This window comes from Homalodisca vitripennis, chromosome 4 (genome assembly GCF_021130785.1).
Source record: "Homalodisca vitripennis isolate AUS2020 chromosome 4, UT_GWSS_2.1, whole genome shotgun sequence".
Classification (NCBI taxonomy): domain Eukaryota; kingdom Metazoa; phylum Arthropoda; class Insecta; order Hemiptera; family Cicadellidae; genus Homalodisca; species Homalodisca vitripennis.
Window position 1 is genome coordinate 159,077,949 of NC_060210.1, and position 60,948 is coordinate 159,138,896.

Consider the following 60,948-nt stretch of genomic DNA (forward strand, 5'->3'; position numbering starts at 1 on the left):
GTGGCATAAAATATTTTGAACTTACATTTGTTTTGGCATCCATCTGATCCAAAAATGAAGTAATTTCTCTTGAGGAACCTTGATTATAAATTGGAACAGTTGTAAATCTCAAACTAGAGGAGGTTGCAGATAGCAGACTTGGTGTGTTGATATTGATGATGCTGGTGTCAAGAGAAAACTTGTAGATGATGATGCTGAAATTACACCAGCTGAGGTTAAATCAACTTGAGTTTTAGTAGTTGGGCCTGCATTCAAATCTACAGCAACTGCCAGTGGCTATTTTATTTTTTTGAGGCTGATGTTTTTTAGGTGTTTGCTTAGCAAGATAATATGCTTTAAGCCAACAGAGAATTTAATACATTTCTTAAAGTATCTTTCCATTCTGACTTAATTAGGTTGTTGGCACTATTAGTACAGTATTTACATACCACCCCTTTGCCTTTTATATTAATAAGTTCCAAATTACTCCCTTTTTTCACCGTATTGTAACAATGAACAATTTCAGGGTAGGCCTTCTTGGAGTCAGTGACTACTTCTTCCTAAATTTGTTCCTTATTCTTAAAATCTCAAAAACTATCACCCTTGAAACCGGTTCTATAACAACCATAACCACAAAAGAAATAGTAAAAAATAAGATGGCTGTCTTTCTAAAATATTCACTTGTCAGTGATGCAGTTGTGATTGAAAGAGAGAAAAAAACTTCGCTCAAACAATGAAGGGCTTAAATTTCCTCCTTACAATTATAACACATTACAACCAATCTCTCTTTTAAATTTAAAAACTTATATACAAAAGTTTAAAATAGACATCCTATAAAAATTTGAAGCTTAGGAAATTGATATAAGAACCCAGATAGCATGACCGTGATATTCTTAGTTTTTACTTTTTATAAGCTTATATTTGTTCCTCTAACAAATGTGTATACCTGAACGTTATTTATCAAAACATATTTGTAATATACAGTATGTATGATTTCGTTTAAAAAAAATTATTTAATTGGTTTATTTTTAATGCCAGTTATAGTTGTTACTGGTCCAGATATCTAATTTTATAAATTGGCATTTGTTTATTTAAGTCATTTTGTATTTGAACTTTATTTAATAAAGGAGTAGAATATTAGTTAATTAACTTACTTTAGGGTCGTAACAGTTCAGTTAATGTCTAATTGCTCAAAATCTAACAATTTTCATATAAATTTCCACTTTTTGGGAATCTTTCCAGGCCAAGGAAATGAAGCAATATTTCCATTTCATAATTTTCCTTCCAGTGGAAATATTTTTGGCCCACATAACTAATCTTGAGTGTGGCCATCCGAGCTGTAGCACCACAACCTATGAGTATTCGCCTCGAAACGAAATGTCTGACCTGCACAACTGTGATGATGAGGGTCACATGCGTAATCATTTGACATGTTAAGATTCTCTTATTTCTATCTGAGTGCTATGGATTAAACTTAAATGTCCAAAACGGAGTTATGAAGGTTGTATAATCGTGAAAATTCTGTAACACTTGAGTTTCCAAAATCCATAATTCGTGTCAAATTTTCAAAAATCATTAGCACAGCTTATTTTTTAAAAAAGAATTCTTTTCTCAGAATCACATGAAAATGTCTATTAACTCTTTTGTTCAGTCTAGACAGATTTATACTCATTTCTTCATGCTCACAACCATAGCCATGATACCAATCCATTGCATGTTCATCTGGTATGATAACACCTTTCTTATGCATATTTTACAAAGCCTCCTTAAACTTAGCCTTAAAATTAACTGAAATAGCAACTTTTCAGACTCAGATCACATTGGACGATCTGGCACATGATCCGATGTCAGGGGATCTGCCCTCAGCCATCAGTCCAGCTTCGGCACCGCCCTGCACTTTTGGCGTAAAAAGAAAAACCTTCACTCGAAATAGTGCCCAAAATCAAGCTCAGATCACGTAAACGCTCATAATGGCTATCTTTAACTTTGGTACTACTAATAACATCTTTATGATAACCTAATCAATCCTACTTATATCGCGTAACAATAAGTAGTAGATAGGGACAGAGTGACATCCTTCTCACCAACATCGCTTCATTTTAGGAGGCAGAAAACAAGAAGTGATTGTCCTATTTACATGTAATTTTTACAATAATTCAAATAAAGTCTGTTGTTTCTAATAATGTAGTTTTTTAGGTTCCTGGTAAGAAAAACTAAAAAATAGTTGCATCCGAAATACCGAAATTGCATTTGATTTAGAGAATACTTTTCCTTTCATATTTCTAAGTTCTTTAAACAGCATAGGAATTCCCAGTACACTTATTTAATGAATTAATTTGCTAAACTAGGTTTAAGTTTTTGGTTGCTTTTCTACTCAGGAATGGATTATTGACTTTAGAATAGAATAGAAACACTTCTTTATTGAGGCGAAATTGGGACCATATGGTCTTTCCTACATTTAACCTCTTAAACAAATAATAATCTTTAATAGTACAAAATAAGACTTATCTAACTAAAACATATTAACGCAATATTTCATTCACACAAAGAGGTCATGGTTCAAAGAGTAGCAACGCTGTCCATCACGATCATCTAGTCCAGGTATTTACGTCTTAGTTCTGCCACAAACCGTTTCCAGCTCTTAATTTGTTTAACAGAATCTGGTAAGGAGTTCCATAATCTACAGGCAGTGACGGTGAAGGATCAGTTATAGGTTGTAGTTCTGTGTATTGGAATTCTGAGACTTAGTGCACCAGACAGAGTTTTTCTTGCACCACTCCCTGACAAAACGAAAGTTTTCATATAAATATTTTGGTGAATCTGTATCAATAATGACTACAACAATGACAAAATACGAATTGATCTTGAATCGGCAAATTCTAGAATTGATGGCTAAATCAATTATGGCGTAACATGATCCCTTCAACGTAAATCAAACAGAAAGGAATCAGCCATTTTGTGCTCTTTGCAGTTTAGTGTTAAGGGCTAGTCATGTCATTGATTACAGAACTGCAGTAGTTAAAGTAGGGAAACACAGGTGATTTTCATCTACAAAAGTTTCATGTGAAATGGTAGAAGTCCTTGCATTCGTTGTAGTGTGTACAGCAGCGAACACCCTGTTACAGTTGTACACCATTGCATCGGTCCATCCAAGCCTGTTGTTTATGATTAGTCCTAGACTTTTCACCCTTTCAACATATCGTAAGAGTTTTCCGTCGACAGTTATTTTCAGTGTATTTTATAGGTCAATGGAGTTGGCAAGTTGATAACAGACAATCATGTGTTGGGTTTTGTCTCAATACTTAATCTATTACAAAAACATTTTTAGTAATTTGTTTGTTCTTGTACCTTAAATTTAGTTGAAGAGATGTGAAAACGTTCATGTTTTTAGCACCGAACACTTTTTTCTCGATTTCTTGAGAGCTTATTCCATAATCACATCACTCAATATGTAAACAGGTAACATTGTCACATCGGGTGTTGTTTCCAACTCGATCATGATAGGATCACTTTTTCAGAAGCACATTTTAATATTATGGACCACTAACTTACAAAATCTACAAATTTCTTTCCTTGCAGGTAATTCTGACAAACTTTTCATGCTAGACATAACGTCATAAGTGTTAAATCAAATTATAGTTTATCACTTATATGTGAATCTTTTTTCCCGATTATAAGGACAAGTAAAACCATTACATCTTTTAACATTCCTCAGTCACATGTTTTTGCCAGTGTATGAAGATCAGTTATGAACTTTTCAGCAGTATTAATTGCCTTGTGTGTGTTTTAGGGACTTTGCCCGTTCATAAATTATACTCCTACGAGTTATGAATAAGTCTTAAAACCTTTGAAGAGTATCATCTCTTCCACACATTTGCTCATGTTGTAGTTAAGAATATGATCTTTCTTTTGATGCCACACTATCAATGTCACATCCCTTTTGAAATCATTAAAAGTGATTTTTCCACAATGACCACTCATTAGGTTGAAAATCAAATTGTTCCATAAGCATTAGATGTAGGCTGAATGCTTTATTACGAACCTTATTTCCATGGTTCACTAACATATCTTAATTCTTTCCATCCGTTACCAAATCATTCACCTAACAAATTTGAAGAATGTAGACATTTTTATGAATGAACAAAGCTCTTAATCATTTCAACAATATTCCTGCCACCATGCTTGGTTGATATAAATTCATAAAATTTATAAACTTCAAGACAAAAAAATTTTGTTCAACAGATCATAACATTTTAAGCTGTTTGCCAAATAATAATATTGATGGATGGCTATAGAATTGAGAAGTCCATTCTTCATTTGGAAATTTTTTTTCATTCATTTATCTTCATTATTTTCAATTTTATACATATTTTTGTAAAACATAACATTTGTTTTCTCCTACTTACAACTCCAAGTAAACATGCAAAATGCAAAAAGGTTTAAACTTTCAGCAAACATTCAGTTTTATTGTAATTTGATTGACTGAACTTTAATAATATAGGAGCTGAAATGATCCTTGAGCGTACCTTTATATATATATATATATATATATATATATATATATATATATATATATATTTTCATAACTGTAAAATAATATTAGTAAATTATATAAAATCCCTTATATCATTCTTTTTAATAAACTAATACCAGAGTAAACAACTCAGAATATTTACAAATGATAATGAAACTAAATATCTACAACACATGATACGGAAGTGGCCAAGTTATTAAATCTTAACACTCCTCTTAAATTTTTAGTTCATTTACAAAAGAAAAATTAAACTTATAATATGTTCAGATATTTTCTCATTTGTTCAAAACTGTCTCTTGATAAACTCCTGTTAAATATACTGTATCTGCAAAATTTTGTTTTGATTCAACATACTTTATCTTCACATCTCCAGTAATTATTAAATTATTTATAAAATGGTATGTTGTATCAGTGTGTTTAGTTCTTTTATTATTTTCAAAACTGCACTATGCTGCCTATTGTACCTTTTTTGTCAACGTGTATAAGATACTTATGATCAATATTTATTAAATCACATATGTACACTTGAAGCAGCAACATGCTCTCAACTTTTGCTGCTGACAATAACACACGTTTGTTTTCTGAAAAAAACATGATATTGCACTTCCATAATATAATCTGATATAGTCACAAATACTTTTTCTGTCACGTTAACATTTAGCCCAATCTGCATCAGAATATGTGGCTCAATTAATTTTCTTTAATTGTATACGAGTCCCTTTCTTGAGTTGCCTTTAAATATCTTAATACTCATTTGGTTTCTTTCCATGCACCTTTTTTTTTGGTTTATCAAGAATTGGCTTAGATAGCTTCTGGCATGAGTTATATCTGGTCTTGAACTTAAGAACATCAAGCTACCGATTAGTTTTTGATAAGGTATATCAATACCTTCTTTGTCTAAGTTCACTTGAAATCCTTTGGCCTTAGAAGTTAATGTTCCATTACATTCATTCATATTTTTCCAGCATGTTATCAATTTACCTTTTCTGAGTTGTCTTCATTTCATTGTCAACCATTCGTTCCAATATACAAAAAAAGTCATTTGAAGACCTTTTAAAACTATTTCGGGCAGCAAATAAATTAAATCTTGTGTTTTAACATCTCAGACTTCTTAATTCACTCAATGGTTGTTCATTATCATCTCTTTAATGTTCCATTGTTTCTTTTCCTTTGTTTTGATTTTCATGGTCAGTATTTGAATTACCTTCTTCAACGCAAAGTTTAAAGTTCTAATTTTTAATTCTTGGTTTTTCCTCTTAATTTGTGTTTCGTCGAATTTGACATCTCTGGATACGAGAATTTAATTTGTTTTTACATTCTAGAGCCTATAACAGTTTAATGCTTATCCTACCATTATTGTTTCAAAAGCTCTTTCTTGAAGTTAGGAATCTTTGTTAATTTAATTGCCCATGCTTTGGATCCAAATACTTTCAGTTTTTGAGATCTAACTTTCCATACCATATTTAAGCAGTTTCTCTGATTATTTTTATTTTAAAAAATCTAATCATCTGATATGCAGCACATGTCATTGCTTTATTATAAAGTATTGGATTTAATTGTTCAGATACGCCAATTGGCTTTGGTGGATATAGTTGTATATATTCAGTTACAAATTCCTTTTATCTGACAGAACTGCTTAAAGTCATTGGATGAATACTCCCCTCCCATCATCACAATGAATTTTAACTCCTTTCTGTGTTTTAATCCTCCTTATATAAACTTTCATGTTTATTGAAGCTTCTGGTTAATTTTTAATAAATAAACTTTTATGAATAGTCATGTGTTACTGTTTGAAAATACTATTGATCATTTGAGCTTGGTGTAACTGGTATTGTTATGTCAGTATGAAGTAGTTCACCAATTCTACAATTTCTTCGTCTTTCACGAGATTTAAAAAGGATTCCTTGTCAACTTACTCTTCATACAAGGTTCGCAAATCGCATCAGATACAGATATTTTCATTATTTTAAAGTCCTTTTCTTTTTAGGTGTTTAAGTCTGCGGTGCTACAAATTATTTTGATTGCACACATTTCCTGATTGTAGACATCTAAAATGATATTTGCTTTTCATAAATGCATACCAACTGTTGGCTCTCAACAGAATATTATATCGTTATTCATATTGGTTATTCTTACCATTACTTTCAAAAATGATTTTAAAATGTTTGTTTGTAAACTTTTTTACACAGTAAACAGTTGTAGACAGGATATTCTGAAAATATCTGGTACTATTAATGCTTCTATATTCACTATTTTACCTTCACAATTTATTGTTAAGGTATTCCTTTCTTTTCCACTCGCAGAATCTGTATGTTCATTTACTATTTTAATTTGAACTTGTCTGTCTAACATGATGCAAAGTGTTTTCAAATTATTCTTTTACTAAATTTTTTGTTACACCAGAATCTATTATAAAGTTAACAGTGTTACTTGTTCTATCTTCACTACTGTTTAATATAATCAGTTCATCGTGTAAAGCTACGAAATTAAAATTATCATTATTTTGGGTTACATGAGTTTGACGTGTATAGAGATTGTTAGGCCTATATCTACTAATTGTAAAATTACTCCTTCGATAGCCATAACCATTTCCTTGAAAAATAGGGTTTCTTGAAAAACATTCTGAAGCTTGTCTTTTTTTATGACTTTTAAAACATTTAATTTGCTTATTAGGAATACTAAATGCAGCTTCTGGCTCAGAACTACTGCAACTATATATGAACCGCTTTGAAAGCGACCTGCATGAAGATTTCTTGCGTATAGGGGGAGCTCGACCATGCCTACTGCCACCCCCTCTTTCTCTATTCGACCTATTTCCTTTACAACACACAAGTGGGAACCAAGTGCTTTACTTCCCTGCATTGGTGTTTTGGAGCCTCACGCTGTTTTGTTATTCTCTTATTCTCGTTGTTATGGAATAAAAAATATTATTATTTATGTTAAGAATAGTCCATTACATCTATTTAATATGTTAGTATAATTAAGAAGTATTTTAACACATTTTTATCGTTAACAGCTGTTATGTAACACATACCCTACAAATGGTAAAGTGGCGACTGAGGAGTGGTTGGTAAGAAATGTGGAGGGGGAAGTGAGGCCACACTTCTTCCTCTCCACATCTCTCTCTCACTCCCCACCCCTTTCCCACTGCACTGTTCACTTAACAGGTCACTTTCAAAGCGACTCATGTACAGCATTATTTTCTTGTTTGAGTTCAACATCAAGCTAACATGATTTTACAAAATCTAATGTTATATCTTTATCTACACATATGCTCTCCATGATTGTAACAATATTATTGTAACGTTCAGGCATAGTCAACAGAAGATGGCATACTTTATCAAAATTTAAAAAATGATCTTGTAACCTGTCATTTATAATATATCAGCTGAAATGATCCTTGAGCTTATTATTAATTATATATATATATAAAATTATATAGATTTTCATAACTATAAAATTATATTAGTAAAAAATATAAAATATCTTACAACATTCTTTTTAATAAACCAACAAAGGTTAAACAATTCAGAATATTTACATTAGACAATGAAACTAAAGATCTACAACACATTTAGACATGTGGCTAACTTATTAAACCTTAAAATGAGCTACTGTTATTTTAGCTAATAATGAAAACTAATAGAATAGAATATAATTTGAAAGCATCTGAGATATATTGAACATTTTTTTTTTTTATTTATAGGATAATAAGAAGTAATGGTTTTTTTTGTAAATTCTGGAAAGCAAAAAATATTTTTAGCATAAAAAAACGTTTTTATCCATTTTTCTGTTGTGTTATAGTAAATTTAAATCCTATTCAATTGAATATACCTTTAATATTATGTCACAAGATAAGGGTTAAAATTTGAAATTTAAAGTTACCCCCGTACCTCCCTTTGAAAAGGAGGGGGGGGGCTTTTTTATCATTTCGAAAAATTCATAAAAGTATTTTAAATAAGTATGGTTAAGATTGTACATCGATATCTCAATCCGTTTAGAATATATCCAGGCTTATTAGGACTTAATTTACACCCTGTATGTACTTTAAAGTCTTATATCTCACTGGAATGCAGCAGCAGATACTTTGACTTTGTTTGAGACACTTTTTCTATTACCTTTACATCATTAACATTTTTTACCCTGGATTCTACCTGATTCCTCCACATTTGTCCTTATCACTGTTGTTAACTTACTCTGTGGAAGAATATACTGCATCAATGACAAAATTTTAAAATAAGTTAATTTTATTTGTGTTCTAATTAATTGTATACTAATAAAATTCAGGTCTGTGCCTATGCTTTTAGGCCACTACTACTAAACATATCTTCAGCAGGGTTGATATAGTTTAAGAAATTATTTTAATTTGGTATGTAGGCTAGTTTTTGTAGAACAATGAATAGACCTATCATTCCAAAAACTATCAGCTAAGGCCTACAAAACTGTCAAGTTATAAGAAACTTGAATTGTGCCCTCTTTTTGATAAAAACATACTAACTCAGGAATTTTACCCAGGCACTCATGTTACTTTTACCTAATAAGTCAGAAACTTGAATTGTGCCCTCTTTTTGATAAAAACATACTAACTCAGGAATTTTACCCAGGCACTCATGTTACTTTTACCCAATAAGTCAGAAACTTGAATTGTGCCCTCTTTTTGATAAAAACATACTAACTCAGGAATTTTACCCAGGCACTCATGTTACTTTTACCCAATAAGTCATAACCTTAATTATTTCCGAGATTGACTGAAAAAAATCAAAACTGGACACTTACAGATTCTTCTGCAAAGTGAGGTTAGGGTCTCAACCCCCCCCCACCAGCTAACCCCCCACCCTTAATGTGGTTCTATTGTGTCTCAACATTATAGAACAATAGTGTTTTCATATTCTTCTATTGTTTATTAAGCCAATTATGACATAACATTCATGAGAAATAGTTAATGTACTTACCATACTACCAGTGTGTTTCAGAAATATTATATTAGTAACAGCAAACAACTTTTCACAATTCAACTAAAACCTAGATTCCTGTATTGTGTCATACCACCTGCTTCACATGTAGGCCTACTGCAATTCAAATGGACATTGTGCTGGTAACATTTCTAAGAGATGTTGTGTACAGATATAATTAATATTTTGAGATAAATTAAAAAAGAATATTACAAAAAATCCGGAATCCCTGAATTTCCCTGCCCTACAGAGGGTATTTCAGACCCTCCGAAATTTGTGACCCGATTTCACTTAGTGAACAATATGGCAACTCTAGACAGACACGTTTCTTTAAGAGTAAAACATTTTTACTTATTCCTTATGTATTACTTGGAAGTATGGAATATTTTCTAAACTCTTATAATGTCTCAAAAATTGAAGCAAATATTATCCTTGAGGCCGAAACCTTGGAAATATGTACGCACAGCGCTCACCATTGGCCTGAAATCACGTGAAAGAATTTCACTGAAACAAATACGGACTGTTTGATTGTCATCCTGACCGCAGCAGTCTACAATTAGAGCATGCAGTGTAGTTTTTTATTCTTTATTTCCAATTTAGTATGCTTCTATCCTAGTTAGAGTAGGGATTGTAAATCGCCCTTATAGACTCGCGCTACTTGCTCGATATCCGGTAACACCCGTTCATCCGGCTTGCCCTCCCTTCCGTTTCCTCTTCCACCCTTTTCCCACAACCACAACTGATCATACCGTACGTGAGTTATTGATTTTAAATGTTTATCAACCTTACATTAGTTAACTCAGGGCTGTATTAAATTGATCTTAAAAGCTCAAAGGGCGTCAATTGATCTTTAAGGTAATAACGGTTTCACCGAAACGCCTCCTGTGCGTGCGCGGGCGTGTGTGTATGTGTGTGCGTGTAGGCGACTAGTGTATTAGTCATCTGACCTCCACGTGCAGCGGCCGTCTCCTAATTGGGATTTCTAGGAGTAAACCAGGCTTCATATTACGATGTCACATCACATCATGCTGTTTAACAAAGGCACGATTTTTCTCAGATTACAACAAATAGAGTAACCTATTTAGAGGTCTGCATCTGTATGGTTCCGTGTGTATAAGCTGTCGCCGTTGTACAATTTGGCACTTTTAAAAATGTCAACGGATTTAATTTTGTTTTTGTAATAACTATAATAATACAATAACTTGCGAAATTCTAGAAAAAATGTAAGGAACATTATTAAATATGAAGTACATAATACGTAGAATCATATAAATTGTAAGAGACATTCTACCTTCAGGAAATTCCCCAAACACAAATTACACAAGAAGTCTAGTTAAACTGGTTTATTGCTTTAAAAATACAAGGTGTGCCATAAACTGAGGGCCATAGGTTTTAATAGACAGTATTTGGAGTGCTTTATATACTTACTAACTACACTAAGTCCGCTAAGAATTAGGTTTAAAATATCTACAACAAATTCTAATTGCATAGTGATTGTTGAAAAATGGAAATATTCCTAATAAAATTGACACAATCATTAACAATTCTTGCTAATTAGAAATGGGTTTGCATTTTGGAACAAGTCTTGACGTAACGTTGTTCATTATAATTTGTCATTACTGCGAATACAATCTGTTCCGCCATTGGGTCTACTTATCGACATGTTTTTTGTGTAACAAGTAAACGAAATTGTGCTTTAGCCCAGCCATTAGGACCCTGGTAAGGTAAGGTAAGGTAAGGTAGTGTTGAAGGCTAATCCGCCCACGTTGGAGCCCTACTTGGGCAGCTCACTCTCGCCCCACAGCTCAGTCCCCAGCCAGCCTTCTCTCACCAGGTTTGACTAGCCTAGCCGTCCTGACTGACTAACCCTAACTAACATCTTCTGTAGCTTCTCTTCTTGACACGCTCGAGTGCCCCCGTCAGACGCGCTTCTATCTTATCGGCGAGTTTCCGTTTTCTCCGAGAGAGTGCGAGTGCGTGGCCGAACGCTCGCAAGAAAGCAGCGAAAGGTGACCTTTCTCCATCAGATGTAATTATTATTAGCTGTATCAAGGCATATCAACGAAATTCAGTTGATAAGACCGACCTGCAACCGTTCTGGTCCCCCCGCCTTTCTCTTTGTATTGTTATCTTTTAGTACGCGAGTACTCTGTAAGGTTAACCACTTGCTTTTTACTGCTTCTTTGTTTACTACAAGTCTATTAATCGCGCAAGATTTTTCTAGTCATAATAAATTCTGAATATGTGGCGAATAGATGTATAAGGGAATGGAAATAGTACTTTCTCAGTAGCAATAATAAATATTATCATTTTAGATATTGTACATGCGTAAGTACACTCAATGACTGCTTTTTCTCATTTTCGGCTGTATTAAATTACTATTTGCTAACAATTTGTTTGCTTCATATCACAATTTTGTCCTAAGTAAATAACTGTCGCTTTGACGCCTTGTAAAGTAACCCTGCAATGATTTATTCCTTTGAAATGGTTTTACGTAATTATTTTGTGTAGGTAATTATTTAAACTTAATCATTTTATACATTGTTGTTTATTTGACCCTATGGGCAATTGAAACGTTTTCAAACTGCTTGATCGGATGTGCCTAATTACTAATCGTGTATTTGGATGCAAAGATTACGTATGTGACTCAGAATGTATGTGCGTAATGTACTAAATGGATAGAATAATCAGGTTATTACTACTTCATTACAAGTAATATATTCACAACAAGCCGTTCATTAAAATCACTGTTTTGTTTTTGTTTGTTTGAAATGTTATATTTAACATTCAAAAATGTTTTTAATTAATACAGAACGCAAATATAATATGTACAAATCAGATAACTTCGTCAAACTACCAAAAATTGGAAGAGAGGTTGACTGTTGTTATCCAAGTAAACCATGTCTCAAACAATAAATAATTTTGTATTGTATTTGTAAGATCAGACTGTGAAAGATGCACTGTTCGGAGGGATAGGAAGAGCGCCTGTATCCATAAGCACAGGCTTGACAACACATTGATTCGTGCATTTCACTTTAAGAAAATATATTCTTCATGGTACATAATACATATTACACAATGATTATAAGTGTTCACAATGTACATTCATTCACGCGAGTATCATAAAATATACACATCAAATATAACATTATAATACATATACGTAGTAGCATATGCATTTCCCTTCGGATATATTTATTCGTTCTTATATTATAGATCACACAAAGTAGTATCAGTCACGCTGAGTTGTACTATATTCATTCACTAAATGGCGTTATTTTTTATCATAATGGTTAATGTTTTATAACATTTATTTGCCAACTATTTTTCCAGTGATTTTCATCCTTCAAGTAGGTGGCTCTGTAATAGTTTTCGTATATGCCCTATCAAAAGCCTCTTTCGTATTTTATTATCCTCTGTGGAAGCATACTTGTATAAGTGACCTGTACAGAAGACAGGACAATAGCACGGTAAATGATTGAGGTAGTGGGCAATTAGAGTAAAGCGGAGTGGGGCAGTGGCATTGGCCATGACGGTTCTGGTCGCTCCTGCAGTAATTGGTTTAGTGCCGCGCCATTCCGTGCCGGCCCAGCTGTATGATAATCTATAATTTACAGGTAAATGTAGTATTGGTGGAGGCCGTATGTAACTGCAAGTCATGTCTTACAATATAAATAGATAATAACAACACTTTGATAGATTAATTAGATAAAAATATATACATATTTTTATTTGCAGTATATAGCACCAAACATCACTTCGTGATTGAGGGGGGGGGGTGGTAATTATGTCTGGGAGAAGCCACAAGACGAGTAAGTCGATCCGCTTACATAAGCGAGGGCCAATGCCACTCGTAGCCCTTCTAGTGAGTGCAGTTTACAGCACCTGGCTGTTCTTACTGGCCAGTCGGATAAACACATGAGTCACTAGACAACTGACTATCGACTTAGAACTTCATAGCGTTATATAGGCCGATATTAATTGTGTCTGGATGAAGCCACAGGGAGTAAGTCGATCCGCTTACATAAGCAAGGGTCAATACCTGCCGTGTATTGTAATAAGTGCAGTTTGTAGCACGTAGCATTTTGCGTCTTGCCAGTCGGATAAACACGGTAATCACTAGACCACTGATTATCGACGTAGCTTTTAATGGCGTTTGATAGGATGATAGTAATTGTGTCTGGATGAAGCCACAAGATGAGGTGTGTAAATCGATCCGCATACATAAGGCAGTGCAGGGCCAGTCTTGGCCCTTGTATGATTGCAGTTTATAGCACGTAGCATGTTCGTCTTGCCAGTCGGATAAACACGTTCGCCATGAGACCACTGATTATCGACGTAGCTTTTAATGGCGTTTGATAGGATGATAGTACTTGTGTCTGGATGAAGCCACAAGATGAGGTGTGTAAATCGATCCGCTTACATAAGGCAGTGCAGGGCCAGTCTTAGCCCTTGTAATAAGTGCAGTTTGTAGCACGTAGCATGTTCGTCTTGCCAGCCGGATAAACACGTTAATCACTAGACAACTTATTATCGACGTAGCTTGTAATGGCGTTTGATAGGATGATAGTACTTGTGTCTGGATGAAGCCACAAGATGAGGTGTGTAAATCGATCCGCTTACATAAGGCAGTGCAGGGCCAGTCTTAGCCCTTGTAATAAGTGCAGTTTGTAGCACGTAGCATGTTCGTCTTGCCAGCCGGATAAACACGTTCGCCATGAGACCACTGATTATCGACGTAGCTTGTAATGGCGTTTGATAGGATGATAGTACTTGTGTCTGGATGAAGCCACAAGATGAGGTGTGTAAATCGATCCGCTTACATAAGGCAGTGCAGGGCCAGTCTTAGCCCTTGTAATAAGTGCAGTTTGTAGCACGTGGCATGTTCGTCTTTCCAGCCGGATAAACACGTTAATCACTAGACCACTTATTATCGACGTAGCTTGTAATGGCGTTTGATAGGATGATAGTAATTGTGTCTGGATGAAGTCACAAGATGAGGTGTGTAAATCGATCCACATACATAAGGCAGTGCAGGGCCAGTCTTAGCCCTTGTAATGATTGCAGTTTATAGCACGTAGCATGTTCGTCTTGCGAGTCGGATAAACACGTTCGCCACGAGACCACTGATTATCGATGTAGCTTTTAACGGCATTTGATAGGATGATAGTACTTGTGTCTGGATGAAGCCACAAGATGAGGTGTGTAAATCGATCCGCTTACATAAGCATGGGCCAATACCAGTCGTAGCCTAATAAATACAGTTTATAGCACGTGGCATGTTCGTATTTCCAGTCGGATAAACATGTTAGTCACTAGGCCACTGATTATCGACGTAGCTTTTAATGGCGTTTGATAGGGTGACAGTAATTGTGTCTGGATGAAGCTACAAGATGTGTGTAAATCGATCCGCTTACATAAGCATGGGCCAATACCAGTCGTAGCCTAATAAATACAGTTTATAGCACGTGGCATGTTCGTATTTCCAGTCGGATAAACATGTTAGTCACTAGGCCACTGATTATCGACGTAGCTTTTAATGGCGTTTGATAGGGTGACAGTAATTGTGTCTGGATGAAGCTACAAGATGTGTGTAAATCGATCCGCTTACATAAGGCAGTGCAAGGCCAGTCTCAGTCCTTGCTGTACATTCTGCGCCAAAGATGAGCGTGCGTAATTTATTATTGTTAGTGCCGATGTCGGGTGACCAGGTGGACAGAGACGTTGGTGGGTACCGAGTACTCTTTAGCTATAAGAGCATGATTGCCGCTATGGAACATCCGTTTGGAGAACTTTGGCTTTGCATTCAGCACATATAGTATAAAGATCAAAATATTTTGAATAAAAATGAGCATTTGTTAAACACGTCTGTTCCTACTTAGATTAAAATTTTGCTCAGAGGTATTAAACAAATGTATAACGACCTTGGTGTGCTAAAATAGTAATCTCTTCCCGTTTACAGATCACTTTTCCTTCTTGAAGTACCCATACCTGTCGGTGATTGGCCAGTCATGCCTATATCACTCACCTGCCTGTAATTCTTGGCCTCCCCTTTCATAATAGGTACTGCAGTTAAGTCATTCTCTTAAATTTTTCAAACAAGATACTCTTCTTCTTCCTCTATTAATTTTGTTTTTAATAATTGTATTCATTTCCTTTTTAACTTATTTTACATGTGGTGGTGGACTGTAAAATTTAACTGTAACATTAATTAATTAACTGTTAATAAAACTGTACATTTCGTTTCTTACTCTATCCATCCATGACATTCTCAAAATTCTTCTGTGACGCCACATTTCAAAAGCTTCTAGTTTCGTCATTATTCCCTGTATAAGAGTCCACTCCTCAGCAACCATATAAGTAATAGTAATATATAACAGTGCAACATTTGGAGCTTATGCTGTGCGTTTATATCTCGACTGCATTAAACCATCTCATTGAAATGACATTTTATCAATCCATTTCAATGCCACTTTTCATTTCTTTTGTTTAATCACACGTCTCTGTAATTCATGTTGTAATATGATCCAATGCAATGAGAAACTTTCTATTTCAATGTCATTTATTGTTAAGTTTACTGTGTATCGTGTTTATTAAATTATTAATCTACTAAATTATATGAATATTATCTTATCTATTAAATTTATCACACGCTTAATATAGTCTTGTATGTATATATATTATATAATTTCGTTAGTAACATATTTTAGGTTAAACCAGTTAATATTAAAATTGTATTATCTATATCTAAACGTTATCACAATACTTTCATTTTATTTGTGGTGCCGAGTGTATATCTTTTTTGTCGTTACAAAAATACAACAGCACAATAATTCATTTATTACAAGATAAAAACATAATTAGTTTCAATCTAAAGTAAAGTTAATATTATCTGCTCGAAAGACATAGATGTTACATAACAATAATGGATACACGGGTGAGTGTGGTTACAGTTTGCGTGTAGTCTGGGAAGCCTGGTTCGGGAAATGAGAGGAGAGGAGGGACACTCGTGTTACCGCGCACGTGTGTCCTGCTGCCCTTGCCTTGGTCATATCGCGGTATCGGTATGGTTTCCATCAGGGTTTCTGATACTTCCTCGGTCCCCCAATAGGCGTGCATCCGTGTCTATCAAACTACACCCTTCAAACTATCATTTTATTTAAATTTGCATTATGATATCGCCTTTATGTCAGAATTTTCGCTAACTACGGGACTCAAAATCTGAAACCACCATTGTTCCAGGGTTTTCTTGTTGCTTTTTTGTTTATTTAGCAGAACAACGGCCAGATTCTTGTGATTTTAACGTAGGAAAGTGTAAAACGTGAGAGGGTAAAAGAAAAGGTATAACGAAACGGTGCTGGGGAGTTCTATTAGATCTGGGCTTGTAATAACTATTACTGTGATATTATGTTATGCTTTCAATAAGCTGATCTATAAAAAAATAGTGCTTCTTTATTTGACCACAAAGAAGTATTTGTTGACATCCAAAAACCTACTATGTATGTGAGATATGTAGAGTAATGAAAATTTCTCTAAAATTCATTACATTTTTTTGTGCAGGGTTTATTCGTGTTCCAAAAGTTTTAAATGCAGGCTACGTGTTTATTTGACCTAAAACGCTATATCTCGAAAACTATTTGAACTAGAAACACGACATGAATACAATGGACTATGTGTCCTGTTGATTCAAATAAAACCTAATTCAAATATTTTGTAAAATCTAGTTGTTGTATAGTAGTTTAAATCTAAAACTGTTACAATCTTTAAAGTGCCACCTTAATGCATCTATCTTATAATCCTCATCTTCAATATAAATTTTTGAATTTTGGTTGATAAAAGGAGAGGTTATAAAAATGTTCAGTGACTATGCAGCTTATTAGATTGGAGGTGGACTCTATACACGCCGCGCCGTATACAAACTAAGCTTCGTACAGTTGGTATTCTCTAGATGAAGCCGTTCGCGTTTGTGCAACTATTTAATAACATAGACCCAATGTCACACGACTTACTGAAAAGTGATATCATTGTAGAGCTAAACAAAGAACGTTTCAGAATTGTCAGGTCTTTTAAAACAAAAATTTGTTACTGTACGTTTTTAAATATAACGTATGAGTTCAAAATAGCGACCGTTCCAAGTTTTAAGAATTGAATGTGTTGAGTGTTTGAAAACACAATTTTTATCGGGTTACAATCAAAGTCCACGTGCTTTAATGCCAGTATATAATAATGATTTCAATCTGAAGGTTTTATATGATTGAGTTTTGACATTTTTGAACCCATTATGGGTTTATTATGATAGCAACCGTCCAGCGGTCCCAGCGCCCAATAGCGTGTCCCCCATCACATTCCACTCGAATGTTTCCGCCTCTTGTCCCGTTACTGTTCTCTACCATTATAATAATATACCTACCGGGAATAATTGACTGTTTCCCAGTAAAGTTCTGCTTGTAATTGCGTTGACACTATTACGCGTGGCCGATGGCATTTTAGTGTCTTCCGTTATCCCACAAGTGGCACCTACATCAGTTACTGGTGTCACTTTTGACAACCAGGCGGCACAGTAACGACATTGCCGACATTGAAACCTCGCTTTATAAATGACCGTTTAAGATAGTTTTACTACGCTTATTGTTGAGAAGAAGTCAATTTAATTTATCTAATGTCTCTGTAAATAATTGCGAGAGTGTGACGGTGGCTGAATTGTAAGAATCGCCGGTATTCAACCTTACTGAACGCACATGTACCTTATCAGTTCAGCTGTGTTATCTACAACAAAAGAGTTTCTTACAGAGATAAGAAATCTTTGTTCATCCAGACACAATAACTAGAATAGACGTCAGATAACACTTATTATCTATATTATTTTGTATATTTCTATTAAAAACTCTTACTCGCTGAACGGGTTAGTTTGATTATTTGTAAGGACTCTGTAAGATATACAAGTAATTGAGTGGCATGAGTATTCATGCCTTAGGGTTAAATTTATGATACAATAAGCTCGACACAATTATCGTCCTAAACGGCTTTAGGCGACTTTTATCAAATGGCTCAGCACTAGGGAAGCCTCATCATTCGAGGGGCTGGGGCTGGGGCTGGGCAAATTGCATTTCTGTCTATCCGCAAGAACTAATCTTTAGGTTTGAAATTTTGCACCGAGCTTCATGCTAATATAGGCAACGTCAGGTTTGAAGATTGGTGTGTGTTACGCCATGGTATATGCAGGGGGTGGTTACAACAGTTTTAAGATTGCAACTGTGTAAGATTTGCAGTCCTGATTACTGGTTAAAAAAATTAAGAAAGTGTACCTTATACAATAATAATTGTATATGTATAACATTTTTAACGACTATACCAAACCTAAAACTTTTAAATTAAGTTAAAAAATGCTAAACTTGTGAAGTGGAATTGGTTGTGGGGAAATATGGACCAAAAAGCGAGTTTTGGTATATTCTTTGAACAGCAGTAATCATTAATTTCTTACGCCCGTTTTCGACATCAGCAGCAATGTAGAGACATGATACAGCACCCTCCCTGAATAACACGGATGTATGTTATGTGTCCAAATCTGCTTGTGTCTTTCATGCCGCTCACCTCCCATAGATATGGAGATGATTAAGTACAGGCATCAGCAGCAATATAGAGACATGATACAGCGCCCTCCCTGAATAACACGATGTATGTTATGTTATGTGTCTTTCATGCCGCTCACCTCCCATAGATATGGAGATGATTAAGTACAGACATCAGCAGCAATGTAGAGACATGATACAGCGCCCTCCCTGAATAACACGGATGTATGTTATGTGTCCAAATCTGCTTGTGTCTTTCATGCCGCTCACCTCCCATAGATATGGAGATGATTAAGTACAGACATCAGCAGCAATGTAGAGACATGATACAGCGCCCTCCCTGAATAACACGGATGTATGTTATGTGTCCAAATCTGCTTGTGTCTTTCATGCCGCTCACCTCCCATAGATATGGAGATGATTAAGTACAGACATCAGCAGCAATGTAGAGACATGATACAGCGCCCTCCCTGAATAACACGGATGTATGTTATGTGTCCAAATCTGCTTGTGTCTTTCATGCCGCTCACCTCCCATAGATATGGAGATGATTAAGTACAGACATCAGCAGCAATGTAGAGACATGATACAGCGCCCTCCCTGAATAACACGGATGTATGTTATGTGTCCAAATCTGCTTGTGTCTTTCATGCCGCTCACCTCCCATAGATATGGAGATGATTAAGTACAGACATCAGCAGCAATGTAGAGACATGATACAGCGCCCTCCCTGAATAACACGGATGTATGTTATGTGTCCAAATCTGCTTGTGTCTTTCATGCCGCTCACCTCCCATAGATATGGAGATGATTAAGTACAGACATCAGCAGCAATGTAGAGACATGATACAGCGCCCTCCCTGAATAACACGGATGTATGTTATGTGTCCAAATCTGCTTGTGTCTTTCATGCCGCTCACCTCCCATAGATATGGAGATGATTAAGTACAGACATCAGCAGCAATATAGAGACATGATACAGCGCCCTCCCTGAATAACACGGATGTATGTTATGTGTCCAAATCTGCTTGTGTCTTTCATGCCGCTCACCTCCCATAGATATGGAGATGATTAAGTACAGACATCAAGCTTGCCGCCTTTTATATAATTATTATACAGCTCTACTACATAGGTCACTTATGTAAATAGCAGTAAATATTGAGCTGAGTGACATACTGAAAATCGATAATTCTTGAGATCCAGGATTTCTTCTTCTGAAAATGCAGAGTTCTCTGTATACATTTTCACATGGGCCCAGAATCTCTAATTTATTATTGACTGTGAGTGTTATACTCATGCTCAGTGGCAGACTGGTCGGCCTACAGTCACTGACACTGTACTCATTATTGGCTGAATCACAGTCGTATAATCAAAGATTGAAGATGAGCAAAGACCAAAAATTGTGGTCATCGTCTTCTCAAAGTGCTTAGTTCTATAACAATTTGAGTCTTCTCGACAATGTAGCATCTCCACACAATTAATTCTATTTCCCGTGTTCTTCACCCATTGTCACTGCTATTTTCTTACGTTGGTACCTACTTAATTCGTAATGTTGTGTTACTAATGACATAGTAAAAATTAATGGATGCATTGATTTGAAAACCATTTTTCTCTCTCCTATTAATTGCAACAAGACGTATGTTTGATGAGGTAAAATTTATAAATTTGGCTTGTGCACATTGGCAAGTAGCACTGCCCGCGGACTGTATTAGGGGCCATTTAGTGAAAGGTGGACCGCTTGAAATAGAATGCTGTACATGAAATGACATTGCAATTTGTAGTGCTTCACTGGACAGAATCTCTTCTGTGGTCGATTGGGAGAAATCGTGACATTTTGGAATGAAATGGGAGTCAAATTTCAATTTAATCTACTCAGGCATAGTACTTGGTAGATCGTGATGCGATTTCCCCTCGTCATATGTAACACAAACCTAGTTCGACCAGTTTACTGGGGTACACATTAGGTTTCTTACTCATTAATTGTAATTTTGCAGTTCCTGGCTTGTAGTCTACTGGGCATGAAGAATATCTGGACATTCCGTCATAAGAATACGTAAAAAAGCGAACATACTCAACATACGGTGATGGCAAGTCCAACGTGTGCACAAAGCTTTGTATATTTGATCTGACCACCGTGTGTTCCGTTGTAACTTAGAAGCAAACGTTCGTTTCATATTGATTTTGTGACGGTTTTTCGATTCGCTCATGGTTCGAATTACGAGTAGTCTCAAATTCGTCGCAACCGCATTGGTATTTGACACCCAAATGTTACATTTGTTCTGTCATTTGTATCTGGTTGGGCATTTGTGGATTAACTGAAATTTAAGGATTGTAAAGTCTATGTTGTGGGATTTGAATTCTTTTTAGTTCTAACCGTCCGTTGAACTATAAAATGTTAAATTTTTAAATTTCTACCATAGATCGAATTTTATAAATAATAACATTGTTAGGTTATGAGTATCAGCTTCTGGTCCTGAGCAATTCGCGTTTTGACTCATTTGGGTTAGAAAACTACCGTAACGACCTGAGGACTATACGGTAAACAGTTTGCAGCTTCCTAAATATAAAACTGGAGTCAGAGAAAGGGGTCACGGTGCCGTAATCTGGAAGGCTTGTATAGGTATAAGCTTTTGTATAGGTTACAGAAATACAGGATTTTATAGGAAATTCAATTTCCACCAAGCTTAAATGGCCTCAACACTTTTAAAGCGTTCTGTCGTTTTAGATAGTAAAATGAGACGTCAGGAAGCATGGCCAAAGGTTCCATTAGGAATCCCACTTTTGTCTCGAACCATCGTCCACATTTGTTGTAATACGTTTTGACGTACGATAAAACTATGTTTAAATTTCAATTCACTCGTCTATTTCCGATTATTTACAAGTTCCGTATCTGATTTTAAACCATAATAATAACAAACAATTGCTCTCACAGATGCAGTTTGTCTTTGTGATATTGCGACTTGTTATTGTGAGGCCATTTCCCTCGCCAATGAGGTATAATTTTGTGGACAGATTTTACCTGAAGTTTAGCGGTTATTAATCGTAGTAAATGGTAGGTTCTATAGGCCAGCGGTTAACATGTATAAGAAGACATGAGAACAGTAAATACTGTGAAGAGACCGTGAAGGGTTGGAGTGGGGTAGCGAAGTGATATAACAAGGAGCGGAGCGGCGGGGCAGTCAGTCAGTCAGTGTGGTGCAGTGGCGGTGATGGCGACCTACGCGGCGTATCGGCACATCGAACTCGACAACGTCGGATATGGCAAGAAAAGGTATCACGTAACTGTATTCGTTTATTATAGTCGGTTGAGGTATTATATATTTAAACCATTCGTTGAGCAACGATATGATACAATTTCTGGTATTAATGGTCAAACCTGTGAGTAGTTAAATCTTTTACGGAAATTATACTTTAGCGTAATAAAAATGTTAATGTTTGAATTTTTATGTTAATTCAAGGTGTCTCTACATGTGTAGAACTGCTGTATATACAGTGCGGGGTAGTGGCGTGGCCACATGGCGGCCTATGCCAGTTCTAGCTGGACAACATTAATTATTAATAACTACTGACAGGACGAAACTTTGGATATTTCACACTGTCTAGACACCGTACTTGTAGGTTTACAAAATTATTGTACCTTCCTCGCACAAGGGTAAAGGGTCTCCTTATCTTATTAATAAATAATGTTAAGCAATCTTTAGCGTAATATTATTTAAAATTTTAAAACAGAATTAAAATTATTTCACCGTAAAATTGAATACATTACCTTTTATGTACGAAAGCTGTAGCCAGAATTTAAACAAAAAATAAATAAGTAATATTAGTAATAGATTTTTAAAGTGATAGTCAAGGAACCGATAGGCAATATTCATTGTATAATCTCACACACGTGGTTTTTCTTGAAATATATAGAGGATATTCTTGTATCACAAGGAAGAAATCGATAGTCGTTAGCTGGTTTCAGTGAAGGTCGAAATAAGTGGTATCGAAAAATATAAAACGATAACTTTACTTCAGATTATATGCTTTATACCTTGATAAACTTAATAATATACACGTCAAGCAACTAGATAAGGATAGTTGTTAAGGGTATGTGTGTGGTTAATTGGCGCTGATATAGCATTTATTTATGTGACTGACGGTTGGTTATGAGTGTGTCAAGTTATGAAAAGTACGATTACAGAATAAATACCATTTCATATTTTTCAACACTTTTGATACCCTCCCATTCTATACCGAGCTATACCGAAACTAGCTCACGGCTGACGGTCAATTTTTCTCAGGAGAAATTTCTCTGTCGATTTCAAGAAAACCCAGGTAATGTGGTTTACAATAACATTGTACACTGTCAATGTTAGGGTATTACGTTTCTTTCTGGTACATCTGCTTAGTCCTGTTTCCGAGTCGTGGTCTGAGGAATCCCGATGGTGATCCAGAGTTAAATTCAGGTTTCAGGACATCTGAAATTCCAGTAAAATATAACTCTACATCTTACGATTTTAGGTGGATTTTATAGAGATCTTTCTATTTCTATCACACTCTCATCAGTTTCAAAAATGTTCGGTATAAAGTTCTGAAACTTTGTTATATCTCAAATGTTAACCTTACAATGTAAACCTATCTGTAAAGTTAACCTAAAATCTCTGATCAATCTGATGCAATCTTGATCAATATTTTCATTCGTAAAATGTTCCTTCAATAAGATCCACCTTTTAGTCGTGCTACATCCAGATCTTCTTCTACACGTTTAAAGAGTGCCTGAGACTTTCCATTTTCGGACGTTTTACCCACTCATCTAAGAAATCTTTTCGGCAGACAGTGTAACTATCTGAAAAAAAAAATTAAAATCTATGATACGAACCTTTGTTAAGTTTTTAATGAATATACTCGAAAAGTACGTTACTTTTCCTAACTTTAAATGCAAAAACAAAAGTGGAAGCAGCATACCAAATTGTAATAAATATTTAACATTGATATGTTATGTAGTAATTCGTATTTTTGACGATTATTAATTATACGTATCTTTAATCGACAAAAAATTACTTCCCGTCGTAACTACACTTCTTAGTATCTTTGTAAACTACACAAATCTGATAATAAACAAGCCTTGTTTGCTCACGAGAAATGAAAACTAAAACGTTTATTTTAATATTTAGACGACTACTTGCCACAATACTTGGATTTGTCCTTGTATTGTGCACCTCAGTAGTTTTCAACAGTATCGGTTTAAACAAATTCTGTTATTGGTACTAGATTATATAAGTATTACTAATACCGAATAATATCCAGTGACAATTAAATCCAACAGCGAGTGTTGTCCAGGTAGAACAGTCATCGACCGCACTGTGCGGCGGCGCGGCGCGACGTTTCTAACAATGTTCAAGAACGTGTAGGGTGAAGAGCAGCGCACTTGTAGCCTAATCTGTAAATCAGACGTCGAAGCAGTTTTGGAGTACTGCACTCCATCTCCACCGTGTGTTGACTCTTCACGGTGGTAGCAGATGATTATCAGACTTTCAGTAATATTGTACTATAATATAAGGCGGAATAGCTAAGGCTAGAATAGTGGATAAAAAGTAGGGAAATTTTATCCTGAATCTGGAATTAAAGCAATAATTGAATGTGTCAAAAGTTGATGTTATGAGGGTCATAATTTTAGAGCAGGTGCCCAATATTAATGAATAAACTGTAATGGTTTTTAACATAACTGAATGGTGCATCTTCGACATATATATTTTATAGCCTAGATTATACCGAGAATATCTTTCTTTAAAAAATATAATTGTTTCATGAACCTATGAATACCTTTTGTTTTCCTGAAAGTGATCGGTTGTGGTTGGCAGAGACTAGAATTTAAATAATATTATCTAAATTTTTAAAACATTAAAATGGTTAAAAACACGACTTAAATTAAAGTTACGAACTTCTTAAATCTGAAAAACCTGAGTATAAAAAGGGGAAAATGTACCCAAATATTCATTTGTTTTATATGCGACAACGTTTTTTCGTAGAATTAACCTTAAACTTTTACTACATAACAAGATAGGAGTACGGCACACAACGTCTCGCGTAAAAGCGTTCGTTGAGGTTCCATGAAACATTTCAAGTCTATATCTAATTGCATTAATAAGATGTTCTGCAGATAGATATACAGAAAGACAATCATTCAGAAAAGACATTCTGACATCCCCCGGCAGAAAAAAAAAGAAATTGTGTCAGCATACTGGGTGGTAGATTTCAGTAACGCTCGGCCAAATTCCATGGATGTACATGCATCATCATAGAAACCAGTCTTGTCAATCTAGAAATGAAGTCTTATGGAAAATTCAAAGTCTACAAATAAAATCTTACAATCTTATAGCAGTGCTCAAATAATTAAAGTTCCTGTGAGCTAGGGAAGGTACTTCAATGAAAGAGAGCTTTGAAATCAAATCCTTTCATTGACTTTTGACACACATTGACTTTCTTCCATTTTATTACTTGTTCTTTTTACTCTGAATAAATATATCAGATGTTAAAATCTTGTACTTATTGATTGTAGTTGCTTGACAAATTTGCTCTACTATTTTCTCGTTGTCATCTTGGTTATCCGTAAGACCAATGTAAAAACATGTCTAACGTTCATCCAAATCACATCGTCGAACTCATGTTGTCTATATAGAAATGAATCTTCATGCTAAATGTCAAGTCTGTAGGTCAGTTCGTTTGCGAGATTCATGCGACACACAAAATTTCGCTTGCTCATATTGTACTATGACATAAATTATAGGATAAAATCATATTCTTATATGTTTTAAAGTAGCAAAATATATTAAGATTAAATGGTCCATATTATTTGCTGGAAGTTAAGTAGAACATAGTATCATTAAGTGATCATATTATATTATACAGAGCTTCCATTTCATATTATTGGGGTGTACCCTGGAAGAGACGACAGTTAGACAATAGTCTTCCTCGAGTTGTTATAGCGCTCTTCTTTAATATACGTAACAAAAACAATGAGATTATTCATAAAAATCTGATAGTTGTATAGTATTTTATTGTTGGCATAAAATGCATTTATAGCGTTACGAGACAATAAAAAATCATTAAGTGTTGGTATCAGACAAATATTTTTTGAAAATCACAACCGTCATAATAATGTTTTTTGTACTAGTATACAATATTGGCATACACATTTTATAGTTATTTAGGATTTGGATTAACATCATAAAAGAAGGAAATGAGTCGTATGATAGCTCAATGTAATGACATCGATAAAATCCTATTAATAGTATAAATAAAGTAATGTTCATCACCAAGATCAATTCTTACTGGTTGTTTATTAATTGCTATTCATCGTGCAAGTCACTCGTATAACTGCACACAACAACAAGTTCACCATACTGAATCGTGTTCTTGACAGTCGACTCGGATAGAGGTGAACGACTCCATTGAGAATTCCTGTCAAGATTTCAGTTATTGTGTTGTGCCGAGACGTGCGTATATCGTTGGTGGTTGTAATCGTTGATGAGACGAGACTGCCCGGTCCAACTGTGTCCAATCAGTCCATTGTCGCCCCGCCATGAGTTTCTGTACCACACATCGGATTTTTGCATTGCCACGGGATGTCAGCATTCCTGGTGGTTGTTATAGTTTGATGAACGAGGCTATACATTCTCACTATGACAAACATGTTTATCTCTGTGATGTATGTTGACTGGCCAGACCATCGAGTGTATATTCAGGTCGTTGTCGCCCGCCACGAGTTGCATGCAGGTGACAATCTGGGGCGCAAGCCGGGGCCCGGGTATTGCCACGGGACGTGCGAGTGAAACGCCTTCCTCTTCCTGTCGCCGTCCGATGTTCATCATATTCCGTTCATTTCAATGGGTTCTTCGTGATTTGAAATCAGATCTCAGTCTCGGCTGTTGGATTACAAAACATAAAATACAGTAGTAAAATAAATAAGTCGTTTAGTGTAATTATAATAACTTATTGTGAATGTAATTGTGTAACAGCCCATCACGTTGCTTGTTCGTCTTGAGTGTGGGTTGCTCACGTGTTTGTCTCGACTGTCCTCGAAGAAAGGCCTTATAGAGGAAGAGTTAAATCGATTCTGATCCGTGTTTAACGCTATCAATCAGTTTCCGGCTCAGTGGTCAGCATTGGATCAGCATGTAAATATTAACAAGGTCTTTTGTGTCGCATGTGTGAGGATAAAATAGACGGCATTCTGTATTCTTGTAGAGGCCTGATCGAGGTCGACTTGTCTTCCTCTATTTAATATGTAGGTTTTGTTTAAACACACTATTTTTAGCAAACGTTCTTCACAAATTTGGTTGCGCTCTTGACAAAACGCATCCTCTACAGTCGCTTTCTTTTGGAAAATATAAAGCTTCTGCAAAACCTTCTAAATGGGAAGTTCCCTGAATGCATTTTTATTGCCTTGTAAGTTAATTTAGTTTATATTTTTTGGTGATGAAATTTACCGGTAGAAGACTTATCCGATCACTTGTATCTTGTGTTTTATCCTTCCACTTTTGATACAAACAATTAAATCGTGGTATTTGGTCTGGTGTTATCGTCTATGAGTGTATATTCAATTAGAAGCTCACTAATGGTCGTCCGCCAGCCAGGAGTTTCGGAGAGGACGTGTTCCCACGGGACTGTCGCTTCCATTATATGAGGTCCACATCATCCTGCCGCCCGAGCCTGATTACTCCTCCATTAGCTCGTGCTGTAGCCATGGTAGGCTATCTCTTCTCTGTCGCATTTCGCCTCTTGCAACCACAAATGTGTAACTATTGCGGGCAAGTGATACTACACCAGGTAGTAACTTCACTGGAGGATAATTTGATGATAGTACTGTGAGTTCGGCTCTGATAATTGAACACACAGAGGTCATTTTGTCCGAGTGAATGGCACATCCGTAGCAGAATATTGGTTAAATCGTGTGTAAAGCGAGCATTATAAACCTGGGCATTGGACACGTTTCAATTGTCGGTGAGCATTCAGTTCAGTACGGTATAGGTAATATTGATATACGGTTGGCAGACTCACGCGAACGTCGTGGTCTGTCCGAGTGAATGGCACATCCGTAGCAAAATATTTGTTAAATCTTGTGTAAAGCGAGCATTATAAACCTGGGCATTGGACACGTTTCAATTGTCGGTGAGTATTCAGTTCAGTACGGTATAGGTAATATTGATATACGGTTGGCAGACTCACGCGAACGTCGTGGTCTGCCTGATCCTGGTACCATTCCAAGTCGTCATGGTATCTCCCCTGTCTGATCGATAACAAAGGACACATCCTCGTGGTATCGGTATCCCACTTCTCAATCTAACCTATATTATACTAATGTATCGTGTATATCTCTCCTAGATTTTTTATAGTTGTAGACAATTTTATTTTTCGTGAATACCTTTTATTATATTTTTAGTTTTCTTTTTTTACCGAACGTAATAGATTTGTTATATGTTCGTGAGACTGTATTTAAGATTTGCATTGGATCAATGAACAGTCTCGTGCAGAGAGGTGACGTCGACAGCACAGTAATGCAGCGAGGTTGTTCGCCCAGGTGAGAAAGCCTGTATCGTGATGAGTTCTGGCTTATTATAAAACGTCCCGTCACGGTGATGCATTAGTAGCGCCTTGCCGGTCAGCTTGTGTGTACCGTTACCGTGGCCGAGCTCTGGGCTGGAACCTGGAACAGCCGAGCACGCTTACATCCAGTTTACATTTTTTGGCTGTTAATAAATATACAAGTTTTATCGTAGAATTGAAACTACTAAACTATTAAATTGCCTAGTGAACCATACATTTTTTATGTTTGAAAACTATTGATATATTTTGTGTTTGGTGAAAACATTTAATATGTTTGGCCTTAGTTGAAATCGTAGGTTTATACTATTTTACACACAGGCACAATGTGGTATTTCAGATTATGAGAGTTATTAATTACCGTTATACGTTAATGTCAGTTGGAATATTTATTGCCAAATTGTTATTACAAATAATAGTTTTCTAACCGTACGTCAATTTTTTTTTATAAACAAATGGTCTAGCTTTGATGCACTGGCTGCATAGCCATATACACAATTCATTGCTATTGTCTTAAGTTTACATTTAGAGTTTTAATCAAATAATGTTGGCAGCTTTATGCATTAACCTTTATTGAAGACCTGGATAGTACGCTACAGAAAACACTACGAAAAGAAGATCTACACATTAAAAATTCTAATTTTATTAATATTTGAAAATAAAATATAGCATATAAGCTACCGTAATCAAAATATGGAGTAATACCTCGCTCAATTACATAAATGAGTAAGACTGAATATTTTTAAAGAAACATCGTAATCAGTTTAGGTTATAAAAATAAAAAATAATTATTCTCTTCTGAAGAGGCTTCAGTTATTAACTTATGTGGTTACAATAATATGCAAATCCACATGTCCATTTTGTAGACATCCACTAGGTTCATTTAATAAGATACTGAACTATATCAGTAGTTTTTAAATATTCAGACTAGTATACATAAAAGCGCCCGTTCATTGCTACAGTAAAATAGCGCACAATCACGTATGCACGTATGTACTGGCTACAAATACCAGGCTACAATAAGAGAGCTTATGTGTGAAAACCTCACATACAATCTTGGCCGTGGGATAACAGTCAATCCTTAAATCCATCCCTACAACTTACAGATACTGATCTTGGGCTTTGTTTATTGTCATGGAAAACACATCTTAATAGGAAACTGCAGCCGTAACTGTTCTGTATGCCGGTTGGGTTCGACATAATTTAAAGTAAACTAAAGTGCACAATTATTATAGTTACTGTTAAGTTCTATACATTTATGCCAGCATTGAATTAGTTTCCGTATTCCGTTGAGAAAAGTCAGCATCTTACATTTGAACAAGTTTGCCACTGCGGATTTTACTTCATCGACAGATTTATACTGAACTCCTGTCAGGTCCCTGTTTAGTGGCGTGAGGAGCCAAAATTCACATGATGCTCATTAATGCTTATAAATCTGGACTGTAGAGTGGGTGGGGGTGTTTTCGATTGCGAAGCGTTGAATCTTTCCACGTGTTGTTGACTGATATGTGATTCTGAGCACTCCGATCGAATTCGTCTAATCCTGGTTTTAAGCTTCCCCATTGTAGCACATTAGGCTTAGAATTGATGGATTGACAACGTGGTTCGTATCTATCCATAATGACAACTTGTGAATTCTGAGAAGGGTTAGCGTAGGGTTTCCGGCGCTCGTACAACTTTGAGCTTTGGTGGAGTGACGATCTCGCCTACCTGTACCATTCTATTGATGTTTCCTTTAGATTGTAGTAATGAATCCATGTTTCATCTCCAGTTGAGATATCACTCAGAACTGTATTTAGCACGCAACGAGGCGCGCACTTGCAGTGCCCTAATTTGTGAATCATGTCACCTTCTCGTTCTTTAGATATCAAAATAAGAAGCGATTTCATGTTGTTTTGTTCCTCTGTTTTCTCGAATAAACACATCAACACGAGACTGGTTTTTATATGTTGTCTCACTCACCGAACGACCGGAGCGATAAACACTGCAAATTTTCCAAATTCACAACTTTTATCTCTTAAAACCAACTTTCGAGAGTTTGTAATATAGTCAGCTCTGTATCAGCCTCTTCAGTCAAAGCAGGCAGCATCAGTCCTTAACACTTGGGGAGATCCTTCCACCTCCCAGCAGCCATCTCTTGCAGTAGACTAGAGTTTTATCGATCTACCTTTGCAACCAAATACCTGAACATTTGCGGTTATGCCGCTCCTGGACACCCCTAAGGTTGCCCAGAGTGACACATCGGTGTATGCTGTACACAGAGAGGTTCAACTGGAAAGTATAAACCAGCCAGAAGTGAATCCTACTGAGGTCACGATTAAACTGATGTTACAGTCTCGGATTGCGTTTTAATTGTTACTAGTCAATAAAAATTACTGCTAGTATCAAGAAGTAAATTATCCTTATTTGTTAAGTGCGATGTCTTACTGTTATAAGTAGTTGATACATCATCAGTCTACACCCACACGTTTTATCGATTAAGAACGCGACCATTGTTACTTGATGGAATGCGTTCCTCCCAAGCGCTGTTGGCGTTGTGCTTGAATCCACGACCTCGTTTGTTGCCCACGTTTTTACAAGGATGGCGGAAGACGGAGCAGACAGCCCCGCCACTGGCAGTGCCCTTCATGGACTATCGGTCCGTTCCGCTCCTGTCCTTTGTGTCTCGCTCGGTCGTCACCTCGGCAACAACTGTCATATCTCAGACAATATTTTATTATTCTCTTCCAATTTCTTTACGACGAAACAAGAACATGATAGTTTATTTTTAAGTAATATGACTGTTGTTGAAAATTGTTGAAATTACTCTGTTCAATTAGTAAAGAAATTTGCTATTGTTAAAGTTTGTAAAAAGAGTCACGGCGACGTCAAACGTGTGTGAACAATAATTAATTATTTTACATTTTCTGAGCAAGATTTAATAATCTTTCTACGATTACAAACCTCCTTGAATTTATCTATTGTAGTTTATGTGTATAATAATTTCACTAATTAAGCTTTCCGATTGTTTTTATTAAATAATAAGCAAATTTTTCAACATAATACAATCATTAACTTGTTCCTATTATAACATAAGAGAGGTCAGTGGACTCAGGAGTCGGGTTGCCGCCCCGCCCGACCCAGCATATGGCGTGGGAGGGAGGTATCCATGGCAACGTGTCAACAGTGGTTACCATCAACAAATTTGTCAGTCTTGTTTTATGTTGGTTATATTTTTGACGTGCAATATGTTTGGTTCCGACAATTCAAATAGATCTGTGAATCAAGTATCAAGAAGGAGGTACGTTAGTAACTTAGTTTATACTATTAAGTGAACAGTTTCAAAGTTGTATCGTATTGTAATGTCTAGTTAACGACAGGTCTAGGTGTGGTGCTTCTCGTAACGCATAGGCTATCCTCGTACTGCAGGTGTACCCCGTCGAGCCCATTACTAAATATGCTGGGTCTATCGTTGTAGGTTATTGTCCAAGTTGCAGCTCTTAGCAGTGTAAAATAAACATTATTAAACCATTGATTCTAATGTAGGTAGTACTAGTTTTTGTATCATTAAGTAAAATAAGATGTAAGCGTTTCTCGTATTAAAATAATATTTTGCTACGTTTAAAGTGTACATTTTCTTTACAATTACACAATTATGTAATACGTACATAATTAGCGATATATAATTAAACCCCAACACTATGTGAGATGGAATTAAACAACTTGTATTCAGTAGTTGAGATATAAAATTTGTATGAGTTCATTATAAAATTACACACACACACACACACACACACGTTAAATCGTCATTAGTTTGCTTGTTTTTTACTCAAAAATAACTTGGAAACCTCCCACTAAAGTATTGATTTGCGACAAACTGAAAGCGTTTACTGCTTAGTTAACACCGAATGTTTTTAGTAATTTAAGAGAAAGTCTCGCACAGTAAAGATACGTACCTGTTTAAAATGCTGAAACTCTAAAACATGCCGTATATTCGAAATTTTGTCACAGGACATCTGATTTTACTTGTTATTAGTTAAAACAAAACTTAATCCTCTAAAAACGTATACGTTTTCCTGTATGAAGTAGCTATCACTTACACATTGAGGAAATAATTTATACGCATCAAGTCTCTGCTAGTTTTCCGATGTTTAAATAATTTATAGTGGGTATATCTCAAGTTTATGTAACAGGAACGATCGTTCGTGAAGAAGGTGGATGCAGCCTACGCATTCATTTTGTAACATTTCCAAAAACGATTGAACTCATGGAAGTGCCTTTAAATAATACACGATAGAACTAAAAATACAGGAAAAATGGAATGGCACCTTCATAGGTAAATCTACAGATATTTTTAGTCAGCCAGATGTAGTTGGGTAGAAATATTAAATGTTGGATGTGTAAATTGAAATAGCGCTATATTATAGCGTTAATTAGTTGTGGATTATGAAGATACGGGGCGGCGTGGCGCGGCGCGGTGTGGTTTGGCGGGCGGTCAGAGCCGAGAACTGGTTGTCAGCTGAGAATGTAGGCGGACCTGCTGGTCACTGCGCAGTGTTAGTGTAGCGGCCATCATGGCGGCTAGGTAAACCTCACTATATCTACTGATCTCCAGACACTGCTTGTAGTAACTAACTAGTTCGTACGCATGGATAGGCTCAGTGCGCTATATTACATTTAATACAATATATTTCGTCTTGTTGCTTTGAATTTCCGATGATTTTTTAAAATGTTGAATCTTTTGAATATGAATCATATTACAGCCTTATCTTTGCCCAATTAGCATGTCCATTGTCACTATCAATATTAATATAAATTGCAGAAAAGCTAGTTTTTAAATCATAAATTCACACGAGTCATATTCCCCTTGTGCTTCTTGTCACCTTTAATTTATTTCAGTGTGAGCAAAATATTAAAAATATATCGAGTGTGCACGTGAGGTTTCACTATCAAAGAGTAACTTATTACTGTACAAGCCAACTTAATCTTGCATTTTTTAACATACTGTACCTTGTGTAAACGTTCGAATGAAAGTTGCCTTAAACGGCAGCTACTCTCGGAGAGAGGACAACTCCCTCGTGTGTAACGGGTATTTACTTGATCTGTCCTTAACGTAGACATGATATGGCGTTTAAACACGTTCGTCCATCCAACAACTTTATTGTATATCGGGACTTTATTTTGTATGTGCAAAAGAAATGTATTTAAATATGACGATATCACGATTGAACCTTTAATTACTTTAGTTTAATATATATGTCAGATAGTCTCGCACGTCAGGTTACTACTAGTGGGTTAGTACTATTGCTTGCCACATGACACTAACGTGTAGGCTAGAGCAAGTGTTAACGAATGAAGGCCAAATTAGTGTCTGCAGAACGATGAAACCTCCAGGGGCGAGTGTCACGTGTGTTAGGGTATCGGTAATATTGCTTGCCGCATGTCACTAAACGTGTAGGTTAGAGCAAGTGTTAACGAATGAAGGCCAAATTAGTGTCTGCAGAACGATGAAACCTCCAGGGGCGAATGTCACGTGTGTTAGGGTATCGGTAATATTGCTTGCCGCATGTCACTAACGTGTAGGCTAGAGCAAGTGTTAACGAATGAAGGCCAAATTAGTGTCTGCAGAACGATGAAACCTCCAGGGGCGAATGTCACGTGTGTTAGGGTATCGGTAATATTGCTTGCCGCATGTCACTAACGTGTAGGCTAGAGCAAGTGTTAACGAATGAAGGCCAAATTAGTGTCTGCAGAACGATGAAACCTCCAGGGGCGAATGTCACGTGTGTTAGGGTATCGGTAATATTGCTTGCCGCATGTCACTAACGTGTAGGCTAGAGCAAGTGTTTAACGAATGAAGGCCAAATTAGTGTCTGCAGAACGATGAAAACCTCCAGGGGCGAATGTCACGTGTATTAGGTTATCGGTACTATTGCTTGCCGCTTGTCACTAACATGTAGGCTAGGGAAGGTGTTACCGAATGAAGGCCAAATAAGTGTTTTGCTGCAGAAAGATGAAACCTCCAGGTGGCGAGTGTCACGATCTCTGGGGAGCGTCTTTCAACGGATCTCCCAGTCACCTCAGGCACGTTACGTAATACTAATGGTGTATACATATTATAGTATAATAACTTATTTTCAGCTGATAAGTATTGCAGTGTACTGTCTGAAGTGGTTATAAAATCAACCACTTGAATGATCAGTTTGTATTCAGTATATAAATGTGGGGACATGAAATGTCTTATCATATTTCAATCCCTGGCTTGTTTGTATTTATACTGGGTACTTTGGGGAATGTCTCCATGGTTTTGACTTATTTATCAGTGGTCTTCAGAAAACCTGAGTAAAACCTTACTTTTAGTACATTTTTAATTAGTGTAGAATTTTTTGACACAGCACATACAGTTAGTGCAACATTTGCGTCACAACACATTTTGTATAATTACTTATTTTTTCTTATGTTTCTGTTCCTATTTAGATTTATTTATAAATCCACTAAATTACTTAGTCATTATCTATTGTCCTTTACTTTCATGATGAAGTGATATTTGATCTAATTATTATAAATTTGGTATGCAAAATACTTTATTCCATTCTAGTTGGTTATTTGAAATTATCTATCATTAAGTTATCTCTAATGGTACCTACTGGTATTAGTTTATTGTGTCAGTTACTGGTACAATTAGTGTTTTTGGCTATAACTTGTGTGAAAATAGTACAATTGTTTTGAAATCCATGCATACGTCTTTTTTTCCTTTTCCTTATGACTTTTATGAAGATATCCATTTTCGGTAATCCTGAAAAAAAAAAAAAACTGTTGTTCTCATGAATATATCTGTATGTCTTCCTTGAACATTGTCTGGATAGTAAATATAAATAATCTTTGACTTTAAATGTTATTGAATTTTCTAAACATACAATGGTAAAAAACGGTGTATACAATGATGTGGCTTTGGGACACAGTGGTTAATATTCAAATAAATATTATTTTGGATTGTAACATGTCTTCTTTTGATTGGCAGGGTGCTGAAACCACCTGGTGGAGGCAGCAGTGACATTTTTGGGACTTCAGCAGAACCCACAGAGCCTCAGCGAAAAACTAGAACACACTTGACCTCATCAATTTTTGGTGAAGAAACTGTTACCCCCTCAAGAAACAAAGCCGGTAATGATTCCTTTTACAATTTGTTTGGAAATGAACCGCAAGTCAGGCCTGTATCAGCCTTTAAGGACAAGACCAAAAGTAATATTATCCTTGATGATGTTTCTACAAATACAACTGACAGTGATGCAAAGAAAAGTCTGACCTTCACTAATGAGGATGTTACACAGTCGGGAGACTCTGTTGACGGAGAAGTTCCAGTAAATCATGATAGTGTACATACAAATGGAAATAATAGCGATATTCTGCCAGGTAAGATCTTAATAACAACAAATTAAGTCCACTGTTTGTAAATAAAATCTAAGTTGAACAAAATAATTTTAAACAAATAATTAAAGAAAATTGTTTAAAACACATGATTTAAAGTAGCTACTGTTATAATTTATTGTATTAATAGTAATTTGACTGAGCTTTAGTGAAGCCTTTCCTGGAGGGGCAGGAGAAATTTCATATCTGTCTGAGTGTCCGCACGATATCTCAAGAACGAACTGACTTATAGATTTGAAATTTTGCATGAAGCTTAAATCTATGTAGTAAACATTAAGTTTAATGATAGTGTATGTCACTCAAAAGGATTTGATTGAGCGAAAATTTTTACCTGGTTTTATGGGATAACCATAACGGCAATGAGGAAATCGTAGAATAAATCAATTTCAAGGGACACATTAATTACAATGTGAAAAAATTAATTGCTTTCAAAATAATTTAAAATCATAATATTTTTCAAGATCTTAACTGAGGATAAATTTCATGAAGTGTTTGACATACCTCAACACAATTCTGATTATCTTCATGAGGCCTTTCTAAGGGCCTCAAAAAATAAATTACATTAAATATTGGTTTTGTAATTTTTGTAATTAGTCATATTTTTACAAATTGAATAAATTGAATTGAAGAATAAGATTCTTTATGTTTTGAAAATGTGTGTAAAAGGTTACTGACATATAATCCAAATTTTACACACATTTAGATTTATTACCAAAACAATTATATCATAAAAGTTGACTATGAGGAATTACATACAGTTCTTATAGGTTCAAGGGCTCAAACTTTTAAATTTGTTTTGTTGAGTAAACCTTCAGAATCTGGACTTTAGTGCAGGTTATCAACTTTTCTAATCTTTTCTGGCATTGCCGGAGAAAGATTGGACTGAACATTACATTGTTAATTTAATAATTTTAACCTGTATGAACATTCTAAGAAACTGTCTAATTAGAATTAAGTAATGCATTAGCAAGTCTATGTTTTATCTGAAAAATTTAAAATTCTTTGTTGGTACTATAGTATAAAACATAGCAACTGGTTTCAAGTTTTCTCAACAGAGTACAGCAAAATATATGCTTTTCATTATTTGTAAAACAAAATAAGTTAAACATTTATCCTAATTAAATGTAAAAGTTAGTTATACAAATAAAAAATGTATGTAATAAATACATTTATCAATACCTAATTTATTTCAGTGGACTTAATTTGTGTTTTGTTTTTTTCAGGTAATTTCAGCTGTATATCTTAAATCATAATATTCTGCTATTGCTTTTTGTTTGATAATAAAATAACACTTCACACTTTTATTGTATTTTCATACTTCACTAACTCTTTGAGCTTTTGCACGCTTACTTAGCTTTTTCACGTAATGCAATGAATATCATGCCACCTTTTATTAATATGATAAAAATGCTTTTATTATTGTTATTCCATATTTTATTAGGAGAAAATTCTAATTCTTTCTCTCTCCCTTCATCCAACTCACTACCCCGCTGTGTGTCTTTGTGCATGGGTATACATATAATGCTTTGCTTTACCCTAAATGATACTTTTATTGCGTTTGAAGTATATTAATAGATCAATTTTGTACAGACAGTTTGTTATTTTAAAAATGTGTATTTCAAATTATAATAGCAATATCTCATACAATTTCTCAGCAAATGATCTTTCACCCACAGCACCTAAAAATCAAAGTAAATTAGCAAATAAATATTAGAGTTCAGATCGCAAGTGATGACCAAAGTATATGTATTTTGACAACTGGGTCAAAGGAAATAGTTAAAGGTCTCAGTGTAGTAGTCTTGTTATATAAAAAATGAAGAAACTGGAAACATTACTGGTTTATTTACTAACTCAGCTCACAACATAAACATAATAATCAATCACATTTATGCTCAACAGTCTATAACAGCTGTTTATAATACATCAGAGAGTTCAAAGAGAATACAATATTAGTCCTTCTCATTGAAATTGCAAGGTAGAACCTGATTAATATGGCACCTCCAGATCTGGCCCTCAAGTCAATAGTAGAGATGATCTTTTTTAGCGCTTGTCTGAAACTCCTCTTATTTCACGACTCCCAGTAGTCCTTGGCTTATATTGGGTGCCAACCTATATTGTCTGGCAAGGTGGAGCAATAGATCCAGTTGCGATGGTCTTCGATTTCCTGACACATACAAGCAGGCCCAGAGTAGTTTGTATTCTCAGGGAAAACATAACTTCACAAGGAGACAGGTCTATGTTGTTGTTAGCTCCTGAGCTGTGTAAGAAGGCATTTTGAAATGGATGTTACTAGATTCTTCAGACATTGCTTCAAGTGTCTTTATTCTCCGAAAAATTCGTTTAGCCCGGTCATTTATTGAGGAATGAAAGGGTGCTGTTGTGTTGTGTATTATGGAATTGTCTTGTAGGAAGTGCTCGAACATCTGGGACATATACTCTTGTCCATTATCAGCACAGTAGAATGCCAAATGTTGCATAAAGCGTTTGAAATACTACAATTCACCAATCTGATATTGTTCTTTTCATTCGAATGACTTCGATCCAATTAGTATAAGCATGAATGAATAACAATACAATAGAACTTCGTTTAGCAAGGTCCAGCAAAGTCAATATGTAGACGTTCCCAAGAAACCCTTGACCTCTTCCCAGTGATAAAGATTGACTTTTGCTGGTTTGTTCCCTGTAAGACAACAGCATTTGCAGTTTTCGAGCCAGTTCTTTTATATTAGCACCAATGCCCTTTCAGTAGACATAGCTTCACATATCATAGCCTTTCAGGGGCTTCAAGTTAAAAGTCATTTTGGCACCATTTGAGTGATAGTAATGTCCAGGTTATGTTTACCAATCATACTGCTGTATAGCAAACCATCTCACAGTAAGGAGTAAAGGCCTTAGGCTAAAGGAAGGACTCAAATATCAGGTGCCTAAAAGATTGGATGTCAGAAGTGGTGAGCCATCCAAAGGTCTAGGGCCGGGGTTTATAAGCTAAAAAGATCAGATGAAACGTTATTTTTTTGAATAATTCCAAACAATATATTGTCATTTAACAAGAACAGTATTTACCATGTCAGAATACACCAAAGTACCTAGTCAGCAGATATAACATTAATTAGATAATGTAAATTAATAACAGGAGTTTAAATTTATTGTACATTTGCTAACACTATTCTAAATAGTGAGGCTGTTAAATAAATATAGAATTAAATTAATAACAACTATATTACTATTAATTATATTTTTAATTTTAAATCACCTAAAATTATTTTACATAACATTAATTTATAAATGTTGTCTTAAGCTAAGAATTCATGGCAGATTACAAACCTACCCTAAATTAATGATGTACCAAAAACTTTGACATCAATAAGGCAAACTTTGAATAAATTTAGAAGTAAAATGTCATTAAAACTCATCAATTCAATAAAAAGGATTTTACAAGTCTTGTATAAAATTGTATAAGGAAGATTTCAGTATAAAAGATAATGGCTGGATTGTTTTGTCTGATAGCAATGAACTCATTTAAATTTATTTTGTTGTTTATTGTTTTTTTTTAATACTTAACTATATCAAATATATTATATATATATATATATAATATATATATATATATATATATATATATTAATGATTGTTTGTATTTTTAAAACTTTAAAAAAAAAGAGTGTTTTACAATGTTCAAAAGTGTTAAGACTTGCTTTGTAAGATAAGAATTTCTTGAAATTTGTGAACCGTAAAATAAACACCTTTTTAATGACAGAGTTTCATTCAGAATCTTCGAAACAAGTTGACATTATCATTCAAAGAGAAAATTGACTAGCTGTATTTAAGACACTTAAAGGACAAGCTCAAGGAGGGGCCAAAAAATTAAATTGAAAACCCAGAAGGGTTCATTGTTTATTGGCCCATAATGGATTTCAGAGGATCTTCACACAGCCTGAGGTTAAGAATGGGAGTGTTCTTTCATTGTTTAATTAAAAAACCCAAATTTTAATTTAATTGATTTGGTATGTGCTCACAAACTGTTTCACTTCTGACTTTTTACAGAATACCATGGCAGTTATACTTAGCCATTCATGTTTTCTTGTTGATGCTCTCAAGAAACTGTTTTTTTTATATATTTTTTTTATTTATATCACAAAATGCTTTGGATATGAAACTTACCTATGACTCTCTTGTTATATTACAGATAGTGCAAAGCTTGCAACATTTAGTAATCTATATGTTTGTATGCTTCAATTTCGTCTGTGCTCTAAGTTGTAAAAAATGCTATGTCAATTTCAAATAGAATCTGCAACAGTAATGTCTGTATACAATAATACCTTGTATTGTTAAAATTTCTAGTAAACAATATTTCGGAAACATAAAAACTGCAAATAAGAGTGTAAAATCTTGAAATATTAGTATTACTAATTTAACCAGTGAATTATATTAATTTGGAAAAATCCTCATTTTGATATGCCTAAACAAAACTTTAATAACTTTTATTATTGACATAGTGTTGATACTGTCAACCTACAAAATATTCCTCGAGTAGAAATTTTTTTTAATTTAGTAAAATTTGCACAGTAAGTGTGGTTCAATTTCAAGTTAATAAATACACCTTGTAGTTTATATAAAATTTCCAAACTATAAGCCATAATTATTAAAAGTTTTAAACTCGTATTACTACTAAAAATACAAAAATAATCATTTTTTGCCTTTTGTATTCGTGAATTAATCAAACATCGGTTTTAACCCTTTGAGTGCCAACGCCCGATTTTAACCGGACGACAAAAAGTTGGCCGAAAAGTACCGACGTCCGATTTTACCGGACGTTCGGGAAAAAAGTCACTAAAAATTGTAACCTTTAATATTTTTAAATAATATCATATTGAAATGTTTGTGAAGAATCGTTCTTTTCAAAATAAATTGTTATAGTACATTTCCGATCAAACTTTAAATTATGAAACTCACATATAAACATTTTTGGTTGCCATAGCTACCGGAAACAATGTGACAACAGTTTCTTAAAAGTTGTATAACTTACTCATTATTGAAGATAATAGTATAAATTTTTCAAGATTTACAGACAATTGCATAAACTTTCCAGTGATATGGACTAAGAAAAGGATATGAATTTTTTTGTCATAATAATTTGGTTGAAAAATGAAATTATCAAAACTGTTTGAATTTTTTTTAGGTAAGTCCATTTTTGGTATTCCTAAATTTAGTGTTATGGTAACTTTGTTATTCTATGTTAATTAAACAGAGTTTTCAGAGAAAAATAAAGAAAGAATCATGTTGATAGCTTATTAAATAATCGAACTGTGAATTTTTTACTAAAACCTTGCAAAATGCCTGCAGAAGGGCTGGCACTTTTAGGTACACCCACTAGAAAAATACCTGGCACTTTTCAGTATACCCACTCAATAAATACTTGGCACTCAAAGGGTTAATTTAAGTATGTAGCTATAGAGGTAGTGCATTTCTTTGCTTGGCTTAGGTGTTGGTGCATGTGCATGTTTACAGAATCCTCAATGATAGACATCTGTGAACTGACAGAGAGGGAAGCTACAAAGATGCCAGGTAATTATACTTTACTGTCTCCATATAGTCTGAAATGCAACTCCATCCAGGTACTTATATTGCACTTATATCAAGATATTTAGTTCATTGTTGTTTTAGTCTTTGGAACCTAATTTTTAGATATTACATTTATGTCATTAAACAATCAGTGTTAAAACTGCACCGACTCTAACTGGTTAGAATGGTGTTTTAAACCTATATAAAACCCAGTAACTTTCTGGTGGATGCTGGGTCCCCAGGGGGTATACAAAGGTAGAACTAATTGTATGCTACAATACAGGGTATCCCGTAACTCTCTGGACAAAGGTATATCACATTATTGCTGAGATCAAGACAAACAAATCTCACCATATAAACATGGGTCTCCGGTGCTTAATATCCATCAGTTTCTGATGTTTCTCATCAGATGATATGGTTTTTTATTAAAGAATTAATATATTAAAAATTAATAAATTATATCATACCAAATTTGGATTTTTGCGATTCAATGTTTATTAAAATTAAAATATATATATATATATATATATATATATAATGTATGCAGAAAATAAATGCTCAGAGGCTTCTTTAAACAATAGAAGAAAAAGACCACAAAAATCCTTTAATATTTCGACTATATTGTCGTTTTCAGAAAGGATTATATACGCTTTTTGTACCTTTCTGAAAATGACAATATAGTCGAAAATATTAAAGGATTTTTGTGAAGTCTTTTTCTTCTATATATATAAAATATGTCAGGGATATGACCTGCAAGGAGTCAGAAGGATATCTTAAATTAGAGGGTAGGTTGGGAAATACATCAAATTAAGGATCTATGTTAGTAGGTCTATATTTTACGTTGGTTTTAAAATTTGAAACATTTACAATGTAAGTTCTGTTCTAGATGGTTTAATATTCTTGTCTTGGTTGAAGTTGTAAAAGTTAAACTTAGTAAATGAATATTGGACTAAAGAAATAGTTTTTAAGGTAGTTAGGACTTCACATCCAATAGAGAATGGTCTACAAGGAGTTAGGGGGAAAATTTAACGTAAGTTTTCTTCTAACTCCTAATGGGTCATCCCTCTGACATGACTAAAAAATGTTAGTTACTTCAAAAAGTAGATTTATAGGTACATTAAAGATGTACCAAGTTTTATTGCTTTACCTGTAGGGAATTGTCAAGCCCGTGCTGAACGTTTTTTACACCCTGTTATATGTATATGTATATACAGGGGTGCTGAAAAGTCCCGGGACGGTCTAATAACTTTTGAACTAATTACAATATAAGAACCAAAATTTACATCAAGCTTTTGCTCATATAAAACTATTATTTTATGTATTTCACCATGATATCCTGCTTATGGGGGACGTCCCGCTAGGGGTTGGTGAAAATTCTTAAATAGAAGCATAGGTCGAGTCGTACATCAAATTAAAGCTCTTTTAATTAGAAACATTTTGGCGAAAATCTGACGTAAAACAGTTGACGCATTACAAAATGGCGGACACTGAAAGATTATAAAATACATAAATTTTTCAAATGCAAACATTCTGGTTGTTAGAGAAAACTGAGACACTTAATCTTTTATTTTACTTCTTTTACTTCAAATCACTTACCAAAACAGTTATAACAAATGTTCAAAGTGTTTGCCTTCAGTTTGCTGACAATATCCCAATCGATTGTAGAACGCTGATATCGTATTGTTTAAAGCTTGGACAAGAACACCCTGAGCTTCTCTTACAATACGGTTTCTCAACTCATCCAAATCCCGTTCTCCAGATTTGTCCCCTTTAGACTACTTCTTCTTTGGGGCTACCTCAAAGAAAAAGTGTTTAAAACAAAACCTCAAAATTTGGATGAGTTGAGAAACCGTATTGTAAGAGAAGCTCAGGGTGTTCTTGTCCAAGCTTTAAACAATACGATATCAGCGTTCTACAATCGATTGGGATATTGTCAGCAAACTGAAGGCAAACACTTTGAACATTTGTTATAACTGTTTTGGTAAGTGATTTGAAGTAAAAAAGTAAAATAAAAGATTAAGTGTCTCAGTTTTCTCTAACAACCAGAATGTTTGCATTTGAAAAATTATGTATTTTTATAATCTTTCAGTGTCCGCCATTTTGTAATGCGTCAACTGTTTTACGTCAGATTTTCGCCAAAATGTTTCTAATTAAAAGAGCTTTAATTTGATGTACGACTCGACCTATGCTTCTATTTAAGAATTTTCACCAACCCCTAGCGGGACGTCCCCCATAAGCAGGATATCATGGTGAAATACATAAAATAATAGTTTTATATGAGCAAAAGCTTGATGTAAATTTTGGTTCTTATATTGTAATTAGTTTCAAAAGTTATTAGACCGTCCCGGGACTTTTCAGCACCCCTGTGTATATATAATTGAAATATGTATTATTACAAAGTCTTAAACATTAAGTATGAGCCTTGTTTTTTGATTGGTAATACTGTGTTAGTTTCCTAGAGATATTTACAATTTGTTTTTAATAAACTATATTATATATTTTTTCAATTGTCTTATATTTCCCAGAGAGCTCCATTAGTGTAGTTAGTAACCAATTGTACAGTAGAGAGAGAGCAAGTGCAAAAATGTTGTTCAAATTTATGTCATTGTCTGCCTGAAGTACTGGTTATAATTGTATTTGTGTTTCCATTATTTATTATAATTTTTTTAATATTTCACTTTGTGTTACAAAATGTTTAAAAACCAATTTCTTATTCATGCATAGTTCAAAACTTCTTCCTGTGTAGAGAATATATGTTCTAGCCAAAGTTAAATGGAACGATTTTAAATATTTCCTTAGAAGTTGAGAACTTCACATTCTCAAGTGTGTGATGTGTTCAATTGTTATGCTTCTTGAGGTTGATCACTATATTTTAGATTACTGATATATTTAACATGTAATCTTACACCTTGAGTAGCTAAGCATATAATCCTTCATTTCTTTCTATTAGAATCTTCTTAGTCTGTTAGTTGTAGAGCTAAGATTTGACTGTAGTCTTATATAATTTTGAAATTAATTGTATTATGATAAGACCTTTTTAGCAGTGTTAGATTTTAAGTATCCTCTTTCTTGGTAGAACTGTCTAGTTTTAGTTTTTATACAATGATCTCAGCAAAATATGGTCAAATGTTTCAATCTAGAATTCCATGTATATATTTGTACTTGGTTGTACAGATGGCGGCAATTCCGCAGCCAGCAATGGACCAGCTGTGAATGGTGCCTCGTCCACCTCAGAGTCTAGTGCCTCCACTCCGGCCCCTACCCCAGCTCCAGCTACCGCTGCTGCTGCCAAGCAGCGTGTGCCTCCCGGCGGCTTCTCATCAGGCCTCTGGTGAACTGCACCATGCTTCCTCCATGCTTACCCAATATTTATGACTTAAGTTTTTTCTACATATTACATTAAAATTTTTTGCTTTACTTTTCTGATTTTTCTATTATTTTGTTAGTCTAACCTTATGAAAGTATTTATTAAGATAACTTTTACCTGTACTTAACAATAGAAATACACTTATCTAGATTTTTGTATTGCTTCTGATATTTCTCTGATAGATTGAATTAAGAAAAAATCGTGTCTTGTTAAACAGTTTGTTCTGTTAATGAACAAAATTACTTGTTGTAATTTAATCCTAAATCATGAAGCATGAGTTATATTTCTCTAAGTTGCCAATGACTTAAAAATAGAATTAAGTACTATTTGTAAGACATTACGGTCCAAGTTAACTATTTAACTATATTTATTGAGCTAGCTAAAGTTGATCAGAGTCCAGTGCCGGTAACATGTTGTGTAATAAATTGTTGGTACATTTTATACTTTTGATAATAACTGAAAATTGTAATTAAGTCACTTAATTTTTGTATTGCTGCTATTTTAAATTTTGTTGTGTAGTTTATTGTACAAGTATAATTTAATATTTTGTATTCATAGTAAAGCACTTTCGTCTTTTATTTAATAAAAAAGTTTACAAAATTATCTCAGTTTACTAATTTCTTTTCCAATTTAAGTGCAACAAAACACTTAGATGTTTATAAATCAAAAAAACATTATTAGATCTGGTGTTTACTCAGCTATCTCTCTCAAATGGTTTAAGTTGTTCTAAACAAAACTAAAAATTATAAAATAAGAACCTACATTACACAAGTTACCAAAGAAAAATTGTTTTTTTATTTAAAATCAGACAAAGGAAATTCAATAGTGATCTTAAACCAAGACGATTACAGAGTAAACAGTATGTTAAGTAAAGGACCCTACAAAAGTACCCACTTAACTTCAGAGTATATGAAATAATATAAAATAGTAGTCAGTAGTGAAATATATAGAAAGCTTATAATATCAAACCCCATTCTACCTCGATTATACTGTTTACCGAACGTTTACAAACCTGGAAAGGAAATGAGGTCTACAGTTTCATCAATAAACTCTCCAACATATTTACTGTAAAAATGGTTGTTACTGTAAAAATGGTTGCAAACCATATACTTAATGAGCTACCACAATTCCCTTCATTGGCAATAACAAACCAATTTGAATTTTTAAATTTAGTAAAAAATATTGAAAATTGAAGATGATGAATACTAATTGGTATCTTTTGGTGTTACTTCTCTATACTGCAACGTACTTACGAAAAACTACGGTTCTTTTAATACAAAATTGGGTTCAGTCTACTATACATTTAACAAGCAAAGAAGTTGAAGAGTTCATGCTTATAATTAATCTATGTATAAATCAAAACATTTTATTTTCAAATTGATAGAACAGCAATTGCAAATATTTTCATGATTCACTTCTAATCTTTTAAGAATCTCTACCATACTTTCCTAGAATTTGGATTCGTTTATGTTGACGATATATTTGCTGTGTTCAACAAAAATGAAAAACCTTTGATAACTTTAATAAATCAATTAAATTAATTTTAATCCAGCATTAAATTTACCTGTGGAATTGAATCTTACAACTCACTTCCCTTTTTAGGATATATTAGTATAATCAAAAACACAATTTCAAAATGATTAGAGATCGGTATATATCGTAAACCAACCCACACTGATAGTTTTATAACAAATCATCCACCAGCACAAGAACAAGCAATCTTCCATTTCAATGATTTATAGATTATTAAAACACTCCTCTATCCCCCCACCCCCCCCCCCCCCCACCCCCCCCCCCCCCCACCCCCCCCCCCCCCCACCCCCCCCCCCCCCCACCCCCCCCCCCCCCCACCCCCCCCCCCCCATACATAAGTATAATATATTTTTGTATTTTTAATCAAAAATTCATAGTTGGGGTCCGCTACAATTTAAGCGATTTGTAGCTTGCCGTGGAGTTATTATTAAATTTAACTTTCAAGTACACGTTTGAAACAATTAAAAAGAAAATTAAGTCATAGCTTAGTACTCGTGTGTTATAAGGAAGTCCAACGTATTAAAAGAATAGTATGGTCCACAACAACATTCTATTCACTCTATCGTTTTAATTATCCTACGACGTACTGACTTTGATTGTAACTGAAAACTTACTTCTATCAGTCCTCAGCTTGTGGTAGAATTCCCACGCTTGACAGGCTCTCGAATGTACCAGATGAATAGTTCAGATGATACTTGAGGATAAGATATGTTCATCTTCTTCAAACATCAGTTAAATTCTCTTGACTGTATGTGCTGTCAGACGAGAAGTAAATTTCTTCTCTAATAGGGAAAAAATCAGTGTTTAATTGCAGGTATATTTTTAATATGCTCTAAATTTAGTAGGATAATAATGCACAAATAGGGAATAACCACCTCGGTATCTTTTAATACTATTATATTTTTTTTAGAGTTAATTAAACAACTATTCTGAAAGTTTCTAATAAGAAATTATATTATTAAAAATTTATAAAGGGCTTCTATGAGTTTGGTAATGGCAAATGAACAAAGTATGAAAACTTCAAAAAAGAACATAAGAAAACTAAGCCCATTTGAAAAAACTTTGATGTTATATTTGTCTGCTTTTTCTTGACACAGGCTTGTTATAAAATTTACCTTCTCATTCTTGTGCTATTCTGTAAATTTAAGGTAAGTGTTATAGCTAAATTATCTGATGGTTACATACCTGTGACAATGATTTTCAAGTAGTTTGTGAGAGTTTGAAATAACTGAGTATCCTTTCTCTCCTTCTTTTAAAATTAGATGCTTTATCCATTCATTGGTATTTTTATTGGTTTTAGACATTGTTAGGCCCAAGATGTCTGAACCAACTCATAAAGATTTCTGAAAAAGAGTATAAATAATAATATATATTAGATATAATCATTTTAATTTTACATCACCATACATATGTAGAGTTCTGCATATATAAACTTCATAGATTCTTTAGGAAACATGTATATAGATACATATTACTGCAATATTCCATGCATCAAAAGTAATCATCTGGAACCAGAATAAGGAAAACAAATCGCGTTTAATATATAGGGCAACTCTTTTTAAATTTACTTTCTTATTAAAACATTTAAGAAGAACCCAATGGTATTTTCACCATGTACTGTCAAACATCGTGTTTTTAATCTTCACCAATTATGCACAGTGTAAAAAAGTCGGTAATTGAAAACATGTATATCAAAAAAATTTAAGTATAAAAAACAAAATACAATTTTAGGCAACATATAAGGTTTAAATGAGACTCTATCACTGATGAGAGATAGACTGGACAATTCCTCGTATGAATATACTTACATTTAATATTTACAATATATATTTTACTTACATTTAACATGAATCTAAAGTTAAATTGTTGTTTGTAAATGTTTTTCCCATATTCATGGTAATTGATTAACAAGTCTACACATCACACACACGTAGGGTACGACTCATTGAGTGTTAAAAATTTTTGGTAATACTTAGCAGATCAACCACTAAGTCAATCTTCTGTTGAAGCTATGCTACTTTGGCTACCAATATTCAAAAATGAATAACTAGGAAACCTAAACAAATTCAAAACAAAACAACAACAATCAAAAAAGTTTAGCCAGTAAAATTTATACACACACTATGATTTTAAGAACCCAGGATGAAAATAAAGCCGGAGGCACCTGTCCCTTTACCTCTCCCCCTCCAGACCACAGTCTCCCTGATCTCTTTGTTTTAGATAATAGCACAGGAAGTGCCACCATTGATGATTTTTTTGCCCAGTCTTCCACCCTCCCCAGGTGTCTGTGACATCACTTAGGTTCTTTCTTGCAGTCTGGATGCTGTTGTTGGACCATTCCTTATTTTGCCATACGTAATTTTAGTTGTCAATTTTAGTTTAATTTGTAGCAACTTCATCGTCACACTTAATTTAAAATTCTTTTTGCATGTTCCAGCCTTATGTATTAGCACTTGAGAAAGAGGGTAAGATTTTCAATCCTCACAAATTTAGTGTTCTATTTTTGTAACATATACGACGACAAAATGCCTAAAATCCTATCATCCTTTCAAATAATTTATTGTCAATAACGGCCTTTAAACAAAGAATAATTGGTTTCGATATAATATATTGCTAGTTTGACCAAATAATCACACTCAATTCACTTACTAAAAAATTATTAACGTATAAGTAAATAATAATTATTTAAATATTGGAGTTCCAGGTTACTTTTAAGTAGTAAAAATGAACAAACATTTTTAATTTATATAAACATGAATTAAAAGTAATTTTGTTACGTATTTGAATAATTGTACTAAGTACTTCTGCACACACTTTACAAAATTAAGAGTGAATATTTATCTTAGGGTCCTCAGTTGTTCATAGGCTACAACAAAATAAACTGTAACTACAGTACTATTAAATTTAAAAAAATCTACAACCAATTAAAAAAAATGACTTACTGGCAAGGAGGAAGTGTGTTGTTGTTGACGAGATGAAATATTTTTCCCAACAGACTCATGGAGATTGCAAACATAGTTGTGTTATGACTTGACTTACAAAGTCAACTGGCGTTAGTTCAATCTGGAAGTAATTGATATTATAGTAATATATTTTCAAAATATCTTAACTGAATTAAACATATTTGATTAAATATTTTCATGAGACTGCAAATTAAATTTTCGTTTTTCAAATTTTAGAAATACTAGAAATGGTACTAAGGGTGGGTACTTACTTTGTCCCCCCCCCAACATTCTCCATGCTAATTTTATGGATTGAATTTTAAATCAACTAAATCTAGTTTTAGCTGGTTTGTTCATGTAATGTTATGTTTATTTTTTCTCAAAAGGAGGCAGATGAATTATGTAAGTTAATTTATACACAATGTGTGTTAGTTTATTAAAATGAAATAAACTGTTTCATATATATATTTTTTTAGGTCCATTTCATGTTTCTCCAGTGCAAATTATTCTTCCGGGTTTAAAATATTTAATCATGTATAGACCTTAACAGAAAATCTTTTTAAAAAATTCTACTTATCTTCAGTAAAATATTTCAACGTGAAAAAATGTATAAAATACCTTCAGTATTTTTCCCAAATTTACATGGGTAAAGGTCAGTTTTTTAACTAATTATTTTGACCGTTATAGTTTAAAAAAGGAGATAAAATACACATCCAGTTTCACGGTTGCTATACACAACACAGGTTTAATAAATAAGGAAGGTTCTTTATTAGTGCTGTAGTTGATGTATTATCTAGCTTGCACTTTTGCATTTTTATACAGAAAAATCTCAGAACAATTGTGATATCATGAAGAGTGAGCTAAGAAGATGGTTGCTGTAACCATCCTTTTGATACAGTAGATGAATTCTTAATTGGAAGTATCAATAAAATCTTGACACTATACCTAAATTATATCACTGTTTTAACACACTTGTAATTCATTTATTTTTTAAATTATTCATAGTTTATTTAATTATCATGTGTAAAATTTAGGAAGACATATTTAAATGTTTTTTAAATATCAACTTAATATAGTAATGATCATGAATCTTGAAAATTACTTAAGATGTAGCTGAGAATAAGACCTCAATATCAATATTTTAAACTTCATTCTTATCGTTTAAAATATTGATTATATTTAAAAACTTTAACATTTATGCTTTTAATTTATTTATAAGTTACCCTGCCACTTAATGTCAGGAGCAAAGCCTGTTTTTAAGAACCCCACTAAGCATATAGAGGTTGAAATCTGCTGGGTTTCCAACCTCCAACAAGGCGGGATCCTCCAACATTACCACATCTGAAAGTGATAAACAGTTATATTTACTCACACATAAATAGGGAATATGATAAAAAGAGTATTACAGAAGTGGCACTTAAAATTTAGTTTTAACCTATATGGATATTGCCAATGAATGTAAAATATTTAATAACTTACAAAATGTTAGTGTGTACATCTATCTGATATAACATTAATGATAAAACAAATAGTATGTAAGTAAATTGTTTCAGACTATTTTTTACACTTTTGAAAAATTAATTGTGTACAAACTTAATAAATAAAATTCAGAGTTTAAGGAATATCATACCTGTATATAGCAACTGGCAATCCCTTCTCGATGGCAGCCAGTACCTGTTGTTCTGCCAACCATTTTGTTTGACTATAACCACTCTCCTAACTGATTGCAGAATTGATTCATGTCTACATTTTCCTTGACATCCCGCAAGCCACTAGGAAACACTGCATTTGTGCTGTAATGAAATTCACAAATTCATTGAATTATAAAAGTATTTGGCATTAGTAACAAAAAAACTGTAATGGATTAACTATTATTGTAATACATCAAATAGAGATACATCCATGGAAAGAGAGTTTTACACATTCTTGCTCAAGTGCAGGAAAGTACAATATGCATTGTGTGTACAGAAAACTGTCTGATATCCTTGCTTTCGTTTACATAATGGACAAAATATGAACATGTGTAAGTTTGTAAGCACTAGCTTTGATAAAGAGTTTAAGGGTGATTTAAGACATTAATATTGAATTTTAAAATAAATTGCTTTTATTATGGTTACATATAAACAAGTTAATGAATATAAATCAAGAATGTTGTGCTATATTTTGAGGGTAACAAACATACATATTTACAGTAAGGTCCATTTCTCTCTGTGATAGTCCCCTAGTTCATGTGATTGCTAGCAACAAAGCATGGCATGCTGGTCTTGAGGAATTCTTTGTGGAAACACAACACTTGTCTTTTTTGCAGTCTGCTAACTTTTAAGCCACCACTTGGTATTTATTTAAACATGTTGTCCAACCACCAAAAGTATTGAAATTCAGCCACAGCCTTTAAAATTTGGTCAGGGGATACAGCGTTTTATTTGATTTTGTATTACTCAGCGGAGCTTTGATTAAGGTTGTCACTGTAGGCTTCCTAATAGTTACTGTTTATTGAGTTCCTCCTTAGCCAGAATCTCCGCCCCAGCAAAAATCACAATGTCTATCCCAAAAAACCTTACATTACTTTATAATTATCAAACTATGTAGCCATAAAGGAACAACTTACTGTAAACTTCACATGTTAATACTAATGTTCTTAAAAATAACTCTTTTCAAATGTTGTGTTTCTCATTATGTGTTATCATGCTTTTCTACATATTAAAAACTATGCCTTACACTAGGTTAGTTTAATTTATTCTCTTTGAAATTGTAAGCTCCATCAACATTGTATAAATCCAACTATGTAATAATTGTTTTTATACACTTACAACAGATTAACTTGTATACCTCACACATTGTGGTGTTGTAAAAAGTAAATATTCAAGTTAAACCCTTTCCACTCGGGAGCGGTTAATGTTAGAATTGTCCCAACAGATGATCGGGATGCGGCAAGCAGTGTTGGTGCCACCGCCAATTTCCATCCTAGCGCGCAACATTTTATTTTCAGAGTTTGCCCGTCCTCAGAGATCGGCTTATGGTCAGTTTGTGCCATCGGTCGGATGTCCGTTGACTAATCACTTACTAGCGCTCGGGATGGACAGCAGGCGTTGACCACAAGTTATAAACTTCTTTTTTTTTATTCATGACGTATTTTTTTTAATAATACATACGCATTAAGATCAATCAGCTGTTTTCATTACAAAGCTTGGAAAATTGAATCATCTGGTCAATATTGCATTCTAGGCCGTTTCGTTTTAGCGCGCTTTTAACCACATTGTCACTAGTGAGTTTAACCTACAGACGCATTATTTTAGGAACGGACTTTGAGTTTTTAGTTTATTCTTAGTATGTGTGGCAATTTCATTAAATATTAGTTGTAAATGAAGTATTGTAGATATCAGTGTAAATATAAACTGCTAAATAAAAGTTAAATTATATCAGTTATTAATACTTGGTTTTACTGGTATTATTATTAATTACTGGTATTTAGAGCTTGTTGGCGAGTGTAAGGAACACAAATAAAAAAAGAGAAGACCCATCACCCAATTATCAAGACATTTCCGACCTAAAATGGAAAACTTCATCTACCATATCCCCCTTCGAGAAGGTAGAGAAAGTGGAAGGATTGTGTCGGTGTGTAGCAGCAGAGCACAAGGCGGGCACCAGGAAAAGAGTGAAGTTTTATTGCATAAACTTGTGAAAATTGAGCCCGGTCTTCCACATTGGTGTTTGTTTTGAAAAAGTACCATTCATCTCAGATATTTCAACAACAAGATGACAACTAGCCTGCAGTTAAATTTGTGTTCGGAACAATTAATAAAGCAGTTTAATTTTATTTTTTATCATGTTTATAATTATTTACTGTCACATTATTAATACTCATTTGTAAACTCATGTTTGAGTATTATAGAAATATACACATTTCCATTATAAAATACTTTTCGACTACATTTTATTATTTACCTTTGGACCTTTAAATCCATTTAAAACTTTATTAAAAGGCATAGTATCAATGACGCGCTGAAAATAAATCCGAGCTAGGTGGGGACGCAATCAATGAACATTGGCTGCTGTTGTGCAACGGCAGCCGCCAATAGTGGGACAGCACCGCTGCCCATCCGATTCTGAGTGGACCAATACGCGCCTAAAATAATACGGAGACCCTACTAGAAAAGCCATATTTGGTCAGCACTTGGCCTGCCCATGCCGAACGGCAAAGGGTTAATTTTAATTTGAGAAGTTAGAAGATGATATTTTTTTAAATAAAAAACAAACAGTAAAAGCAATATTATTAAAACCTATAAAATATAATTGTATTATTCCTTGCTATTAAACAAAGTTAAGGTGGTGCAATTAATTTTCAGGGGTTTTTTTTTTTTTGTGTTTTCGATGGTCAGTTTATAAATGATGGCATCAAATAATAATATGATGAATTATGATGGAATTTAGGCGCTACTTTCAAAGCAGTAATTTTGGCCATCTCGATATCAGCCCTAGGTAAAAAAACACTATAAGATAAGGGAATAATGAACTTATTATAGAGCGTCACATGAATTTCTGGCTTGGAGGGAATATACACGTTTTTTATAGTTATATCTAATTAAAAACATATTATACTAACAGCCATATTTAAAAAATAAAAAAAAGTGAAATCTATATAAATATATATAGTATATATATATATGTGATATATATATATATTTGTATATATATAATATGTCCTCGTGTCTTTGATGTATGGAACTCCTCCTATACGACTGGACCGATTTTGAAAAATTTTGTGTTTGGTTTTCAATGGAAATTCGAGAATGGTTTTAGATTCACAATTGTGGCTCCCAATGGAAAATGATTTTTACATATAATTTTTTAATTTGTAAGTAGTTGTTGAGTTTGGAGTAGTGTGTACATTGGATCCCGCAGACTGCACTACGACACGTTAATACAAAGTGAAACTAATACTTAACAGCTGTTAATACTTTGTCAGCTGAATTTTCGTCAAAGAGGCAGAAACATTTGTTTACATTTAAATGTGAGAAAATATTACACCATCTTAAAGTGCTTGATCAGGTAGTGGTAATGCAGATTAGCCGACGACAAAGTTTATCGAATTTTTAAATTTAGATTGCACCAATGATCAATAGACCCACTAATGCGCTGGGAATACTATTTAAACGCTGTTATTAACACTACCTTATTTTAAAAAAAGCTATGTAATATTGGCAACATAAGGTAAGTGAACTTTGTTACACTGAAAGTAAATATAAAAAAAGCCGAAAGAAGACGCTTTAATGACCGAAGTTGGTTTTCGTTCATATAAATTTTATTAATCGGGATACAAGGTAAACTCAACAACAGTACTGGAAATATCTTAGACAGAAAATGAATTTGAACAAACCGGAATTTGATTATTTATAACCAAAGTAGTTGAATATATATATATATATATATATATATATATATGATATAAAATATATATATATATATATATCACAGCGATAGGTAGTGGCCTGAATAACTTATCAACTTCCCTACCAAAAACGACGAAAGATAGAAGTAGGAAATATGGTACATACCTTCATATTGCGTTTCTAGAGTGCTTAGAGTGTGATAGAAAAAGTAATACGTGAATATAGTATCCTGATTTTCAACAGGAAATTGTGTGCGTAGCCGCTGGGAACTGCTAGTATATATAGTTATTATATTTATATATATATATTTCATATATATGGGATATATAAATGTGTAAACCAATTTTAATTTTTTATATGAATTTATATACTTTTAAATCTATTTTTTCAACATAATTTGCCATCATTATTAAAACATTGACTGCGACAGGTACTCTAGTGTGCTTGTTGCCTTCATGTGATTGCTTATCATCACTTAATAGACCAGCAGTAGAGGTGGTAAGGTTTAAAATGTTATTTTATCTATCAAATAACTTTTTCCTATACCAGTTGCCATAGATGTATAATAACGCGCAGGCATTACAATATTATGTTTTGTTGGTATTTCCATCATTTCGGGCACTGTCCTTCAAGGATACTTCTTTAATTTCAATAACATGGTATGTGACTGGGCATTATATTGGGGCCATATGGAGAGTTATCAAATTATTCCACGCTAAATGATGTGATGTTATCTGAGGTTTTTGTTCCTCACATGTGGATGGGCATTGCCATAAAACAATTTCTTTTTTATAGTGTAAAAACTTTTAATAAAAATTTCATAGAGAACACTTCTTGAAACTTGAGAAAATTTGGTTTGTTAACAACGAAAAAACTTACGAAATGTCTGTTTATTTTCACTTTTTAATTTACTTTCTACACCAATTTTTTCAGTGATTATTGAAGGTCAATCTACTACCTTGTCTCACTCACTATGCAATCTTTTAAAAGCTCTACCTATTCTTTCCAAATGATAATGTTTTATCTGTACATTTCACAATTTTTACGGTGTATTTCACCTACTTTTACACCTTTAGTGCTATGAAAACAGTTAACAGCATATATTTTACATTTGGGATTCTAATTTAAGAGGTTTTTCAAATACTCATAAGCCTGGTGTAAATATACAATGGAATATTGCTATTATTGCATCTGTGGCTAGCTACTAAAGGTATGCAAATGGGCCAAGCACAAAACATTGACTGCAGCACTGCAACGGCAAGTCAAATGTTTCAAATGGTACTTATTTTTTAAAATCCCTTTTAATTTCCACAAGCCGTAGTTTATTAAAAAGTTACATTCCCTAAGTTATAATTCATACTTAATATACTGTAAAAACTACTATATGGTTTTTTTAGTTATCTTCAGGAATTATATACTTAATTCTCCTATGTTGGTCTCCTTGAATATGTACTTAATCTACAAAATTCCTGAAGTATGACTACTGTAAATGACCTTTAAGTTCCTTGTACATCTTATCATAAAACTTTGTTTGTACTTGATCATGACTCCAGAGAAGGGCATTTTAAAGAGCTGTGACTATAAAATTTCAGAAAAACAATATTAAACCAACAAAAAAATAATGTACCACCTCTGCATTATATATTACATAAGTTTATGGAGAGTACATCTTGAATATTAAAAAATGTTATACTAGAAATAGAAGTTTTAAATCAATGCAGTCTTTTACCTTATGTAGTGGACAGGCTTGATTTTAGATTTAGCAGAAAAAAGTAAAACATTACGAGTGCCAAGGACATTGGTATTGTACAAAGCATTGAAAGGCAGAATTAAGTTGACTTGAGCTGCAGCATGGATCACCACATCTACATCCAGACAGAGAGAGTTGTACACATCTTTGGTAAGACCCAGAAGGGTCAAGGATACGTCTCCTGAAAAAAATATATACACAAAGAATTATGAGTAGGTACCAAATGAATTTGTATTGAACTTAACAGCATTACAAGTATTGGGGGGAGGGAGTGCATGAGCTTGACTTAAGCTGCAGCAGGGATTATTAAATTGGATGGGAATATATGAGAGGAAGGATTTGTATGAAAAGTTCTACTACACAAAGTAATGACATTCTTTTACATTCAAATAATGAATAGGATAGATGAACAGTCTGACTCAATGCAACTCCCATAGCTCTGGTTATCTTGTTCAGGTTACTTAAAGCATTCTCAGGTGTGCTTTAGAATTTATTCCAAAGGAGGGACGTCAAATACAAATCCTAAACTGTTATAGAACTCCTGGTTTTTAAGACTTCGGGATTCCCCCTAACTGTGTTTAGAACACACAAGAAAAAACATGTTACTAGCTTTAACACAATCTCCAGTGTTTATACCATAATATAAAATGACTTCCATTGCTGTCTTGCGGTTATTTGGTTTTGGCAACCAAAATACATTTTTAGTCAATTTTATTGATGTGCTCCCTGTGTTCAGCATTGATTTTAAGACACAAAATCTTTGTATGAATCTAAGCCAGCTCATGACTTGATTGCCAAAACAAACTTTCATTTTTATATTCTGCCAATAGATTAAATCTTTTATTAGTAGCAATAATAACACAAACTGATGTTGTAATTTATCAAATTTATTTAATGATTCAAAAATTCTTAAATATTGCTATATAATATCAACACTCCACACAATTACCTTTCAGAGGAATTACTCGTTCAGTTGCTACAAACTTTCTTAATCCAAATTGTTCTCTGGCCTGCATTATTCTCTCTAAGGGTGATCTGTGTGGACTTTCTCTAACCAAGCAGTATACCGTTGCCTGTCAAACAATACAAACTTATATGTAAAAATCATAACAAAATATTATATATATATTTTATCCCCACCCCCCCCCCCCCCCACCCCCCCCCCCCCCCACCCCCCCCCCCCCCCACCCCCCCCCCCCCCCACCCCCCCCCCCCCCCACCCCCCCCCCCCCCCACGATTAACCGGAAGTGAAACATGCACACGTGTGTCTCAGAAACACCGTTAGATTAGATGACGACCCTAACCCAAGGGCCCGATTTCAATCGTTGCCAAGTCTGGAAATACCGCTCACAAACTTTGGATCGCTCCGACTGGTGACATGTGCTCCGACGGCGACGCCCCTGCCTTATTTAGCACTTCCTGAACAAAGAACCGAAGGTGGCTGGCTTCTTAAAACACCTGTACACAACTTAAACGCCTCTCGACAGAGCAAGCACCTCGTCAGCTGCTCACCCACACCAGATAGGGCTACCAGCGTCGACTTAAGCACTCCCAGTGAGACCTACCCTTTGTAACTGTCCAACAAGACAAGTAAGAAAAAGTTAGTGAATAATGACTACTATGGTGACAATTTTTGTGTCTAAAATGGGAAGAAGGGGTAGTCTAGGTTGGTCATTAAATAGATTATAATAATAGGATCCCTATTTAGAAAATAACTAAATTGAGAGACCCAATGAAAGAAGCATGTCACAAGATAGTGGAAGTATATTGAATGACATATATGTGCCTAGGGTAAATCCATCCGTGGTCGCTAATAAACGTACTCGTAAAGGTAATGAAACTCCTGGGGAGTTTTAGTGGGATAGTATTGTAGATCCTCTTATCATTATATTATGATTATATGTAATCCTTGCATATATACATTTTTTGCTTTTGTCCCATAATTTAGGAGTTTCACTTGGCAAAACACCTGCTGACATCCATATTACACAAATCTACATATTTAAAAAATAAGGGTATACATTGTTTTCATGGTTACGCTGGTGGCTATTTGGACGGATACCGTCTGTAGATTAGACAGACGGGAGATGTAGTGGTGACCGTCACACGTGACGTAACGAAAGGGCAGCCATAGCTGTCACCTTTACACCCACTGCATCTAGAAAATATAAAAACACAATTTGTAGTCTACTTTTTATTAATTGCTATATTATGAATTGGAAATGTATTGAACGGTAATGTAATAATAGATGTACACTTAAATAAATTAAAAGAAAGAAATATTCAACTAAAAATTAACCATCGTACCAGGGAATCTTACAATTTCGTAGTTTCATTTAGATATACGTTTAGTTCTCACAATTTTTCTGGAAATATTTCAATTATTAGTCATTAAGAGAAATCATAATTAATTATAAATAATTTTTGTTCATAATAAATATGTATGTCATTTAATTAGCATAATATAACTGGAAACATTTGTTTTATTTAATAATAACAATCAAAAGGTTATGATTTCATTGTATGTTGTAAGTAAAGTGGTTAAGAGGGAAATTAGTACTTTCGTCTTGGGATATTTGAACATTATTTCTTCCATTTACCGATTAATAAATAGTTTAATATTAATCACTTATGTATTATCGGACTAAGTTCTTATAGAAGGGATCTTGGTACTGTTTAAAGTATTTTGCATACAGTCTACACCACATACATAACTTTTCTATTGTTTTCGGCACAAATGACTGTCATTTTATACAAACGTCTGGATGGAGTCAGCACAGGATGTAAAAGTAACACTTAAACTGGAACTAGAAAATGTTATAAAATCAATGTATAATTTCTCTATCTCCTTGTTATAAAAAACACAGGGATGTCGTCATTAACGATTAACAAATAGGATTTATCTAGAAAACAGTTGGCTTACTTACACGAAAAGTAATTTTGAGTGGTTAACTTTCTATAAAAAGAAGCCTGAAATATGTTTCATTAAGATGTTGGGACTGGGCCAAAAACGGAAAATTGCGGTTTAAAGCACATTAACCGTCTAGAGAAAGTTACAAGAGAGTTGGTTATTCGATCATCTAAAACGAAAACAAACTGATGGCATCTACACCCAGCACAGACTGTCATGTAAGATCTAATGCATTTAAAGTGAGAGATTGATTACAGGGGGGACAGTTCTTTTCATTACCACAAATCCCTTCCGCTTTCCCACTACATGTAAAATAAATCTCGGGGACTGATGTTTCCTCCAAGCTCAACATTATTTTTTAACAAAAAATCGATCATGAAAAATTCCTACAAATTGAGCCTCTAAATATGAAACTTGAAATTTTTTATTAATTATAATTAGGGAGGGGCAAACTAAAATGTAACAGCCGTATAGAATCGCATTATAAGAAAATTATTAAATATGGAATTAACTGAGAAATTACAATATTTATTAACTTAAAAAAAAATTAGTAAAAAATAAGTAATTCACTTACATAGTGTTGTAAGAGGGATTGGACGTAAAGTTACCAATGCCGGGCTTATATTGTGTTACTAAATGTGACAAATAGCTCTTGTGTAAGCATCCAAATTAAATAGTTAGTTATAAAGTTTGCATGATAATGTTTACACGGGATCAATACTATGCACTTTATGAATCAAAAGTATAAGTATCACTGTTATATTCTAAAGAGTTTTAAAATTTTTAAACGAACACATGTAATTTAATTTTTGTTTTGTATTCACCACGTTATGAAGTTTAATCCAAAAAGTGCGAAGTTTGGTGCACTAAGTTCAGATGAAGACAAGCGAAAACAGTAACACTACGTTTCGAGATCTGGCAATCTGATCTCTTCTTCAGTGTTAAAGAACTAACCTAATAAATACAATTGTAATTACAAGACTTAAGGTTAGAAAATAAACAAATCCTTACTAAAGCGTGTGTGGCACGCCTGAAGAGTCATGGGAATCACAACCTAACATGTTGTTGTCAACTTTCACTAACACTCAAATGACATGCACTTAATACAAAAAAACTATACCAAAACACTAATCATTAAAAGTAAACTTAAACGGAAATACAGGTCACAAATGCGTCTTCACTCGTCTACTGACTCACCTACGAAACTGACCAGAGGACTAGCCAATGGCAATACGTGGACGGCTCTGGTCTAAAACAATGATGGCGGACATACAAGGGAAGGGGAACGGGAAAATGGCCCCTTTCGATATTATTGGGTTTTCATAGCGAGACTGAACTTTCTTCTTAATACAACCATATTGTTGGACTCCGCATTTAGGTTTATTAACAAATATTCCGATCCGGTTTGAATACTTTTGGTTTTCTCTTTAGTGTTCATTTTTTTCTTAGAATTGGCAACCAAAAGC

At 34.1% G+C, this 60,948-nt stretch overlaps 2 protein-coding genes across 2 annotated transcripts; one reads left to right on the forward strand and one right to left on the reverse strand.

Annotated features, from left to right (window-relative positions):
- The first annotated feature begins 11,202 nt into the window (after nucleotides 1-11,202).
- Nucleotides 11,203-45,007, forward strand: LOC124360429 (microtubule-associated protein Jupiter-like). The gene is made up of 5 exons (XM_046814056.1): nucleotides 11,203-11,299; nucleotides 34,608-34,682; nucleotides 35,620-36,011; nucleotides 41,535-41,591; nucleotides 44,763-45,007. The coding sequence occupies exons 2-5, from the start codon at nucleotides 34,612-34,614 to the stop codon at nucleotides 44,921-44,923; spliced, it is 681 nt and encodes a 226-aa protein (XP_046670012.1). The 5' UTR covers nucleotides 11,203-11,299; nucleotides 34,608-34,611; the 3' UTR covers nucleotides 44,924-45,007.
- Nucleotides 45,008-50,727: 5,720 nt separating this feature from the next.
- Nucleotides 50,728-57,641, reverse strand: LOC124361511 (polyketide synthase HetM-like). Its single transcript, XM_046815567.1, has 4 exons — nucleotides 57,520-57,641; nucleotides 56,550-56,751; nucleotides 51,061-51,223; nucleotides 50,728-50,771 (listed from the first exon to the last, which is right to left on the reverse strand). The coding sequence occupies exons 1-3, from the start codon at nucleotides 57,584-57,586 to the stop codon at nucleotides 51,133-51,135; spliced, it is 360 nt and encodes a 119-aa protein (XP_046671523.1). The 5' UTR covers nucleotides 57,587-57,641; the 3' UTR covers nucleotides 50,728-50,771; nucleotides 51,061-51,132.
- Between the last annotated feature and the right edge of the window lie 3,307 nt (nucleotides 57,642-60,948).

What these genes read in the sequence shown, in the direction of transcription:
- LOC124360429 (XM_046814056.1), top strand. Translation starts at nt 34,612, where the DNA reads ATGAAACCTCCAGGTGGCGAGTGTCACGATCTCTGGGGAGCGTCTTTC. An exon ending in GGATCTCCCAGTCACCTCAG is followed by an intron (nt 34,683 to 35,619) that starts GCACGTTACGTA and finishes TTTGATTGGCAG; the next exon opens with GGTGCTGAAACCACCTGGTG. An exon ending in TAATAGCGATATTCTGCCAG is followed by an intron (nt 36,012 to 41,534) that starts GTAAGATCTTAA and finishes GCATGTTTACAG; the next exon opens with AATCCTCAATGATAGACATC.
- LOC124361511 (XM_046815567.1), bottom strand. Translation starts at nt 57,586, where the DNA reads ATGCAGGCCAGAGAACAATTTGGATTAAGAAAGTTTGTAGCAACTGAA. An exon ending in ACGAGTAATTCCTCTGAAAG is followed by an intron (nt 56,752 to 57,519) that starts GTAATTGTGTGG and finishes TATTTTTTTCAG; the next exon opens with GAGACGTATCCTTGACCCTT. An exon ending in AAGCCTGTCCACTACATAAG is followed by an intron (nt 51,224 to 56,549) that starts GTAAAAGACTGC and finishes ATTTCATTACAG; the next exon opens with CACAAATGCAGTGTTTCCTA.